The following is a 71562-nucleotide window of genomic DNA, read 5'->3' as shown; positions in this document are numbered from 1 at the left end:
ATTTTTTTAAAATATTACCATTGCCGAATTTAATTTTCATCTGTCTATACATATGTATGTCGTAGATTAGTTGGCCAATTCAAATTATAACAACTGTTAGCTTTGGTTTGTCTTTCGCTTCCCATTCGCTTTCATGTACTTCTGTGCTGTTCCTTCGGCTGTTCAAATGGAGGCAACAGTTTCTGTCGTCAACGTTAGTCTGTGCACTGGTGTGAGCGAGATAGAAGGATCAGGTGTCCGCATCAAAAAGGAATAACGGAAAGTTCTCAGTAGTGTGTGTATTGAAGTGCGAGAGTAGAATAAAGTAGAGAGCGACGCTGGCAAAAGGGACGCAAGCAGTAAGAGAGAGCATTCGTATTTGAAGAGCCAAACTGAAAAGATGCCACGCGCCAGAAAACGTTTCCGTTCGGACCAGCACGACGCGACGCTTGGCTTTTACTACAATTCTCGGATCGAGTTGCAACAGGAGTTGAAAGCCTTTTCTTTTGATGCTGGACCGAGCCGCGGTACTGGCGACGTCTTGTCGGCCCCGACTAAAAAGAAAACAAGACCATTCTTCAATATCAGATGTCATAAAAAGGGGCAAAAGGGGGTCACAAGAAGGTCAACTAGTCAACTAGCTAATCAACGTTCTGGACATAACGGAGGAAGAGATCGCTCAACTCTAATCTGCTTTAAGTGTGAAAAGGAAGGGCATGTGGCTACTGTGTGCCCGGATCGTCACGAGCGCTCAATGACGGTCAAGAGGGATTATGTTAAAGATGACAACCTGTGTACCGTACTTGAGCCCCTTGGAACTTTTCAATAATTTGGTGAGTCGTTCCAATTTTGTTTTGACTCAGGAGCCGAGTGCTCGCTCATGAAGGAAGCCGTCGCGCCAAAGCTGTCTTGATCTAGAATAAATAACGTAGTAATTTTAAGAGGTATTGGTAGTAATACGGTTTGTAGCACCCTACAGATATTGGCTAAAGTTTTGATTTGTAATCATTCCTTCGAAGTTCTTTTTCATGCAGTTCAAGATAGTTATATCAAATACGATGCTTTGATTGGGCGAGAAATTTTGAGCCAGGGAATCGGTGTAACAATTACATATAATTCACTTTCAATGTTTAATGAAAATACTGTATTGCCTATCTTGACTTCAGACGGTGTTCCCGATTTGGCCAATGTGATACCGATCTAAGTGGTTTAGATAAGGATAGGCTAACATCAATGCTTCAAAATTATTCTGGTTCGTTTATAAACGGTATTCCACAAAGTCGCGTAACTACGGGGCAACTAGAAATTAGACTGATTGATCCAATCAAGACAGTTCAGAGACGACCTTACAGATTGAGCTTGGAAGAAAAAGAACAAGTGGAAATGTCTATTAAACAGCTGTTGGATGCGAACATTATAAGACCAAGTTCCTCCCCCTTTGCCCGATGCTTTTCCTTAAAAAGAAAAATGGAACTGACCGTCTCTGCGTTGATTATAGGGAACTGAATTCGAACACTATTTCTGACAAGTATCCGTTGCCACTTATTTCGGACCAGATAGGTAGACTATGAGGTGCTAAGTTCTTCACCTGCATAGATATGGCAAGAGGATTTCACCAAATCCCAATTCATCCGAATTCGATCGAACGAACAGCGTTCGTTACTCCGGACGGACAGTATGAGTTTGTTACCATGCCATTTGGGTTAAAGAATGCCCCTTCCGTATTTTAACGAGCTATTAATCGTGCTTTAGGTGATATTGTTCATTCGTATGTAGTCGTCTACATGGACGACGTTATGGTATTAGCAGGTACCAACGACGAAGCTTTAGAAAGACTTGAGTTTTGCAAACCCTAACTAAGGCCGGTTTTTCTTTTAACATCACCAAATGCTCATTTCACAAATCCTGTGTTGAATATTTTGGGTTTGAAATTAAGGCAGGTGAAATAAGACCCAATCCAAGGAAAATAAAAGCATTGACTGATCTGCCACCCCCACAGTCTGTGACCCAGCTGAGACAGTTAATTGGTCTCGTTTCTTATTTTAGGCAATTTGTCCCTCATTTCTCACAATTGTTGAAACCTCTTTATGCTTTAACTTCCAAAAGCATATCGTTTGAGTGGAACCCGGAGCACGAGCAAGAAAGAGTAATTTTTATCTTGACCAATGAACCCGTGCTCACTATATTCGACTCACTTTTTCCGATTGAGCTTCACACCGACGCAAGTGCTGATGGTTACGGGGCCATTTTATTGCATAGGATCGAGAACAAGATTCAAGTGATCGAGTATTTCAGCAAAAAGGACTTCCCCCGCCGAATCACGCTACCACTCATACGAGTTTGAAACGCTCGCAGTATATGTTTCCATGAAGTATTTCCGTCATTACTTGCATGGTCGTCAATTTACAGTGTATACGGACTGTAATTCGCTCAAAGCTTCCAAAACCAAAGCCGAGTTAACTCCTAGAGTGCAAAGGTGGTGGTCGTATATGAAGGTTTTTAAGTTCGATATTGAGTATAGACCAGGTGATCGAATGGCTCATGTAGACTTTCTCTCTCGAAACCCAGTGTTGGAAGATCGTAAAAATTCAAAAGGTATAACCGAAAAGCTTGTAAACTTGACAGAGATCACTGACAACTGGTTGCTGGCAGAGCAGCAACGAGATGAAGAAACATCATCTATCGTATCCAAATTGCGCAGAGATCACCGACAACTGGTTGCTGGCAGAGCAGCAACGAGATGAAGAAACATCATCTATCGTATCCAAATTGCGCAATGGATAACTTCTTGAGGATATAGCGAAAACCTTTGAGTTACGTGGTGGTACTCTATATAGAAAAATTCAAAGACATGGGAAAACTCACTGTCTTCCTATTATTCCAAAGCTGGTCTGCTGTTAACAACGTTCAGGAGGCAATTATGCATCTCGGTTGGGAAAAGACCCTTGCAAAAATGTACGAGTACTATTGGTTTGACAAAATGTCAAAGTATGTCCGTAAAATCGTTGACAGTTGCATAACCTGTAGGTTATCTGAACCTCCGACTGGCAAGGTACAAGGTGCATCCCATTCCGAAAGTGAGCGTCCCGTTTCATACAGTTCATATTGATATCACAGAGAAGCTTAGTGGTAAAAATGACCAAAAGGAATATATAATGGTTCAAATAGATGCATTTTCTAAGTTCGTCCATTTGTTTCACATCACTAGACTAGACTCTGAAGGCTGCGTCAAGTCAGTGAGGTCTTAAGTATCGAGATTTGGGGTTCCTTCCCGTTTGATAGCTGATCAGAGACGTAAGCTTTGCTAGTACTGTGTTTCGTGACTTTTGCTCAGCACAAAAGATAGATTTACATTTGATCGCAACTGGCGCCAGCCGGGCCAATGGCCAGGTCGAACGAGTGATGAGTACTCTTAAATCTATGCTAACTGCGGTTGAAAGGGGCAAAGGATCTTGGCAGGACGCTTTGTATGAAATTGACAGACAGCAGTCTTAAAGAAAAATGATGTGCACCCCATTTATAAACTGCAATACTTATTACACCGAAGATTTAAGGTGGAAGAGCCATATAAAAGTAACGGCCCGTGCAATGCACAAATTGTCAGGAGTAGGGACACATCAGGTATACTGTACACTTCGAACAGTCTGTGTAGTTTGTGGAGACTTCCACAATTCAGCAAACTGCCCTGTTAACAAGGAAGACCCCAAAAAGAAGAAATGCGAAAACTGCCAAGAAAACCACACGGCAAGCTACAGGGGCTGTCCGATCTACAAGGAGATGAAGGACCGCATACGACGAGTGACCGCAATGCGCCATCAGTATACCCAAAATGCGTACACTTACTCGCTTATGACGACGGAAGTATATTTCGGCACGGCTGCAAGATCCTCATTTGGTCAATTAAATACCCAGAAGGGCTTCTCATACGGCCTTCGATCAGGGACGGAAAACCGACTCCAGCCTAATCTAGAAAACGTTCAGCAGATCCAAGTACAGTCGGTACAAAGTATGATGGAATTCATGTCATTCATGAAAACGACCATGCAAACACAGGATCAAAACCAAAACATGGTGTTACATTTGCTTGCAGCTAAGCAGTCCAAATAATCGATAGCAAGTTTACGAATAACAATGAGGAACGCCAATGGCGTATCACAACACAAACTTGAAGTAAGACAGTTTCTGAATGAAAATCATATCGACATTATGCTACTGGTAGAGACGCACCTCACAATCAATTACAACTTCCAAATAAGAGGCTACACTTTATACCGCACAGATCATCCAGTTGGTAAAGCTCACGGCGGAACCGGCACCTTAATCAGGGAACGCATCAAATACCACTTTCATTAAGGTTTGCAACTAATTAATTGTAGGCCACGTCTATCAAAATTTTTTACAATTTTTACAACTTACTTGGAGATCGCTTCATAGGGGACTAGATTGCGAAACACAGGCACTGTTGATCACGCCTCGTGCCTTCCAAGGAAAGACAATTATATAATGCAACCATAAAGTCCAGATACTACAGATCACCCGCAAAGGCTGACGACGCAAAGAACCAACTGGTTAAAATATAAAAAGGACATAGACTGCTCTACCGATGCTCTTGAAGATGTACTCGTGGCAGCAGCCACTATCTCAACAGCGTCTGCGACGTGCTTGGCAAACCAACAGATCGCCATCATCAAAACAAAATCTTAAGAATGCCACTCGCACACTAAACCGAGTCCTGAAGCAAGACGATGAAAATGTACAACTGCAGTACATTAAAAAACTTTCGGCAAGCAGTACAAAGCATCCTCTGTGGAGGGCTAACCCAAATCTGAGTTCTCCAACCGAATTCCGCACAGACGATGATAGAGCCGAAACTTTTGCTTCACGTCTCCGAAGCACCTTTTAGCCGAGCCCTGATACAAGTCCATTTGTCTTAACACAAATCGGATCTGAAACTATCCTACTAACATTGTTTAAGCCAAAGGAGATCGCAAAAGTCATCGGGGAACTGAAACCGAAAAAGGCCCGGGGCGGTAACCTTATAACCCCAAAAATGATAATTGAACTTCCAAACTCTGCTATTGAGGTTGTCTGTAAGCTCTTCGATGGGATCATAAGTTTTGGCTACTATCCGAGAAAAAGGTTAAAATCTATTATCATATTGATACTCATTGATACTGAAGCCCGGAACATACTTCCGTCATTCTACAGACCATTAAGGTTATTATCGTGATTGTCTAAGTTGTTCGAAAAATGCCTTCCAATACCATATCTAGGAGCACACAATGTCATCCCTGCTCATTAATTTGGCTTCCGATAAAACTATGGAACAATCGTACAAATTAACAGAATAACATCAGAATTACGCACAGCCTTTAAGCATCGGGATTATTGCAGCGCAATGTTCCTCGATGTATCTCAAGCATTCGATTGAGTATGGCACGATGGCCTCATGCATAAAATTAAAACACACTTGCCTGATTACACTCACAAGCTACTTGAGTCGCATCTCTACAACAGAGTCTTCGCAGTAAGGTGCAACACAACAACAGCTGGAGTCCCGCACTGTCATAAAACAAAAAACCTATTACCATGATTTCGCGTAGCCCTAAGGACTGCGAACCAAACTACGCCACAAACGAAAGCGAATTATTAGCGATAGTCTGAGCAATAGGTAAGCTCCATAACTACTTGTACGGTACCAAAGAGTTACGGATTTTCACTAACATCAAGCGATGAAACCCCTTTATCGACGAAAACAACGGAAAAGTTTTTTACATGCCCGGGAGGCAAAACCTGATAGCCGATGACCTGTATCAGCAACCCCTAATAACCTTGAGGCTGAAGCTCAATCTGATGCCGCGATAGTGCATAGTGAGCTTTTCCTCTAATATGTTATCCAAACAACTGACAAACCCTTGAACTTTTCAGAAACCAAATAGCTAGTGCAGTTGTCGCATTTAGGTATCACTCCGATTCCTTCATACGCAGGAGAAATGTTGCACATCGACATTTTTTCTACTGACAAAAAAATCTTCTTAGCTTGCATTGACAAGCTTTCAAAATTCGCTATTGTACAGCCCTTGTCTTCTAGTGCAATAGTAGATGTACGCGCTCCAATACTCCAGTTGGTTCCACCCGAATATTAAAACTATCTATTGCGACAACGGAAGCCTCGCTGTCGCTCTGAAACTATTACATCCTTGCTTAAAAACCCAATATAGCATCGCTGCCGTTAATGCGACACCTCTAAACAATAGCTCCAATGGCCAAGTGGACAGATTCCACAGTATTCTGGCAGAAAACTCCACATGCCTCAAAATTGATAAACAAATTGACGACACGATGGATCTTATCTTGCGAGCTAATAAAGAACCCAAACATGCTATTCATTCAGCCAACGACAAACAAAAGTTGGCAATAAGACACCAAATCGAAAAAGCTCAACAAGCTAATTTATATAGGTGCAACCCAACTAGACAAAATCGAACTTTTAAGGTAGGAGAAAACAAACGTATCTTTACACAGAAAAGTATAACCGTATGATTAATCCCCACAGGTTGGCTGTAATCTTCTTAATCCTTTCAATCGCGAACGCGCGGATGACAGACTTCTCGCATTTGAAATATATTCCGGTACTGGAGGGAAACGGGTTAGTATGGAAACAGTATGGCCTTGTGAGACGTTCGACTGACTTGTCGGAGGATTCGAATATCAGTGACTCTACCGTCAGAATGTACGAATAATTTCCCCAGTCATTCCCGCGTCGTTATTTCATATGCGGAAATTGCTGGAGTTTGACGTAGAGAATGCCCAGAGCCTATTGGCCAAGCTTAAAATGCACTACAGGATGGCCTGGACTTTGGATTTTTTGGGCACAGTACTGAAGGTTGTGGCGGGTACTCCCCTGAGAAAATATTATTTAATGAAGCTCAGCTTATAGAGTCGAATCACAGACAGGCGGTAATTAACATGGAAGCACACAAACAAATCAATCTCCTTACAGATACTTTTAATTAGATACTTAAAAAGAAGAAAGATGGATTAGTTGAATCCGGACAACGAAAAGATACGCTTAAGACTAGGAAAAGAATACTTTTTGGCGAAATTCAAAATTGCATAATAATCATCAATGAACAGCCGACGATGGTTAGCATATATGACATGCCTACAATGACAATAAAAGGAACCCACCTCATCTCTTTCAAAAGGAAGGCCGTAATAAACGATTTCCCTTACCTTATTTACCTTACCACTTTGTGAGTAAGAATTCAGGGATTGCCGCATCTCCGTTGCTGAACATAACGGGTCATGATCATGTCCTAAGCCTACCACTACTACAGTGGATGAACGAGCACAATCTGCGCATCATACAGGAGATCAGAGATGACGGCCGGAGGATTCCCGAAGATCTGGTTCATAGTGGGAGTGGCAAAAGTGCTTCATTTAAGTTGCAGAAAGCCATCGACGAATTGATTATCACCGAGGACGGCGACAGACTTAAGGGGAAAATAGTTAACAACCAGCTCCCAGCATAGGCTAATTTATATTTTATTAAATAAATTTTCTATACTTTATGGTATTGTATCACTCTTATATATTTCATATATTGCACTTACACTTTCTATTACACCCATGTATGGTCCACGTTAATTTCAGCAGAATGCGCCGTTAAGGGCCGGGGCCTTGTCTCATTGGTGGCTAGCGACCGTGCGACTTTTGCAATTTGTGCTTGGTCAACGGTTTGCCACGGGCATCAGGCCATGCATGACTTCTTTTAAATTCTTTAGTTCAGTTTGATTTTATATCCAATAAAGCGAAGATCGCTGGAAACAAAATTGGTTATTGTGCCTTAAGGGCCGTAGCAACGGAGATAGTAGCTCCCATCATAAACTTCTCTGCAAGAAGGAATAAAGCACGTGGAAACCGCCAGGCATCGCAGTGGAAACTAACCCTCTGGAAACTAACCTTTCCCCAGCTGTGACGTCACTGACCGAGGCCGATGTCCTTTTAGAATTTTTATTCTTTTTTATTATATTATCTAGATTGTAATAAATATGCAAAATGTGGAGTGCCTCCTCTATATAATCCGAAATCCGATTACATCACAAGTATCGAATCCCTCGGTGTAGATGTTTTCATGTTATCTCCATCACATTCAAAGAGTATTGAACTGGAGACGTAAATGGTGTAAATTTACTTACACTTTTTAATCTGATTGCACAATATATAAAGACATTTTATATAGGTTTTTACCTTTTTCTTTTACCCTGAGATGTGCATAATCGAAATTCAACACATGAAAATCTTTGAACTTTCCACAAATTAAACGATTTTTTTCAAACTGTCCCCCATGGGCTACCTGAGTATCAAAGACATATTTGGCTTTAATTTAAATTTATTAAACTCTTTAATTAATGTTAATCTTGTTTTCCTGATTCATGTTGATGGTAGAGCTATTTGGACTTGGTAATATCGGATTCTAGTTATTAACTAATTGCTTTCTAGTTGTTTCCTATTTAAGCACTAGCTGTTTTCTAGTTCATTAGCTGTTTGGAAGTTGTTATAAGTAGTTCGATTGTTTTGGTAAGCAACTTTGATAATTTGCAAACATATGTGTCTCCCAAAAAGTGGTTTTAAAACAACGTGGTAATTTCGTCCACTTGACAAGGGTTATATAAAAAACATTTTCCCTTTTTTCGTCTACTGATTGTATAAGAGTCCCATTATAAATTTATCTAAAACTTCGATAGCTGGTCTATTAATTAGAATACAAAATGTAAGAAGAATACAAAACATGATTGTCAAAAGGTTACTTTCAACAATCTATAATTTGGAAAGTAGTTGATATAACTCTTACGCCGGAACAAGCAGTTAAAAACAATATCTGTCACCAGAACAGATGTATGTACCCATACCCAAATGACCCATTCTATACTTTGACAAAAAAAACTTCTGCGAAATTTTCACATAAATTCGTAACCCATATTTTGGATCTTATTAAGCAAGTCACCTATTGCTATCTGTACCAAAGCACCAGAATCAAGGATGATCCCTAGAGTGTAGAGGTGGTAGTGCAAAAGATTGCCAAAACGCTGGCTCAAAAGTCCATATAACAGGAAAAAATGAATATTTTGAATATTTTGCCTTCATTAAAAAAAAAATCATAGCAAATGTAATTAGATTGTTAATCTGAAAACTAGTACAAAGGGTTAGGCAGTGCTAGGAAAGGTGTTTTTTGTTTTTACCTAGGTAAGGTAAAAGGTATTGGGCAAAAGTAAATACCTAAGGTAGGTAAAGGTACCTAATTTTCGCAGTACATAGGTAAAGGTAAAAGGTAAAAATATTGTTTTTGTAATTTTTATTTTTTTTATATTTTATTTTATTTATTTTTTTGTTTGTTTTATTAAATTTGAAGCAATTCAACTTAAAATAAGACGGGGCTTTGGTCCTTTTAATAGTATGTAACATTTTCTTTTAATTTTCTTATAACAATCATAATGTAAACCAATATAAATGCTTTCTTTTTTTAACACTTTTATTGTTTCGAAAAACTCGTCCCCCAGCCTGTTTTGTTTAGGGGCTAGAATTTAACCCCCACAACTAAATAATCATTTTACTGGCGCTGAGCTATGTTTTATTTTAGAAATACATCCAAGATGCGATTATATTTATGTAACGTTCTTAAATGTCTCAAGCGGAATAGTCCAAGAGATCCCTACGGATTTAATTCGTGAAGTCCCGGAACGGAGTGTCCGAGCCCCGAGTATAACGAGCCAGAAGGGAGAGCGGCTGATTCTGTACGGTATCAAGCGGAATAGTCCAGGAGAGCCCTACGGTTTTGATTCGTGAAGCCCCGGAACGGCGTGTCCGAGCCCTGAGTATAACGAGCCAGAATAGTCCAGGAGAGCCCTACGGTTTTGATTCGTAAAGTCCCGGAACGGCGTGTCCGAACCCAGAGTATAACGAGCCAGAAGGGAGAGTGGTCGATCGATACGGTATCGAGTGGAGTCCCGGATCGGCGTATGCCCAAAACCCCGAGCACCAGGAGCCACGCTACGTCCAGCCGCGGAGCAAACACATCCAGGAGCAGAACGCAAAAAATTGTCAGTAGCAAGCCAGCTATCGAGCCACGCGAAAACGTGACGGACAGTAAGCAAAAGGGTGAGGCTAGGGTGGAATGTTCGATTACACTAGGCGTAGAAGCGAAGTGAAGCGCGAGGCAGCTTCCTGGCGTTTAGCCTTGACTGTCCGCGCGATCTGAGGAACATCCCCAGTGGGACCATCTGCGACAGAGCAAGGGACAGGCAGCGGTGTGTCGAAAGGAGTAATCCTGGAGAGCGCCGCATCTGTTCACCCTCGTCTGAGAACAGTGACGCTTCCCTAAGCTCGCACGGCAGACCCCCCTCGCGAGTCCGAGTCGTTATAAGCAGTCGCCGAGGCAACGCATCAGAGACGAGCAGAACCGAGCGTCTTCAGGGAGCTTTAAGGATCTTTAGGGAGCTGCAGGACCGAAGCACCGAGTCAACGAGGCGACCAGGAGCCGTCGGAGATACCGTAGGCCACGAGTTGCTATATGAAGGCCAGCCGAGCCACCAAGCCGCTGTAATATTTTACCCGCAATAAACCCACTACGAAGAAGTGAATTTTGTGCTTTCTCACTGAGCTACTGCGCGGTCACGTTTATATAAATTTGGTGGAACGAACACACACAATCTACTGAGCTAGCCGCACGAATCTCGTAGCGAGCAGACAAACAAAATCAGTTCGATACACCTAGCGCCCAAAACGTGATTGTCCCAGCAATGAAAGCAACTTAAAGCAGAATTGGAAAAAAAAATGGATCTACCGCCTCAAGAGGGAGGATTTCGCCCATGTCGCACAGAGGCTTAATGTCGCCCTGGACGGCATATTAGACGACATGAGAAAGGCATTGTCGGAATATTACTGAGAAACGGAGAATGACCCACAACTCGTCGACATCTGGGCCGAGCTGGAAGCTACATACCACGACAGAGCCGGCCCAAGCATCACGCTAAATAACGCTAAAGGAGACAACCTAGGGGCAAGCCTGAGCATTGACAACTTGCAAAAAGAGGCCCACTGGAGAGAGTCAAGCCAAATTAAAAAACAGCAGCGCTGATCTCGAGACCCAGCCAGTCGGACTATGCAAAGGTCACTAAACAGGTCCGCGAGTGGTCCAGTGGTTCGAGCGGTTCAGGTTCGACGTGCCGGAAAAACAATTCGAGTTCCTGGAGCACGTAGAATGGTCCGCCAACACATACGGCTTGGATTTAGACATGTTAAGGGAAGGGCTTTGAAGTGGTTTATCGTCAACAACAAGCAATGGAAAACATGGGCAGATTTCATTGAGAGCTTTCACACATACTTTCTGCCGAGAGACTTCTTCTGGCTGACGAACATAGTCAGGCAACGGAAGCAGGGCTTCACCAAGTCGTTCAAAGACTACATGATCGACACGCAGACGATGGTGAGGCCACTTTATTATTCTTCGAAAGACACCTGAAGGATCGTCAAGGAGAACTGCACCCCAAGTCTAAGGATCTTCCTTAGGGCGTACAAAGTGTCGGACCTGGATACGCTAATGTTATTAGCCGATGAGTACGAAGAACTCGAACAAGAACGGGAAGCGTTCGCACAGGAGAACAAGTTCTCGAAGGCCAAGTCAGCATCACCAACGCAGGTCACATTCAGAAGATGCGAAGAGACAGGCAACAAGGAGACACGGGGAATTGAGCAATGGTCGCCACCACACCGAGTCCCACGGCAGCACGCAACAGGCGCACCAGGCGGAGGCCAATGGACACCACCCCATCAGCAACAGAGGCAGCCAACAAACACTGTGTGGAGGCCACCAAGCACATCACAAAGGCCTCATGAAACGACACACATCACAGACCCCCAGGAGGCCTGCCGAAAGTGCGGCGGTCACGGACACTGGGTGCGGGGATGTCGACACCAACGCCTCAGCCGCAGAGCTGCGAGCGGGGGTCGCAAGATGCTACTTCTCTAAACTAACGGGAAAGCTGATCGAGGAGGAGCAGCAGTAGTCCGCAACGGTGACGATTGGTGGAGGCACGTACAAGGCCGCAATCGACACCGGGGCAACAGCAAGCTTCATAAGCAGAGAACTGGCGGACAACCTGGCTCGGGAAGATAACGAGGATACGACGTCAAGTTAGGTTGGCAGACGGAGTAAGCGGCGGAAGTGTCTGCAGCATGCAGCTGGATTCAGGAAATGCGCGGAAAAAAAGGACCCAGCCGCAAAAGCACCCGGACTACGTGATGGAGGGTGACACCCTATACAGAAATATACCTCATAGAGCGGGAAGCGAGAATGTCGCAATGTGCAAGATGCCTATATATCTGAGTAATTAGACTTACTATTAAAAAAAACTATTCAACAGTTTAAGAGGGTTCGTCCAAGCAGTTACACGAAGTACGAGGCCATGAAAGCTAAGAAAGTTTAAACAATATGGAACTTTCTGAGTAACAAAAAAATTCAATATCGTTCTTCGGTTCCTTGAGTTTAGCCCAGGTAATTAAATTAATAGTAAAATGTAATATTTCAATATATCAAAATGTGTGTTCATTTAAATATTTGAATATCAATCAGAGAGTGTGCGACTACATCGTGGAGATTCTACCAACTTCTCACGTCAAGAAAACATCTTACAAGGTGCTGCAATCCGCAATTGGCGAACGTTAATATACCGTTCCGAAAAACTCATCGAGGCTCATCGAGGAATGTTAAGAACACAAGGAAAATTTTATAAATGACAGTATTGTCACTAACGATTCTGAAGAATTTTACAATTCCAGTATTCAAAGAAAGCCAATAAATGACAAAGATATGGATCATTGCAAACTTGAAATAGAGGTTTTGACATATCTATGTGACCATTACAAACATTTAACAGCGTTACATAAATATAATCGCATCTTGGATGTATTTCTAAAATAAAACACAGCTCAGCGCCAGTAAAATGGTTATTTAGTTGTGGGGGTTAAATTCTGGCCCCTAAACAAAACAGGCTGGGGGACGAGTTTTTTGAAACAATAGTAGTGTTAAAAAAGAAAGCATTTATATTGGTTTACATTATGATTGTTATAAGAAAATTTAAAGAAAATGTTACATACTTTTAAAAGGACCAAAGTCCCGTCTTATTATACCCGTTACTCGTAGAGTAAAAGGGTATACTAGATTCGTCGGAAAGTATGTAACAGGCAGAAGGAAGCGATTCCGACCCCATAAAGTATATATATTCTTGATCAGGATCACTAGCCAAGTCGATCTAGCCATGTCCGTCTGTCCGTCTGTCCGTCTGTCCGTCTGTCCGTCTGTCCGTCTGACCGTCTGTCCGTCTGTCCGTCTGTCCGTCTGTCTGTCCGTCCGGATGAACGCTGAGATCTCGGAAACTATGAGAGCTAGGCTATTGAGATTTGGCGTACAGATTCCTGAGCTTCTTACGCAGCGCAAGTTTCTTTCAGTAGACTGCCACGCCCACTTAAACGCCCACAAACCGCGAAAACCTGTGACGCCCACAATTTGCATGCTAGATAAAAAATTTTAACTGAAATGTATTGGTGTCGTCAATACCTATCGATTGATCCAAAAATAAATTTTCCACGCCCACTCTAACGCCCTTAACGCTTAAATCTGTCTACCGCCGGTAGGTGGCGCATTTTAATCTCGCTTTGCTGCTTGCATATCTCCATTTCCCTTTGAGTAACGGGTATCTGATAGTCGAGGTACTCGACTATAGCGTTCTTCCTTGTTTTAAGTTGAATTGCTTCAAATTTAATAAAACAAACAAACAAATAAATAAAATAAAAAAAAAAAATAAACATACAAAAACAATATTTTTACCTTTTACCTTTACCTGTGTACTGCGAAAATTAGGTACCTTTACCATACCTAGGTATTTGTTTTTGCCCAATACCTTTTACCTTACCTAGGTAAAAACAAAAAACACCTTTCCTAGCACTGCCTAACCCTTTGTACTAGTTTTCAGATTGTTAAGCTAATTACATTTGCTATGATTTTTTTTTTCATGGAGGCATAATATTCTAAGATTTTTTCCTGTTATATGGACTTTTGAGCCAGCGTTTTGGCAATCTTTTGCACTACCACCTCTACACCCTAGGGATCATCCTTGATTCTGGGGCTTTGGTACAGATAGCAATAGGTGACATGCTTAATGAGATCCAAAATATGGGTTACGAATTTACGTGAAAAATTCGCAGAAGTTTTTTTGTCAAAGGATAGAATGGGTCGTTTGGGTATGGGTACATACACCTGTTCTGGTGACAGATATTGTTTTTAACTGCTTGTTCCGGCGTAAGAGTGATTTCAACTACTTTCCAAATTAAAGACTGTTGAAAGTAACCTTTTGACAATCATGTTTTGTATTCTTCTTACACTTTGTATTCTTATTAATAGACCAGCTATCGAAGTTTTAGATAAATTTATAATGGGACTCTTATACAATCAGTAGACAAAAAAAGGAAAATGTTTTTTATATTACACTTGTCAAGTGGATGAAATTACCATGTTGTTTTAAAACCACTTTTTGGGAGACACATATGTTTGCAAATTATCAAAGTTGCTTACCAAAACAATTGAACTACTTATAACAGCTTCCAAACAGCTAATGAACTAGAAAACAGCTAGTGCTTAAATAGGAAACAACTAGAAAGCAATTAGTTAATAACTAGAATCCGATATTACCAAGTCCAAATAGCTCTACCATCAACATGAATAAGGAAAACAAGATTAACATTAATTAAAGAGTTTAATAAATTTAAATTAAAGCCAAATATGTCTTTGATACTCAGGTAGTCCATGGGGGACAGTTTGAAAAATATCGTTTAATTTGTGGAAAGTTCAAATATTTTCATTTGTTGAATTTCGATTATGCACATCTCAGGGTAAAAGAAAAAGGTAAAAACCTATATAAAATGTCTTTATATATTGTGCAATCAGATTAAAAAGTGTTAGTAAATTTACACCATTTACGTCTCCAGTTCAATACTCTTTGAATGTGATGGAGATAACACGAAAACATCTACACCGAGGGATTCGATATTTGTGATGTAATCGGATTTCGGATTATATAGAGGAGGCACTCCACATTTTGCATATTTATTACAATCTAGATAATATAATAAAAAAGAATAAAAATTCTAAAAGGACATCGGCCTCGGTCAGTGACGTCACAGCTGGGAAAGGTTAGTTTCCAGAGGGTTAGTTTCCACTGCGATACCTGACGGTTTCCACGTGCTTTATTCCTTCTTGCAGAGAAGTTTATGATGGGAGCTACTATCTCCGTTGCTACGGCCCTTAAGGCACAATAACCAATTTTGTTTCCAGCGATCTTCGCTTTATTGGATATAAAATCAAACTGAACTAAAGAATTTAAAAGAAGTCATGCATGGCCTGATGCCCGTGGCAAACCGTTGACCAAGCACAAATTGCAAAAGTCGCACGGTCGCTAGCCACCAATGAGACAAGGCCCCGGCCCTTAACGGCGCATTCTGCTGAAATTAACGTGGACCATACATGGGTGTAATAGAAAGTGTAAGTGCAATATATGAAATATATAAGAGTGATACAATACCATAAAGTATAGAAAATTTATTTAATAAAATATAAATTAGCCTATGCTGGGAGCTGGTTGTTAACTATTTTCCCCTTAAGTCTGTCGCCGTCCTCGGTGATAATCAATTCGTCGATGGCTTTCTGCAACTTAAATGAATCACTTTTGCCACTCCCACTATGAACCAGATCTTCGGGAATCCTCCGGCCGTCACGTCATCTCTGATCTCCTGTATGATGCGCAGATTGTGCTCGTTCATCACCTGTAGTATTGGTAGGCTTAGGACATGATCATGACCCGTTATGTTCAGCAACGGAGATGCGGCAATCCCTGAATTCTTACTCACAAAGTGGTAAGGTAAATAAGGTAAGGGAAATCGTTTATTACGGCCTTCCTTTTGAAAGAGATGAGGTGGGTTCCTTTTATTGTCATTGTAGGCATGTCATATATGCTAACCATCGTCGGCTGTTCATTGATGATTATTATGCAATTTTGAATTTCGCCAAAAAGTATTCTTTTCCTAGTCTTAAGCGTATCTTTTAGTTGTCCGGATTCAACTAATCCATCTTTCTTCTTTTTAAGTATCTAATTAAAAGTATCTGTAAGGAGATTGATTTGTTTGTGTGCTTCCATGTTAATTACCGCCTGTCTGTGATTCGACTCTATAAGCTGAGCTTCATTAAATAATATTTTCTCAGGGGAGTACCCGCCACAACCTTCAGTACTGTGCCCAAAAAATCCAAAGTCCAGGCCATCCTGTAGTGCATTTTAAGCTTGGCCAATAGGCTCTGGGCATTCTCTACGTCAAACTCCAGCAATTTCCGCATATGAAATAACGACGCGGGAATGACTGGGGAAATTATTCGTACATTCTGACGGTAGAGTTACTGATATTCGAATCCTCCGACAAGTCAGTCGAACGTCTCACAAGGCCATACTGTTTCCATACTAACCCGTTTCCCTCCAGTACCGGAATATATTTCAAATGCGAGAAGTCTGTCATCCGCGCGTTCGCGATTGAAAGGATTAAGAAGATTACAGCCAACCTGTGGGGAGTAAGCATACGGTTATATGGATAATTTAATGCCTATCTTAAGTTGTCTTTATTTACCATCCTCCCCCTAATAAGGATAGATAATCTCACATCTGCTTGGATACTTTTCCTGTGTAAAGATGCGTTAGTTTTTTCCTACCTTTAAAGTTCGATTTTAGCTTAGCTTGAAATTAGCTTGTTGAGCTTTTTCGATTTGGTGTCTTATTGCCAACTTTTGTTTGTCGTTGGCTGTCAATTTTGTATCAATTTTGAGGCATGTGGAGTTTTCTGCCAGAATACTGTGGAATCTGTCCACTTGGCCATTGGAGCTATTGTGTAGCGGTGTCGCATTAACGACATCGATGCTGTATTGGTTTTTCAGCAAGGATGTAATAGTTTCAGAGCGACAACGAGGCTTCCGTTGTCGCAATAGATAGTTTTAATATTCGGGTAGAACCAACTGGAGTATTGGAGCTCGTACATCTACTATTGCCCTAGAAGACAATGGCTATCAGATTGAGCTTTAGCCTCTAGGTTATTCAGGGGTTGCTGATACAGGTCATCGGCTATCAGATTTTGCCTCCCGCTCATGTAAAAAACTTTTCCGTTGTTTTCGTCGATAAAGTGGTTCCATCGCTTAATGTTAGCGTCAGTGCTTTTGTCAGACATAGCCTATGTAAGGGGCTGATGGTCTGTGGAAATCCGTAACTCTTTGGTACCGTACAAGTAGTTATGGAGCTTACCTATTGCTCAGACTATATCTAATAATTCGCTTTCGTTAGTGGAGTAGTTTAGTTCGCAGTCCTTAGGGCTACGCGAAATCATGGTAATAGGTCTTTTGTTTTATGACAGTACCGCGCCTTTCCCACTCGCTGAGGCGTCGCTCGTTAGGTCAAACGGTAGCTTGAAATCGGGGTACGTCAATATGCCATCTTCTTATACCAGGATATTTCGCAGGTGATCGAATGCGCTGCGTTGGGTTTCATTGAACTTAATAGTCACTATTGGGGCGGGTGGCTTGATCGCTGAAAATAGCTGAAGTCCCAACAAAGAGGGGTACCTCGGGGTTTTTACGCGACGTGCATAGATGTTTATTGGTTCACTTGGAAATAAGAACTAATTAAGCCTAACTTAACTTAAGCGCTCCAGAGCGGAGCTGAGACTTAGGGGAGAGATGGAGACGGAGAGCCGACGGCAGAGCGAGCGCGCGAGATGTAGACATCTGGATAAAACTGCCGCTCGACACTGCCTCCTTAAATTAAACGCCCTTTTGACGTAAACAGTACCATTTTTTGACACATTATTGACGATGCCATTTTATCCCTTGAGTATAGCTGTAAGGGGCCTAGCAATTGAGGCGAAATTTTTGACGAAGTTTCTGTAATAGCTTGCCAGATTGAGGAGGAACTGAGGCTAAACAGATTTTTTGGTTCGGGAAACTCTTTTATTGGCCTAACCTTTTCTGGGTTTGTTCGGGTTTCTCCTCTAGTCACGATGAATCCTAATAATATTACACTCTCTTTGAAGAGCTTCATCTTCTCCCGTGCCACCCCCACGTTAGCATCGAGCCGGAGCTTGAGCCCTATGTCAATGTGCTTTATGCTCGTTTCCGCTTGCAGAAAATATTATGACCTCGTCTACGTAGACGTAACATATCTTCCCAATTGCTTCCCGCAGCACATCGTCGATGGCTCATTGGAATATAATCCCTGCGTTCTTTAGTCCGAAAAGTAGTCGGCAAAACTCGTACTTCCCTCCGTTAATTGAAAACGCAGTTTATTCCGCCAGAAGTATTTGGTGATACCCCGATTTCAAATCTAGGGTAGTAAATTAAGCTTTTTCCAGATTCGCTAGAATCGTGGGTATGTTTGGTTTGGGGATGCGATCGGCGATACTTTGCTCGTTGAGCTTTTTAAAGTCGATCATCAACCGATTTTATCTGATCCCTTTGTCTTCAGTCCCTTAATTGTCCACAACCCAAGTAGGGCTCTTATACTGTGACCTAGAGGGCCTAATTATACCGTTGACCAGAAAACCGTTGACCAAAGTCTACTGCCCCCATAGGGTAGGGGTACATTTTGGAGTAAGCAGGCTCGTCATTAACAGTTCGAATAGTGGCGATAACTAAGGTATTGAAAGTGAGCACCTCGTTAGAGGTCCAAAACACTTTGATTCTATTCAGTGTTAATTTTTATACCCGTTACTCATAGAGTAAAAGGGTATACTAGATTCGTCGGAAAGTATGTAACAGGCAGAAAGAAGCGTTTCCCACCCCATAAAGTATATATATTCTCAATCAGGATCACTAGCCGAGTCGATATAGCCACGTCCGTCTGTCCGTATGAACGCTGAGATCTCGGAAACTTTAAGATCTACAATACTGGAATTAGGCATGCAGATTCCTAAGATTACTGCGCAGCGCAAGTTTGTTTCAGCAGGGTGCCACGCCCACTCTAACGCCAACAAACCGCCCAAAACTGTGGCTCCTACAGTATTGATGCTCGAATAAAATTTTTAACTGAAATGTGTTGTTCTCATCAATACCTATCGATTGACCCAAAATCCACGCCCACTTTAAAGCCCACAAATCGGCCACAAACTTTAAAATGTCGTAAGTATGAACGCGGATATGTCGGAAACTATCAAAGATTGGGATATCAGATTTAGGTTCCGTAGCCTAAAACGCACCGCAAGTTTGTAACGCGAATATGCCACGGCCACTATAACACTCTAACACAATTTTCATGCTAGATAAAAATTTTTAACTGAAATGTATTAGCTACGTCAATACCTATCGATTGATCCAAAAAGAATGCTACGCCCACTCTCACGCCCATTACGCTTAAATCTGTCTACCTCCCACATAACCATATATTGAGATCACGGGTAGGTGGCGCATTTCAGTCTCGCTTTGCTGCTTGCATATCTCCATTTCCCTTTGGTCTCCTAAGCTGAGTAACGGGTATTTGATAGTCGATGTACTTGACTGTAGCGTTCTTCCGTGTTTGAATTGGGCTCGAGAGAGAGTTTGGACATTTTGGATATGAAAATTTTGAGCAGCTCGAATCCTTTTTGGATTTGCTTTGTTACCTTCAGTTGTAATTATGTCCTAAAATTCAGATTCTCGTTTCATAAATTAAGACAATTAAAGTAAAATAATTTTACAGAGTGCAAACAGAAGCATCCCCCAAACTAAAGGCCCTAAGCAGCACCACATCGTACCTTGGTGGTGGAAAGTTAAAATCCTTAAGGTGAAAAAGACACAGCTTGGAGAACAGTCTACAGAAATATGAAAAATGAAATCTAGTGAGCTTCAAACAAATTAAGTCGCTATACAGAAGAGAAATTAGAACAACTTAGAAATTAAGTACACATAATGAAACATCCAACATCAACCCAGATACTAAGTGTAAAACTACCTGCAATAAAATTCTCACTTTTTGTTGCTTGCATAAGGCATAAGACTATAATTCAAATCAGACCTTATCAGGAGAATATAGGCAAAGCATTTATTAAGCATTGGTCTTCACGCTCGTATGGCAGTAATTTACACTACACACATACACACTTCAGTTTCCCTTCAAGTTTAAAACGATACATTAAACAACAGACAAGATGATTTACCGCACAAAGCAGCAGAATTTATGGAACATAACATACATTTTATAGAACTTCCTACACCCTTAAATAGCCGAAAGGTGAACACATCAGGGTACGATATAATGAATTACTCAATGACAAAAAACGCCTAAAAACAGAAAAAAGACCTTTTTAACATCATTTTAAAATTAAAATCACTCCAATCGAACAAAGTTATCACAATAATACCAACTCACCAGTCCGGAAGGGACAATGCATTAATCGCATCCCATCGCCTCATAACGTTTTATCCCTGTATACCTGAAATATAAGATAAAACAAGGAAGAACGCTATAGTCAAGTACCTCGACTATCAGATACCCGTTACTAAGCTAAAGGGACCAAAGGGAAATGGAGATATGCAAGCAGCAAAGTGAGATTAAAATGCGCCACCCACCGGCGGTAGACAGATTTAAGCGTTATGGGCGTTAGAGTGGGCGTGGCAAATTTTTTTTGGATCAATCGATAGGTATTGACGAGACCAATACATTTCAGTTAAAATTTTTTATCTAGCATGAAAATTGTGGGCGTCACAGGTTTAGGCGGTTTGTGGGCGTTAAAGTGGGCGTGGCAAACTTTTTTTTTGGGTCAATCGATAGGTATTGATGAGAACAATACGTTTTAGTTAAAATTTTTATTCTAGCATCAAAACTGTAGGAGCCACAGTTTTGGGCGGTTTGTGGGCGTTAGAGTGGGTGTGGCACTCTGCTGAAACAAACTTGCGCTGCGTAAGAAGCTCAGGAAACTGCACGCCATATGTCAATAGCCTAGCTTTTATAGTTTCCGAGATCTCAGCGTTCATTCAGACAGACGGACAGACGGAAATGGCTAGATCGACTCGGCTAGTGACTGTCTTTGGCTTGTAGACGCTTTGGTCAGCATAGCCCTCTCTGAAAAATGCCACGCATCGATCATTTCACTATATTTTGAAAAGGCATTCGAAAAAATATTTTGATGTATAACTTTTTAACAAGTTAAGTTTGTGATTTACTGTGACCGAAATTTTTCACTCTGAGTGTGATATTTATTTATTGAATCTTCTGCCTTTGGATACTAACAATAAGTGTATCAAATCTTATAGTAATAACCTAATTAGCAGTCATATGACTGGTATTGAGTTGGCAGGTCGTTGCGTTGTATGCGGAATCTGCTGGAAACCCTAGCCAAGACTCTTGCGAGACGATTTGGGTGCGCAGAGGGACTTACATTGTAGGGCGCTTTTTGTTTGTCTGTTTCGAATTTTACAGCAAGAATGCCGAGGTCCCTGTGGAGGTTTTGGTTGCAAGTATACCATGGTGCCCCAGTGATAGTGGCTTGAAGAATCTGCGTACTGCTCAATGATAGTGGAGGGCATGTTTGCCTGTTTAAAGTAAACGTTTAAGTTTACATTAAATAGCCACCTCTCAACTACGATGAGGTGATTGGCTAGCTGTGTTGTTGCTCGGCCTGGGCACCTCGAGCGTCTTGCTTCAGGGCTCGGTTTAGTGTGCGAGTGGCATTCTTAAGATTTTGTTTTGATGATGGCGATCTGTTGGTTTGCCAAGCACGTCGCAGACGCTGTTGAGATAGTGGCTGCTGCCACGAGTACATCTTCAAGAGCATCGGTAGAGCAGTCTATGTCCTTTTTATATTTTAACCAGTTGGTTCTTTGCGTCGTCAGCCTTTGCGGGTGATCTGTAGTATCTGGACTTTATGGTTGCATTATATAATTGTCTTTCCTTGGAAGGCACGAGGCGTGATCAACAGTGCCTGTGTTTCGCAATCTAGTCCCCTATGAAGCGATCTCCAAGTAAGTTGTAAAAATTGTAAAAAATTTTGATAGACGTGGCCTACAATTAATTAGTTGCAAACCTTAATGAAAGTGGTATTTGATGCGTTCCCTGATTAAGGTGCCGGTTCCGCCGTGAGCTTTACCAACTGGATGATCTGTGCGGTATAAAGTGTAGCCTCTTATTTGGAAGTTGTAATTGATTGTGAGGTGCGTCTCTACCAGTAGCATAATGTCGATATGATTTTCATTCAGAAACTGTCTTACTTCAAGTTTGTGTTGTGATACGCCATTGGCGTTCCTCATTGTTATTCGTAAACTTGCTATCGATTATTTGGACTGCTTAGCTGCAAGCAAATGTAACACCATGTTTTGGTTTTGATCCTGTGTTTGCATGGTTGTTTTCATGAATGACATGAATTCCATCATACTTTGTACCGACTGTACTTGGATCTGCTGAACGTTTTCTAGATTAGGCTGGAGTCGGTTTTCCGTCCCTAATCGAAGGCCGTATGAGAAGCCCTTTTGGGTATTTAATTGACCAAATGAGGATCTTGCAGCCGTGCCGAAGTGTACAGTATACCTGATATGTCCCTACTCCTGACAATTTGTGCATTGCACGGGCCGTTGCTTTTATATGGCTCTTCCACCTTAAATCTTCGGTGTAATAAGTATTGCAGTTTATAAATGGGGTGCACATCATTTTTCTTTAAGACTGCTGTCTGGCTCCAGCTCGACCTCGAAGAGTGGTTGCGGCTCTTTTGATGTTGATGATGTTACTGACGTTCTTTGCAGAAACCCCGTTTTCTTTGAGAGCTTCGATAACTTCCTTGGGGGTTACGTCGTGCTCGATTTCATTGAGTACCACCTGCACGCCCATGCTCTTTTTTAGCTGGTACATACAGTAGTTTTTCTAAGCTTCCTCCAGATATTTGGATACAGCTCGGAAATGTTCTGCTTTCCGCCCCCGGTTAGCGCAACAATTTTGTTGACCAGGGCATTCGGGTATTTTATTGTAAATTGGGCACGGCTTATTTTTGACTTGTTACCTACCGCAGTGTTCTGCGGGCTATGCCTACGCTTAACATGGATGTAGCGATCTAATCCGGTCTGTATGACTGGGCACGCTTGTTGAATTTTGTTTTTTGAGTTTTGCACTGAAAACTTCACGCCGTCGAAGTAGGACTAAGAGTAAGTAGAGTTGGTGAGCATGACCGTGCATTTGGCTATCGACAGTCAGTAGGGTCGGTTTTTGCACTTCGTTATCGCGTTGAGGCATACGAGACGTACCCGACTCTTCGGCTCACGAAGCTTAGTCGCTCTTTATTTGGTTCGTTGCTCATTGAGCTTTTAATTATGCACTTCTTTTAGTTCACTTCACTTTTTTCACTTTCCCTTTTTTATTTATTTGAAATTCAACAGCTTAGATTTTATGTACTGTTTGTCTTTAATTCATCCACTTTCTTTCACTTTTCCCAGAGTTTGCGCGAGACACGTCCGCTCTCTTCAGCTGCACATTTTATGATCAACTCTTGCGCCTGCGTCGTGGCATTTTAACAATCCTTCACACCTCCACCTTTTTATTGTAGATAACAACATTGACTTTGGGAGTATAGTATGGTATGGTGTAGCAATAGGTAACGTGCTTTAAAAAATTTTAATTCGCAGACATTTTTTTAGAAAATATATAATATATCATTTAGGTGTGGGTACACACATCTGTTTTGGTGATAGATTTTGGCATAAGCCCATTTTTTGTTTGCTTTTTAAATGTAATACGCCGAAGCGATTTCAACTACTTTCCCAATAATATATAGTTAAAAATCCTCTTTTGGCAACCATATTTCCTTTTTTATTGAAGCTAATAACTGTGATATAGGGTGTACGGCTAGCTATCGAAGTTAAAGATAAATTTATGACGGGACCCTTGATACAATCGATACCTGCAAAGAATGAGAAAAGAGGACATTTTTTTGTCCAAGTGAATGAACTTACCATGTTGTTTTAAAACCAGTTTTTTGGCAGACCCATGTGTTTGCCAATTACCCAAATTGCTTATAAAAAGCAGCTACCAAACATTTTTTTAACAGTTAGTAAGCGATTAGAAAATACCTAGTAAACAACTAGAAAACATATGGAACCCAATAAATTAACAATTAATTATCAACTATAAACACCTATTACCAAGTCTAAACCGCTCTACCAAGATGAGCAATAAAAAGACGCTGCTATTTTATGTTAGTATGTTATATTTTGCTAAAATTAATAACATATAAATGCCTTTATTGAATATTTAAATTCAGCTATCTAAGCTAGAAGAATCCTCCAAGAGGGCGCTATCTCATTATACCCATTTGAAGAATATACTTATTTACTAACACATGTCCTTCACTTATAAGTTTTATCGGTTTCCAAAGATGTTTTGAGAATATTCCAACAACTGAGAACCATTAACTTGTGAGAACTATTTTCCACCTATCTATGGAGGCGTGCGGAAATCTGAGTTTGGAGCGAAAGATAATACGAGTAACCGGAATATTATTTAATTTCTTAGAGAGGTTATCAAAAGATCACCGAAATGGAACCAGAAATCTAAATATGTATTAATTGAAAAACCGAGTCAAGGAAAACACATCGTCTCATCTGAATTAAACTTAAATTATAATACAAATGTCAGATACTGCTGCAGCCTTTCCTCATCGTTTCACTTCTTCTTTTACGTCACCATCTTGACCTCCTTCCGTGTCTTCCTCAGACTTTCTTTTCTGGTCATTTCACTGCTTCTGTTGGTATTTTCTGCTGTTAGGTAAAATGCTTTCTTTCGCTCTTTCTGTTGTGGCATAAGGTAACTCTTAAACTATTAACTAATCTTACATTCGGCCAATTCTGATTACCTATCTGTTCCAGTTGACCAAGTATCTTCATTGTCCTTGATATAGTGCCACAACTTCATATAATTACAGCTGGTTGTGGTGTTACATCGTATCCCCTTCCTATCGACCGTTCCTTTTGATTTGTATGTATGGCGTGTATGGGACCCAAATGGTCTACGTGCAACGTAAGTAGTGGCTGATCCCCCTTGTCGATGTAGTCCTTCCGTCTTGCCAAGTTTCTTATTGAAAATAATTCTCATGATTTACGTAGTTGTTGACAATATGTGGAACTTTTTGCTCGAGATGAGGGATACAATAATATTGTTGTACAGCGTGTACAGTTTTTTTGAGAGCAAAATTACCAGTGGGCGTCGAAGCAACTTCCTTCTTTACAGCTTCCAAAAGAACATGTTCATGAACCTCCTTGAAAACAAAGCCTCCATTAATCTTCTATCCTTCATATGGTCGATCGGCTAGCAGTTCCTCTATCGCCTTCAGTATCTCGCTTTTCCTTGACAATTTTTTTAGGGCGCGCTATGTTCCCCAAAGACATTAGCAATACTAGGTTGGGGTAACGACTAAGGCTGTCAACGTTTTTCAATCATTCCCCAGGTTGATGCTCGACTATAAATTGACTGCGCTTAGTACATCCGACTTCTTAAGAATTTGTTTAAATGCAATGCCATCTGGGACCAACTTGAAGGGCGTTCCCAGAAAATAGAGTCTGAATCTCTTGATGGCGAGATATACGGCTTTTACTCCAATATTGGACAGGGTGCAGTCTCCCATTATTAGCCACAAATCCGTCTTTTGATGCATACGAGTGTACTTCCGTTTTGGCATCTTTGGTTTAAAGCTTTATGACAGGCTCCTTTTTCATTTAAGCTGAGTCTTAGCCATTCGAAACAGAAATCCTTTCCAAAGATCAAAAGTTAATAATTTAAAACAAATTTGCTGAAAAATCCCGTCAATCCCAGAAGACGTTGGACTGCCCTGACGTTTTAAGGTATCGAAAACTTGCTAACCGCTGCCGTTTTTACCCCTTTTCCATAGATTTTCGTTCTCATGTTGTGCTCCCAAAAAGCAAACTCAAGCTTGCAGGAAATGACATTTTCGCCACTTAATCTTCAGCCCAAGTCGAGAGACATTTTCTCTAAACAATATTACGCGGTATCGGCGTGAATTAATTAATCAAGGACATCATTGTTCATCAACTCCTGAAACACGTAGTTTTCGTAGCGAATAAAAACTGCAGGCGAATTCCGAAACCAAATGGGGTTCTGTCAAATTCGAAGAGTCCTGATTTGGTTATAAAGGCTGTGTATTTCTTGCTCTCCTCATCTACCGCCAAGTGAAAACCCCATTCTCCAAGTCCTTGACGCTAAAGTCATTCGCTATGTGCAGCTTTTCGAGCACATATTCGATTACGGGGCCGGACAGCGAGTGCTTTGAAGATTTTCAACACCATCGAATTTAATCTCAATGTTAATGTTTCGCATATACGACGTGTTCCATTCTTTTTCTTTACTATAACTATTCGGCTGGCAAAGTTTGATGTAGACGCGCGTATGATTCCAGCAGCCAACCATTCTTCGATCTCCCTTTCTTGGCGACGGACGAAAAAGAACAATCTCGCCATCCGGAACGATCTTAAGCTTTACTGATACTTCTGCTACAAGGTTAGTAGTAGAATGTAAGCGCGGCTTCAGATACAATAAGCACATTAATGGCCCCGCACTAGATGTGCAGAGGCCTCGCTGTTTTTCGATGTTACATCAATTTTTGCCTAAAACATCGGAAAAGCGATGTTTTCTGCACCTCTACCCCGCAACCCTTCATTAATGTATGCGGATTCCAGGATAATTTGCATTATCCATAAATTAACTGATTTTGACCTATTTCCACATTATGAGCAATTAATATTGTACGTTGTGTACGTGAGAATTGAAGCCCTACTCTAATCTGCCTATAAGGTGCGGATTGAGGAATTTAAGGTATACCACGTACATTTTTTGAAAAAAGCGCGATATAGAGTCAAAGTTTATAGCTCATACGCATTGTTGAGGTTGATCAAATATATTATTTCGTCCTATGGAAAATTGTGCATGTCTGATCGTGACGTGCTGTCGTACCATGAATGTCAAACTGATTTAGAATTCAAAACAACCCCAATAAATTTTACAAGCTAATGTTTCTCAGATGTGTTGGCACTTGTGTTTCTGTCACAGAATCATTAACTGGAAAGAGTCATAAACATGTCACCATCATAAAAGGGACACACACAAGACCCACCATGATGATTATACACCTATTTTACAAGCCGATTACCGACTTGTGATTTGTCACTTCCTGGACAGCATATAAGGGCGTAAGCAAGTCCCAAGAAGCATTTTTTTAACATCTTATTCTATTTATTCATTTATTTTGTTATTGTGAACATGTTTTATTACATAAATAGTTAAATATACAAATAAATATAAAACTTATTCTTTTGTTGTTTTTCATTATTGTAGGTGTTGAGGCCAGCGCCACCCTGTCCTCGACTTTAACGTAGCACGTCCCGGTTCTAATAAAACTCGTAGGTTAACATATATCCAAATTATTATTCAATATATAACTGCTGGCTGTATAGCATTACATATAGCCGTGAGACGAAGAAGTAAGGAAACCGCTTTAAAAATAATCGTAGCAGAATGTGGCTGATGCTGTACTGAATAATCGTACTGAATGTACTGAATGTCGCGTACCCGACAAGTGCGCTTAAAGCTTATGTAGAACGGTACAATTCCAGCCTGATCATCTGCTGATTGGAACATTATAGCGGGCTCATTGGATCTGTCTATTGTAACAGATTTCGGCGGCGACATTTTCCCCCCGGTGAACTTGGCTCTCCTGCGTCTGGGTTACCCTCAATCTTGCCGACGTTCAATACAGCCAGTTTCGCTGTGGGTCGTCGTAAGATGTCGTGGGCAGTCTCGATCGTAGAGCTTCTTACTTGCTGGTCCTTAGCTAAGACCACTTCGGTGACTATTCCTTTCGGCCACGTGTTACGTGGTAAGTTCTCGTCCACTCGTTAGGGGTCGCTGCTTGACGTACCATTTGCCTCGGCGAGTTAAGTCGGGAACGTACTCCCTGACCCATCGTTTCCAGAAATGGTCGGCGAATAGTTGAGCCGATTGCCACATGCATCGAACCGAGAGATTGTTGATGAAGATGGGCTTATATCCTCTTGCTGACCCTAGTAGCAAATGGTTGGGTGTGATGGCTTCGTCGTCGTTGGTGTCCAGCGATACGAACGTGAGCGGCCTTGAGTTTATTATAAATTCGATCTCCCAAAGTGCGCTTTGTAGACTCTCGCTAGTGAACTTCATCGCTGGGCAGATGGCGGACAGGACCCTTTTTATGGAGCCTATAAGGCGCTCCCATGCTCCCCCCATATGAGGCGGTGCTGGCGGGTTAAAGTTCCACTTAATTGTGTCGAACGATCCGTACACTTCGTCGAAGTTAACCCTTGGAAGCTTCTCGCAGATCACCTTCTCGGAAGCTTTAGAATTAGTGCCGTTGTCCGTGAATATTTCTCTAGGTGTCCCGCGGCGGTTGAAGAAGTTGCGGATACACATAATGCAGGACGAGGCGTCGAGGGAGTGAGCTATTTCTAAATGCACTGCTCTGACCGTGAGACAGGTAAAGATTACTCGTTTCTCCTTCCTCCTGCAAACGGTCACGGGAATTGGTCCAAAGTAATCAATTCCAACGTAGGTAAATGGACGTTGATAAGCGGCGACTCTAGAAATGGGAAGTTGGGCCATTTGCGGCAGCATTATATTTGCAGCGTTGGCATGCTCGTCGGGCTGACTTATATAAAACTCGTAAGCGTGGTATATAATAAATGCCACGGATCCTATTGATGCAGGCCTCGTGCATGGTGTGGTGCACCTGACGGTGATACCAGTTGAAAATTATGCGTGTTACGTAATGTCCGCAAGGGAGTATTATTTGCTGTTGGGGGCACAAGATTTCAGCTCTCCCTCGGATCCGTAGCAGCTGGTCAACGTCTAGAAACACATTAAGACAAATTAGTTTTGAATTTGCGTTTAGAGCTTTACCTTTGGAGAGTAAACATATTTCTTTTCGGAACTCTGATACTTGCGCGTAGCGTATCAGTGTTGTTTGAGCGCGGCGTATCATCTAGGAGTTAATGCACGAAATTGGAAGCGTTTTCTGCGCTGTTGTTTTCAGCTTTTCGATGTTCTCCGCCAGTCAAAAAAGTGTTCTACGTTCACGATGGGGTCCAGTGGCGTAGTGGCGACGAAAAACACTTGCTTCACTTCGATGTGGGTTGGGGCTCCTAGGTCGGTACAGGTGGGCCAACGAGAGCGTTCCTGGAGAAGGTACTCCAGGCCATCCAACCATTTATGCATGGAAGTGAAACTCGAAGTCTTAGTGGCGATGTCAGCAGGGTTTAAGTCCGATGGCACCCAGTGTCGACAGTGGTCGACATTGGTGAGCTCCAACACTTCTCCTACTCGATGCTTTACGTACTGCTGGAACTTGAGCGGGTCCATTCGCAGCCATTTGAGGACTGTTTTGGAGTCCGTCCAGTAGTAATGGGAGTTAACTAATAGCCGAGAATTTGTTTGAATTTGCTGGCTAAGCTTGGCACCAGTGACTGCTGCCTGTAATTCCTTACGGGGAATGGACAGCGGACTTAGCGGGGCAACTTTAGTTTTGGCTGCTAGTAGGCTAAGATAAACGGAGTTTCTTGGTGGATGCGAAGATACGAGACTGCTGCATAAGCGAGTTCACTCGCTTCTACGAAGGTGTGGAGCTGCACGTCATGGATGTCCTCGTTGGTTCTAAAGAAGCATCGCGGAATCTTGACCGTGGCGATTAGGGTTTATGCCTGCTTCCATCGCTTCCATCTTGGGAGCAGGCTTTCTGGTATGCAGTCGTCCCAGTCGGTGGGGGTCCGCCACACTTCTTGTAATAATATTTTCAGCTCTATAGTGTAGCAGGCGATGAGGCCGAGGGGGTCGTACATTGACATAAGTACTTGGAGGAGTTCCCGCTTCGAGGGTGCATCGTTTTCTGTTTATTTGTCGCGTTTCAGACGGGAGAATTTGAAGATAAACGTTAGGTCGTCCGTTTCCGGGATCCAGTATAGGCCGAGGACTTTCTCGGCGGTGGTGATCTCGACCTCCGTTGACGATGATTCTCCGCCTTGTTCGCTAAGCACAGTCTTCGAGTTCGAGGCCCAGTTGCGAATATAGAACCTTCCTGGGGCGTTAATATGGAGAACTTGTGTGGCGATTTCTATCACCTCCTTATTGTCGTTGCCGCTGTAGATAAAGTCGTCGACGTAGTGGTAATTTTTCACGGCTTGTGCGGCGGCGGGATTTTGCTGTTGGAACCTGTCAGCGTTTCTGTCCCGTATGAAGTGTGCGATACATGGAGCGCAGTTTATGCCGAATATGAGCGCTTCCATCGTTTAGACGCTTGGATGGTGTAGTTCGTCATCTTGGTCGTACCAAAGGAAGCGCTGAACGTGGGCATCTTCCGGCTTGACTCGAATTTGATGAAACATCTCCGCGATGTCACCGATGATCGCCACCTTTCCGGCGCGAAATGAGATAAGCAGATCCACCAATGGTTTCAAGAGGTCGGGACCGGCGTGTATGAAGTCGTTCAGGGATTGTCCCCCTGACTGCGCCGCTGCATCCCAAACTAGGCGTACCCTATTAGGTTTGTTCGGGTTTTTAATTATAAAGGTTCGTAGATACCATACCCTCGAGTGTTCTTCCAATATCTCGGCTGCATTTAGCTTACGGGCATATTTCTTTTGCACGAGATTATCGATCTCCTTTTGGGTTTGAATCTTTAGTGCTGGTTCCTTGATTAATTCCGGTGTAGGCACATCAGTCGTCTAAGGGCGTTTGGGTAACTATCTGGTAGAGCTGCGTTCTCGCTCTTCCACAGCAGTCCAATTTCAAATCTGCCGTCCTTAAATTTGGCTGTCGAGTTCATGATGGCTAGGGCACGGGAGTCAGCTTCAGAATATAGGTGGGCACGTCGAGGAGACTCTACTGCGAAAGTTTGCTTAATGGCCTCGTGTAAGGCGGTGTCGGCTTCGTAGCATCTGCATTCATGGATGTTAACGTGTCCCTCTGCGTTAGTTCTTTTGCTCGGAAAGATTTGCTACGTCCATCCCAGTCGACTTTTGGAAGCAATGGGCTGGCGCCACGCTCCCTCTCGGATTCTAAGAGGTACGGCTAAATTCCAGTTATCCGCTTCAACGATTATAGTTGGTCGCACGTTGGCATATGAGGCAATTGGTAGTCCTTTAAGGTACGGGAACTTCATGGCGAGCTCCTCCATGTTGGCTGACTGCATTGGTAAGCTTAGGCTTCTGACGCTGCAACCATCTCTCAGTTTAAATTTAGCTCCGTTCTGCGTGTTGATGACACGTAAAGTCGCTGTTTTAGAAGTTTCTCCGACACGGGTTGTATTGTCGGTCCATTTCAGGCAGAGTGGGTGTGGTACGCCTGTCACCTGCAGCTGCTGGAAGATAGTTTCTTCGATCAGCGTTACTGATGATCCTTCGTCTAGAAAGGCAAAGGTGTTAATTTTTTGAGTCTTATAATCGATTTTGATTGGTGCGATACGGAAATTAGTTTGCTCCGCATGTCTATGGGCGAGAATGTGACCGCTCTCCAGCTCGGGTGCTGTTGGCTGGCGTTGGTGTTCGGCGCGGTAGAGTTGTTTTGCGTGCAGTAGGGGATGGTGACGTTCGCGACAGTTGTTTATGTTGCATGTCTTCCTTGAAAGGCACTGGCTTCGGTGCTTGTTGAGGCAATTGAGGCACAAGTGATGGGTGCGGGACACGTCCCATCTTTCTGCCGTGTTCATAGCGGAGAAGTTAGGGCAGGTTTGGATCTTGTGGTCTCCGGCATCGCATATCACGCATTTCCCCCTAACACGAAGTGGTTCCTCACTCGCCGAATGGTAATTAAGGCGTTCGCTGCGCCCAAAGTAAAGTGGAGATGACACTTGACTAGCTGCTTCGGCAATTGTGTTCATCCATTCGCTGAATACTTTCACCACCGGCTCAGCGGTTTCTTTTGGGTTCATGGCCCATAGCAATTTGAGCTGAGAAGGTAGCTTTTCCACTAGTTCCTGCACAAGAAGTGGGTTGCTCATGTGGGCGACTAGCTCGCAGGCTTCCATCGTTGAATATATGTTCCTTACGCAGAGTGCGTACTCGATCAGTGGTTCTAGTTTGTCCTTTGAAGGTGGCATTTTACGTGCTTTATCAAGCATTGTTTGAAGTACATGCTCTGGCCGACCGAAACACATTTGAAGTGTCTGTATGATTTCAGAACCATCGCTGGTAATAGTAATTTACTTTGTACTAGTTCTCGGGCCCTACCTCCTAGGCTTGACTGTAGGCGCATGTGGTTCTCGAATGCTGGAAACTTTCTTGGGATCGCTTGACGAGCGGCAATCTGCGAAGGTGTTGGTATGCCAGAGGTCAGCATTATTTTGTTGGCTGCTTCTGGTCCCCACTAATAAACCGCATGGCGTTTTAGCGGGCTTTTCACCTACCGCTGAGATGCCACCCACTGCCATGCTAGTGGTCGTGACCATCGTCGACGCGGATTGCGTATTTTTGTTGATGGGTTCCAGAGGAGAAGCTTGATATGACGGGTTGTATGGAAGTTTCGCCAATCCGTTTCCTTGTGTCGGTAATGAGGAGGCCTGGGGTTTGTGGAATGCCATCGGCATCGTTGGCACCACTTCTGTGAGGACGTCGCGTATTATATTCTCGCAGTCAAATTGCCAGCTGTGATCATCATCAACGCCCACGCACTCGATGTGGAACCAGGAGTGGCATTTGCTGCACTGAACCATTCGATCACAATCCTCATGTGCACATAGCTTGCAATGGTAAACTCCACTTGATAGGTTGTGGAGTTAGGAATTTATGTGTGTTATTTTCACTTGGACGGGGCTAACGGACTATTAAGTCGGGCACCACGTGATCCTCGTGATTAGTTACGTAACTTATTACGATTATTTTTAAAGATTGTTGAGGCCAGCGCCACCCTGTCCTCGACTTGTACGTAGCACGTCCCGGTTCTAATAAAACTCGTAGGTTAACATATATCCAATTTATTATTCAATATATAACTGCTGGCTATATAGCGTTACAAATAGCCGTGAGACAAAGAAGTAAGGAAACCGCTTTAAAAATAATCGTAGCAGACGGTGGCTGATGCTGTACTGAATAAGCGCGGGCGAAGCAAGTGCTCGCGTACCCGACAAGTGTGCTTAAAGCTTATGTAGAACGGTACAATTCCAGCCACTCATCTGCTGATTGGAACATTATAGCGGGCTTATTGGATCTGTCTATTGTAACAGATTTAGGCGGCGACAGTTGGCTAGAGTTTTTTTTTGCTTCCGGGCTCTCAGTTTGTGTACCAAAGTGTTCCCATCTGAGTACACATTTTCCCTAGTCTTAGCCAACTAACGCACTTCTAGATTTCCCCCCAAAACCCCAAAACTTTCCAAGATTTTCGCACTGTATATGCGCAGCCGCTAAAATACTTGCAAATATTTTTCGTTTTTCCAAATACAGTCCACATATCCATATCTACATACATATACATAACTACATACAAATTAAATTCGTCGTTAGTAGATGATTTAAAAAAATTTATTTTTTTATTTTTTAAACTCGGGTGATAAACCGTTATTCTTAAAACTCAATTAATACAAGACACTTTTTATAAACTGTGAACCGATCGCGGTCTCGGTTAAAATAGGACTGACTCTTAATTCTAAAAAATTATCCAATGAACCTCGGCCAGAAGCTTTCCTTTTCTTAAGCTTCCAGAACTTTAATTTTTGTTTAAAATAAAAGCTTATGCTGAAACTGTCGCATCTCGTTGTGAAATGAAATTATGCTGACCGATGCAATTTGATCGAAAATCGGAACGCAATATGTTCTGAACTTAGAACGCAATACTGTGGGCTTTGAACGGAAAAGTTTGGGCTTCGAACGGAAGCTTGTGTTTACTTTACGATTGGTTTATTTATCTTAGCAGGACGGTCAAGCGCAGCCCCCGAAGTGAATGGCAAAGGCAAAGGCAGAATCTTAAACAAAGGCAAAGGCAATGTCGCTGAAGGCAAGGGTAACATAGCTGAGATTGAATTCAAAAATTTGTTTATAAATTCCATAAGTGGAACCGTTTCACGGGTTGGATAACTCTCCTTCTTCTAAAATGGTTCGTCCCGATTCAATATGAAATTCATTTAATTGATCTTTTAATTGTTAAAAAATTTTCTTGGTTAATAGGTTTTTCTGGTTCTGGCCGTTGTTTTTTGGTTACAAATAATATGGCATTTTTGTATTTTATAATAAGTTAAAAATCAAATATATAATGATTAAAATTAATAATATAAAGGTAAGTTATATTTTGGTATTATTAATTTTAATGAAAGGATTTAAATTGTTTGTATTATCTAAAGAAAGCTCTGAGTTATTTGATAATATGTAATCGGATATTTCATAATCTTTGAAGTGGTTCGTAGTTAAGCAGTTAAGAATTTTGTTTTCCAAATTGGTATAAAAAATATTATTAATTTCGGTTGTACCATTAAATGTTATCAAAAATGAACCGTTTAAATGAGAGTTGTTCACAATATTGTTACCATTTATAAGAATGGCACCATCTTGTATGATGTCTATTTTTTTATTTTTCTCTCTTATTTTTTTACAAGTGGATTTCTCGCCATTTAATAAGCGGGTAAAACAAGTTTTTTCATTATTTAAAGTGAAATAATTATTAAAAAGTTCGTTCTTAAAGTTAGACATTTCAAAAAACATATTTGCGCATTTTGCGACTTGATTGCTTAATACTAGTTTCCCATCGATTTTGGAAATCGCTCTAGCGTAATATATTTCGCATCTGTTAATTATTATTGGGTATTTTATATAAATTATTACAAGTTCTTTATGCAGTGCGATTTTAAAAAAAGAGATGTCCATTAAGTCAGCAATAATTACTGGTTTTTGTTCATGAGTAGCTATTAAAAGCGGTTGCGGAGGTTTTTTAGGCGGTTTTAAATGTATTTTGTATGAGTTGTTTTTAATTGCAAGCGTATACTCATCCCATAATCAGTGTGTTTGGTATTCCACGGAACCCTCCCGTTTTATTGCATTTCAAATATTGTGACCCCTCGTTATCTTCTGAGAATGAGCAGGAGAAAGTGAACGTGCGTACCCACGAACCCGAATCTCACCCCCTACCCTCGAGTCCTTGCTCATGACTGCTTGTGCGCGAAGGTGTGAAATTTTAATTTTGTGAGTTTTTTTCAAAATGTGCAGTTTTTATTTTAGAACAGAGAAAATTATACCATTGGAAAGGGCTTGAAAAATGCTTTCCAATGATACCAAATTTTTTTTTTTTTTTTTTTAGTGAGGGGGTATACAATTTAGGGTATCGGAGGTCATCGTCGTTTTTTGCCTTTTTCAGTCGAGTAGTGGGAATATACGGGAGCGGCGGTTTTCGCAGCGGAGGTTTGGACGCTGCCGAGACTGCCGCTGCGATGACAGCCGCTGCGGTCTTATACTCTAGTTTTTCTTATATGTTATACGATTCCTTTTGAGGAGTGTGTCTAGGAAAAATGAGCTGAAGAATCACTTTAATGTTCAAGTTGTATAAGACTTATAGGATCACTTTTCAGGGCTAAGGATATCGAAATTGTTTGTGTCTACGATAAAGTTAGAAGTTAGTGTATAGAAAAATTAGCTGAGGATATCGAAATTGTTTGTGTCTACGATTAAGTTAGACGGGTGTGTATAGAAAAATTAGCTAGTGGGATCACTTTAAGGTTTGTGTTGTAAATTTCTTATTGGGAACACTTTTCAGGGTTTATATCTAAAGGCCACCCAATAATATTTATGTGTAGGATAAGAAGTTTAGGTTTAAGAATTTCTTAAAACGGTGCACTGAAGCGGAAAATTGTACCGAATTTCAAATTCTGCCTCTCTCGTATATTCCCACTACTCGACTGAAAAAGGCAAAAAACGACGATGACCTCCGATACCCTAAATAGTATACCCCCTCACTAAAAAAAAAAAAAAAAAAATTTGGTATCATTGGAAAGCATTTTTCAAGCCCTTTCCAATGGTATAATTTTCTCTGTTCTAAAATAAAATCTGCACATTTTGAAAAAAACTCACAAAATTAAAATTTCACACCTTCGCGCACAAGCAGTCATGAGCAAGGACTCGAGGGTAGGGGGTGAGATTCGGGTTCGTGGGTACGCACGTTCACTTTCTCCTGCTCATTCTCAGAAGATAACGAGGGGTCACAATATTTGAAATGCAATAAAACGGGAGGGTTCCGTGGAATACCAAACACACTGATTATGGGATGAGTATACGCTTGCAATTAAAAACAACTCATACAAAATACATTTAAAACCGCCTAAAAAACCTCCGCAACCGCTTTTAATAGCTACTCTTAGCTTAAGGCTTAGGAAATTCGAATGGTTGCATCGCGACATCTTATGCCAATGCTGGCCCGACCTTAACTGACCATTTATTCATATCTTGCTTACACAGAGATTGCCTTTCCTTAACCTATGTCGAAGTTGCACACCTTCGATATTTACCTACATCCAGACCCCTCCTACACCACGTTCACCCCCGGTAACTTGTTATCAATCCTTGTGTTCGTTTTCCTTCTAATAACCATTCTACTGGGGTATTGGGCTGCTCCTTATGTTCGAGAACCAATCGGATTGGTTCTAGGAGTACAACATGCCTGTATGCACTCCCTGTAGATGTCAACCTGTTAAGTGAACATTCTGGACTATAAAAATGACACCACTCAAATTGCTCAGGATCAGTTCTTCAAATGCCTCAGTACTGTATTCTAATAAAATAATTAGATCCACATCGGTCCTTGCAATCGCGCCTAACAATTCTAATCGTGCTTTTTACCTTTTAAACGAGTGCGTGAAAATTGTTAACAACATTATCGTGCTTTTTACCTTTATAACGAGTGGGTGAAAATTGTTAACAACATTACAACATATAACAATATATTTTTTGAATAAAAATATTAAAACCAAAACCCTAAAAATGGAGTCATTCGTTGCTTGTGATTTGTGCACCAAAAATGTGGAGATGAGTGAGTTTGAAGCTCATTATGCTCAGTGCTCAAAGCCTCGGAATGCCTTCGAGGTTTTAATGTGTAAATCAAAAATAAGGTGTGACTTATGCTCTACCTTAGTTCATAATTATGAATTTGACGAGCACTATCAAAATTGTAATGGACCTATAAATGCATTCAACGTTTTAATGAATGTTGAAAAACGGCAACCACAAAACAGAAGGCAAAATCATCTGGACGATCATCCCACAACATCATCAAATGCTCTCAAACGGATGAGAATGGATGAGGGTAAGGAAGTACTCAAACAAGGAAAAAAAGCTAAGATTAGCGAAAATAAAAATGATTTAAAATTAGAACTTTTATGTCCTACTTGTGGTGATAAATATCTTGCATCAAGGGAACGTCAACACATATTGACCGATAAGCATAAAAATGCATCAGCCAGAGAAGTAAAAAATAATGAAAACATAATTCTTCTTAACTCTCAAACTGTTTTTCCTGTTAAATCATATCGAATCAATAGTACAGTCCAAAACACTATTGATTTAAAAGATTTTTATCAGCATTGCCAAAAAAATATAATTGAAATTATAAAGCATTGCATGATAGAATATAGAGCCATTAAATTCAACCTAAGAGTTTATGGTACCTATATTAAACAAACAGACGAAGGAGTTACTGTTGAAACAACAAAACATTTTGGGACATCATATAAATCTGTATACCAAAATGAAAGCATTATCGATGAACTTAATATGGCAGTAGATAGCTTACTAGCATCGAGCAGTGAGTTTCAAGAAAAAGACTCTGGTTGGGCAATAAAAAATTTCAATTATTTTGAAATTACTATAATAAAGCTAGAAAACATTCCTGCTAGCGGATACATTCAGGCCCCGAAGAATATAAGAGCCCGAAATGCACTTATTAACGTACAGAATACTGACGTATTTTGTTTCAAATGGTGCATACTGGCATTCATAGCTAACAAAACTCATGAGAGTGCTACTTTTACAAATGCAAAGCAAAAAAAGTATTCACGAGAGAAAATGACGAAGCCCACAACTTACCACATTAATATTAATAATGAAATAATTGTATATGACGGAATAAGATTGGATTTTTCAGGAATCGAGTTTCCAATAACGAATAAAGGGATTATCCATTTCGAGAAAAATAATAAAGACTTTAGTATAAATGTTTATGAGATCGATGCTGATGGTGATAAAATTATCGGTCCAACGTTTAGAACCAAATGTATTCAACCTAACCACATCAATATATTGGGAATAAATAACGTAAACCAAGACAGTATGCATTACGCTTACATTACAAGTGTAAAAAGATTATGCTACTCACAGCATTCCAAGGCCAAATCAGGAGGATATTTTTGTGATAACTGTCTACAGTTTTTCACAGTTAATAATACTACCCACAACAAACTTGAATGCGGGAAAGTGGCCTCGTTTTACCCTGAACCAAACACTACAACTTCATTCAAGGGCTTTCATAAAAAATTATCTCCTCCGGTGGTGATATATGCCGATATTGAGGCTGTTCTTGAAAACTATAGAACATGCCTAAATTCGTCTTCAACGTCGTCAACAACAAAAGTGCAGAAGCATACTGCATGTGCCGTATCATTTTATATAGCACATAAATATAATCCGGATCTTAACGAATTGTGGACATATGAAGGTATGTAAAAAACAATAAATAATTAATTTCTTAGTATTTTAAAAACTAATTCAAATTTTTTATAATTTTATAGGCGCTGACTGCATACAAAAATTCTGCAAATCACTAAAGGAAAAAACTACGAGCTTGTTTTACATGTACTGGTCGACCCCCAAAAACCCGATTGCTAGCACAATCCATGAACAGGAAGGAAATTGCTGTGCCTGTGAAAAGGAAATAAACGCTGACGACCTGGACAAATATTTTGATCAATTTTCTGGAAAATACATGGGTCCCATTCATAAAAATTGTAAGCCAAAGTACAAATTAAGTGATCCCTTCTTTCCTGTAGTATTTCATAACTTATCTAAATATGACATACATTTATTCATTACTGAATTAGAAGGAGACTTAAGCCCCATACCCTGTAATAAAGAGCTTTATATAGCGCTAACGCAGTCAATTAAAATAAATGCATCAAATAGATATAAAATAAGATATATCGATTCGATTAGATTTTTAAATTCTAGTTTAGAAAAACTAACAAGCTACATGGAGGACAAAGATTTTAAAATTCTAAGTACTAAATTTCAGGGAGAAAAATTTAAGCAAATGCGTAGGAAGGGTGTTTTCCCTTACGACTATTTAGATAGTTTTGAAAAATTTGAGGATACCCAGCTTCCTGACATTGATAGTTTTTACAATTCTCTCAGCGAAGAAAATTGTAGTATAGATGATTACAAATTTGCACAAAAGGTTTGGAAAACTTTCAACTGTAATACTATAAAAGATTATATAAAACTTTATTTAGAAAGTGATGTTTTAATTTTGACTGATGTTTTCGAAAATTGTAGAAAAATTTGTCAGAAAATTTATAAGCTTGACCCTATTAACTATGTTACAGCACCGTCAATATCTTGGGATGCTATGCTCAAGTATACTAATGTAAATTTAGAACTTATTAGTGACGGAGACATGTACAACTTTTTAAAAAGAGCGATAAGGGGTGGGTTAACTCAATGTACCCAAAGAATTTCTATAGCTAATAATAAATATATAACTAACTTCGATTCAAGTAAACCAAATAACTACCTCAGCTATATTGATGCAAATAATTTATATGGTTGGGCAATGAGTCAACCCTTACCGCTTTCAGGATTTAAATTTCTAAGTAATGATCAATTAGAATCTTTCGATTACAAAAATATTTCTGCTGAGGGAAATGTAGGATATATATTAGAAGTGGATTTAGAATATCCTACTGATCGGCATGACTCACATAACTACTTGCCTTTCTGTCCAGAAAACAAAGTTCCTCCAGGAGGTAAGCAGAAAAAACTTATAGCTGATTTATCGAATAAAAGCGAATACATTATCCACTTAAAACAGCTTCAACTTTGTATACAGCATGGTTTAATTGTAAAAAAAATTCATAGGGTTTTGTCTTTTACACAATCATGCTGGTTAAAGCCTTATATTGATTTAAACACTGATCAAAGAAAACTAGCGGAAAATGATTTTGAAAAAAATTTTTTTAAGTTAATGAATAATGCAGTATACGGGAAAACAATGGAAAATGTCGCCAAGCGTAGAAATATAGTATTAGTAAAACATTATAAATCAAGACAAAATTCACCAGGCTTCAGGCAACGCATAGCTAGACATGACTTCCATAGCGTTGAGATATTTGGGACAGATCTTGCAGCGATTGAATCAACACCATCAAAAATTATGTATGATAAGCCAATATACATAGGAGTTGCTGTTTTAGAATTATCTAAATGGTTAATGTATGAATTTTATTATAATTTTCTATTACTTAAAAGTCCTTCTTCGAAAATAATTTATATGGATACAGATTCATTTATTTTATCTTCAGAGGAAGACTTTTACGAAACTATAAAAGAAAATCCTGAACGATTTGATACCTCAAATTATAAACTAGAAAACCAATTTAATATAGTTCAAGCTAATAATAGGGAACCTGGAAAAATGAAGGATGAACATGCAGGTAGGGTTATGACTTCTTTTGCTGGACTTAAGGCTAAGGCATACTCTTGTTTAGTTGATAAGGAAGGAAACGAAAACGAATGTATAAAAAAAATTAAAGGAGTTAAGAAATCAGTTATTAAAAAACTGAATCATGAAGATTATATAGAATGTATAAAATATAAAAAAACATTTTATGGATCCCAGCGAGTTATTCGAAGTAGGTCGCACATCCTCTATACTGAAATTATGAATAAAATAAGTCTTAATTATAAGGATGATAAGAGATATATTTTACCAGATAATTGTAATACATTGGCTCATGGTCATTATAATATTGAACATATATTAAGTAGTAACCAAAATTAAACCCATTATTAAATAAATGTTTATATGTTTATATTATAAGAATAAAAATGTGTAAATAAATAGATAAAAAAATTAAACTTGTTATTGTTGCGTTTTATTACTTTAGCAGGTCATTTACAGATATCCATGAGTTGTGGCTGGAATCGAATCCGCTCCATTTTACAAGCACTTGATTATTTTTCCTTTTTAGTATTTTCTCTACTAGGAAAGCATTTTTGTCTTTCACTTTTTGAAGTTCCTCTTCATAAAATGACCCATTAATAGGGGTACCCATATAATCTTGTATTTCGTATGTTACGGGGTATGTAGACTTGACTTTTAAAACTTTAAAAACTTCTGTGGTCCAATTAGGTTCGTATCCCTTCATAAATGCTCCCTTGTATTTACTTATTCTTACAAAATCACCTACTAAAAATTTATGTTTTGGAAATATTTTTGGTATATTATATACTGATTTAAAAAAAAAACTCTTCATTTTTCGTGCAGACATCTATAGGCTTCATTTTAATTGTTCGGTGATATGAATTATTGTATTGATTTACGAGATAATTGATGTTGTGAATCCACTTATATTTACCCTGCATACTAAACATTTTCCACATACGATTTTTTAATGTTCTATTAAAGCGTTCACATATAGAAGCCTTGAGATGCGTATAAGTATGATAATGATTTATATCAAATTTATCCATTAATTTCCTAAAAGTGGAATTAAAAAATTCTTTCCCTTGATCTGACTGAATATTCTTGGGTGTACTTTTACTCTTTTTAAAAACAGATTTCATTGCCTCTGCTACATCCAGGGCAGACTTTGACTTAACTGCCTCGGCGTATGCATACTTTGAGAACGTGTCAATAACGGTCAGTAAATATCTAAAACCCTTATTTTCTTTCCAAAACGGTATCATTTCAACTAAATCAATTTGCCATGTGTCATTTATCCCTTTTTGAACGAACTTTCGCCGTATAAAGTTTTTTCGCGCTGCCTTATGAATTTCATCGACAACTTGTTGTTTGCTCATCTTAAGGTGTTGATTTATTAGTGTTATTTTTTATTTGATGACGATGGTTGCTTAGTCAATAATGCTTGCTTATAAACAAGAACATCCCTTTTTATTTCTGTACGCATCTTTTTTGAAATTTCAAAACATAATCGTGTTAAATCTATTTGCACATCCTTATCATAGGTACCTTCTAAATCAGATAGTTGAATATCAAATTTTTGTAAAGATACACACTTAGGAATAATATGATTATTGTATAGATATATTACTTGCTGTCTTAATATAGAGTTCCAACATAAAAATGTAGTAAAAAATATGCCTAATCTGAGTAATGATCTCCAGGACTCAGAATCAAACTCAATTTTGTTACCATACTGATTAATTACAAAAACGTACTGATTATCTGATTTCCTAAATCTAAAGTTACATTTTATGGAATGCAAGCACGGATGATCAATAATTGTATCAGGCATCAAGAAGTCATACTGGTCTAGTTTCAACTGTATAAACTCCTTATACGTAAGCAGTTGCATCCATTCTTCTTTGTCAAATCCAATGAAATTGTTTTTACTTTGCTGCATCCAAACCATCGGCAAAAATTTTCGAGTAGTTGACAGACCACATTTCAATTTTAAGTTATGAACAACATAATACTCGAATCCAAAAATGACTTCGTGGTCCTGTTTCTTTCGAGAAGTTTTATTTCTTTTAGTTACACACATGTCCATCAGGTAAGACTACTTTAAATAAACTGTAAATATGTTCTAGTCTTACCGGTATATAAAGGAGAAAGCCCTAGCAAGCACACCCTCAGTTGATTAAAAAATCTCAACCAATGATGAACACAGTCGATCGCAATTCAAGCATTATAGTAGATTTTCAATATGTACTTGGTAACAACAAACAAGTTTTCGTTAAGGAGCTGGCGTTTATGCCTGCTGGAACTGTTATACCTAATTTTTTCCATTTCAAACCGCCATATAACATAAAAGAATTGGATAATGGAGCTCTTAAGCAGCAGCACCTTAACCAGCAGAACGTAAACGGATTGGATTGGTCAGCTGGAGACATTCCATACACAAGTCTTGAAGAAATACTCACACCACTCAATAAGTATCACACAGTTCTTGTTCGTGGTGAAATTAAAAAGAATTTTTTAATCAAGTATTTATCAACAAACATTATCGATATAGATATTGGAAGAAGTTTAACTCAACTACCCAATTTTTTTACGAATTGTAGAATACACAAGAAAAAACTTCCAATTCGATGTTCATTAAATAATTTATTTAAGCTGTTTGTATTCTTAGAAAACACCAATTATGAAATATATAGTAATGGTGACACATGTGTTTAAAATTTAGTAAAAAGAAATTCGTGGTCCTATCAGGTTGTCTTTTATTATGGATTCTTTTAAGAAATTTTTTGGAAGTGATCCCCGTAAAAATGGATACACGCAACTTATTTATTGTAATTATTGCGGATCTGATACTCATTTCGAGAAGAACTGCACCAAGAAACGCGATCAAGAGAATATTAATAAAACCTAGTATAACTTAAAAACATTATATAAGCAATTAGTAATAATATAATATATTAAAATTCATTCCGAATAAAATAAATTTTTTTAATAAAAAAATGTTTACACAATTTATACATCCTTTTACAATGCTTATTTGTGGACCCTCAGGATCGGGAAAAACAACCTTTTTAGAAAATCTAATCACCAAAAAGAATGATCTTTTTAATATTCCAATATATCGAATTATTTGGTGTTATGCAGAGGAGAGTGCCAAGCCCAATTTCGAAAAGATTGAATATTTTAAAGGAGTCCCTGAAACAGTTGAAAATGAAACGAATGAACCAATTCTTTTAATATTGGATGACTTGATGATGGGAGCCTTTAATAAAAATGTGTGTGAGCTGTTTACAAAAGGATCACACCATAGGAATTTATCAGTAATAGTGGTAACTCAGAACATATTTCATAAATCTTCGCACACCAGAGATATTTCACTAAATACCAAATACATTGTTGCTTTCAAAAATCCTCGTGATAAGCTTCAATTTCAATGTTTAGCAAGACAAATTTACCCAGAAAACCCCACGGAGCTATTTAGAATATATAAAGAAGTAACGGAGCAACCTCACGGATATTTACTTATTGATCTCACTCAGGGCATTAACGATCTCTTAAGATTTAGATCTGACATTTTTAATTCAGAATATTCTGTGTGCTACTCAAATGAAAATGGTTTACAAAAAGAGCCTAAATCGCTTGAAAGCGAACAAACATTTATTGTATGTGCTCAAAAAGGCCGACAATAGACTACGTAAGGCAATTATAAGCAATAGTAATAGTGACCTGGTAAAAACAATAGTAGAGATTGTATTGAACACATTACAGGGAAACCATAAAGTTACTAAATCCCATCTTAATGCTCTAAAAAAGTATAAAAATGCATTGCGCTACCTTTCGTGCCCAAAGCGTACATTAAACTCTAAGAGAAAAGTCCTTATTCAAAAAGGGGGATTTCTACCGATTCTAATAACTTCATTGCTTTCTGGAATTTTTGGAAAACTATTAAAAAATGATTAAGAATAAACATAATTTAAGCAAAGTAATTTTAATGCATCCTAACAGCTATCAGAAATTGATAAACAATGATAGAGGAAATGAATTAATAAATATAAAATTTTTACCAATATTAAATAATAACAAAATAAGTGATTTCGATAAATGGATCAAAATTCGTCAAGAATTAAGTTACTATCAAAATAAAAAACGTAATAAATCATGGAATTTTCAAAATGAACAAAAAGCGAATCCTATTACAACCAAAACAATTGAATCCCAAACCACTGATTGGATTGATATAAAACCCAGCACATCAAAATCAACACCAAAGTACGATCACTCACGTCCGGAAAAATTTGAGTTTCCCGATTTACCACCTGAAAGTGATAATGAGGATTTTAGTTCCAATAAAAAAGAAAATGTTGTATCAGATAAACGAAAAGTGAGTGATACCTCTTTTTTAGATAGTGAAACAGATAAAAAGAAAATAGGATTAGAGAAACCAGTGCTCAAAGTGAAGCTTAATGAACGACAACGCAAATTCAAAGCAAAACTACAAAAATTGAAAACGGAAACTTTACCTTATCAAAATTTTAAATATGTAACAGGACGTGAAAGGTTAATGCGATCGGTTAGAACAAAAAATCCAGTACAAACTGGTAAAAATAAATTAAATTGGATTTCGTATCATTAACTTCCATAAAAATCAAATATGGGTTATTTAAATGAGATTTTTATCACATTGTTAAGTAATGACTCAATGAATGTATTTCCTGACAACGTAAAGTGTGCATTTACAAACATTGTTAACATTCCAGAAGACATGAACGATGATTGGGAAGTCGGTATTTCAGACATATATTTGAATAATTACATTAAATATACACCTAACCAAGATAAAAATGTCGTTGAAGAAACCGAGTTTGTTAGTCTTGTAAATGCTGAAACATTTAGGTATAAAAATGTATCCGTTCAAACGAATATTCCTGAAAATGGATTGATTTTTATTTACACTGACATAATAAAACCAAGGTCAGTAGGTAGTAAAAGACCGCGATGTCTTCGTGTAATGCATTATAATGGAAAGGAAAAAAATATTCAATTTAAAAATATTGAATATTACCCTTTGGACATATGGTCACCAAATGAAATCTCAATACTTATTACTGATTCCAATGGATATAAGGTACCATTTGAAACTTCAGCTGTTCCGATTTTCGTTACTCTTCACTTTAGAAGAAGAAGAAGGTCAGGACTATAAATAATGCATACCCAAATATTATTTATTTAGAACCAAAATAGTCATCATGGTGAAATCTTATCAGGATTATTATGTAAATCAGTGTGGTGGGGGCTTAAGCAACATCGGAAGTCTTTACATATCTCCGCATATAGTGCAACAAGGACGAGGAATCGGAAATTTTTTTAGCGGTCTTTTTAATTACATAAAACCACTTTTTCTTTCGGGCATAACTGCTATAAAAAATCAGGCTGCTGAGACTGGTAAGGCTGTAATCAATGAATTTGGGAGAAAGCCTTTAAGAAATATAATTCAAGAACAAAGTAAAATTGCTTTACAAAATCTTTCAAATAAAGCAATTGATAAAATTACCCGTTTTCAAAGTGGAAGTGGAAAAATAAATAAAAGGCTAGGTAATAGGAAAAAACGACTTCATTATACATCTAAACGACAACGTAAACATACCCAAACGCAACATAAAAAAAAAAAATCAACAAGAAAATTAAATATTAAAGATATTTTTTCTAAAGCAAAATGAGTACGCATATCGAATGTATGAAAAGTGAATTAGATTTGTTTGCGGCACACCCCACGCAAAGTTCTATTCTAAGAACTGAAGAAGTCTCATACAACCCAATTGCTTCTTTGGACGGTGCCTCTTCAATCGAATTTGTTTGCTTGGGAAATGGTGAAACGTATCGAGATTTATCAAGTGTTTATTTACGACTTGTTGTGCAACTTAAAAAAAATGATAACAACAGCATTGAAGGAAATGCTGTTGGTGTTGTAAACAATATTCTACATTCAATATTTAGAAGTTCGTCAGTTTATTTAAATAATATACTGGTATCGCAAAGTGATAATAATTATCACTATAGAGCGTATTTGCAAACAATTTTAAACTATGGGAGTGACGCCTCTGAAAGTCACTTGGCCTCCCAAGGTTATTTTCCCAATTTTGGAAGAATAACAGCAGGGAAATATGTTTATCCGGACTCGAATGAAACCCTTAAAAATATGTTTCAAAATAGTAACAAGGTTGAGTTATTCGGAAAAGTTCATGGAGATATTTTCAATCAAACCAAACTGCTTGTTAACAATGTTGATTTAAGAATTAATTTCAATATTGAAAAAACAGCGTTTTATTTAATGGAAACTGGTACTGAATCAAATTTAAAGATACTTGAAGCACAACTTTTCATGAACCACATAACAGTTAACCCAAGCATTTTATTGGCTCACCATCATGTTTTACAAACAAAAAATGCTCTGTACCCATTCAGCAAGGTTGAAGTCAAATCATTTACAATATATCCGGGCAACAATACACTGTCGATAGACAACGCAGTTATTGGTCAAATACCAAATTTTCTGGCCTTTTGTATGGTTAAAAACCGCTCATACTCAGGAAACCGAGCCTTAGACCCATTTCAATTTGAACATTTTAAAATTCAACGCTTTAACCTATTGGTTAATGGAGTTCAAGTTCCTTCCCAGGCTCTGGAGTTCGATTACTCGAACGCTGAAAAGGTTCAAAGCTCAAGAGGTTATAATATGCTTTTTAGATCATGTGGAATTAAACATTACTATCGTGGACTACAAATTACCAAGGAAATGTTTGATTCAAACAGTTTTATATTAGCCTTTGACTTAACTGCTGATCAATCAAATTCAACTATATGTTCAAATTTAATCAGTCAAGGTACTATAAGAATCGAAGGAAGATTTTCGGAACCACTTGCTGAAGCAGTTACTTGCTTGGTATACTGTGAATACGATTCAATGATTGATATTGATAAGCATAGAAATATTCGTACGCTCTTTTAAAATGAATACTTTACAAATTGAACATTTTCTTTCTAAGCATTCAAAGACAAAATCTATTTTTAAAGGAGTTTTTCCTTCGGATAGGTTACCAAAAACTATTTTAAAGTATCCCGCACTAATAATTGCGAATACCGACACTTCAGATCAACCTGGAACTCATTGGATTGCATTTTATTTTGATAGTCGTAGGTCGGCAGAATTTTTCGATTCATATGGTCAATATCCCCAGAAAAAAGAATTTTTAAAATTTTTAAAATCTAACGCTTATAAATTTTTTTTTAATAAGCAACAACTACAGGGATACTTTTCTAACACTTGCGGACATTATTGTATGCTGTACGGTCTTTTTAAAAGTAAAAAGAAAACCCTAAATTGTTTTTTAAGAAAATTCAAGAAAAACGACTATTCATTTAATGATAAATTAATAATAAAAATGTTTAAAAACCATTTTAAAAAATAAAAAACATATATATTTAAGTAAAATTAATTCGTTTTATTTATGGTTTTGGAGCAATACGTTTGTTTAACTTATAATATTTAATCATTAGACTAAGGGCTTCCTCTTTCAGTGCAGGCAGCATATGACACTGACATGTGTCTGGTCCAGATGAGGCATCATCGTCGCTCCAGGGACAAAGTTTATAATGGAATCCAAACTTCGAATGGATCAACTCTTTTTCCTCTAAATCCTCCAAAGTAGCTTTTAGGAACTCCATCCTTTGTAGGTGTTGCTCGAAAAGCATGCCTTCAAATTGCATCAAGAATAGTTCTATCTGTTGAGCGTACATTTTTAAGGAAAACTATTTCTTTTTGAGACTGATTTAAGACTGTTGTTGGATTTAAAAACTCAGCTCTTTATATTGAAGAATCTTATTTACTTTACTTATTTACTGATAAAAATTCAATTTGTGCACAACCATATCTGTTCAGATCTTTTCCTTTATATACCATATGAGTTATTCCATTCTCATTTAATTTCCTAAATGGTGTCTTTGTAGAAAATTTGTTCACATAACTTTTAGGTAGAAATATCCAAACATCTTTATCGTCCTTATCAGTTAAATACAGAGCTATTTTAGTTCCATATGGTGTCTTTTTCAGCTTACATCCAGTGATCTTATACTCAAATCCAATACATAGATTTTCAATTTTTGTGTAGCCAATCACAGGCTTCACGTCATTTAAGGTCTCTAAGAAGTCCTATCAAATTAAACAAAATTAGGTGATAATGTATTTACTTTTAATTTATATGCATACCATTTTTGATCAGCGTAAGATTGGATTCGTCGTGCACTAGTACCTAACTGTTGTATACTAATTCTTTAACCAGAAATTACATGGTCTTTTATACTTGTCAAAAACTATACATTTCTATCAAGTCATGTGGAGTAAATGAGATAACAATATGTCTTCATTATATGTACCAAAATACTTATTCAAACTATGTAATACTTGAGAATAAAGTCAGAAATACATATCAGTATGTCTATCTCTTTTTATATTTATATAAATCTTTCAATAGCGTTAAATAAAGTTAGTATATATAACGTAAGAATTGTCCCTCAAATGCTATATAAGATACATTTTTTATAGAAAACTCAGTTTATTTTTAAAAACATCGAAATGGTGAAGTACCATTGCGAGTTGTGTTCAGAAACAAAATCCTTTACTACTCGCAGCGGCCTAAAAGCGCATACCTTAAAAATACACAACTTCGCCTATCAGAAATCTAAATCCTCCTTTTATTATTGTTATTTCTGTCCTAAAGTACGGAAAATTTGGTTGCGATACGACTTTAATATGCATCGTCTATTGGTTCACAACGCAGAGCTAAAAAGTATTTGTAAGGCAAAGAAAAATTGTTCAATAAATAAAAAACAATTATAAGCCCTCAATTTTAAAATAGTATTTACTTTATTTTTCTTTATGCATCGTGTATTTATAATTAAAAAGTTACGAATCTAGGTCAAATAAAACATCTAGTAATGCGTCGTCATCTCCATCATCCAGCAAAGTTAAATAATGGTTAGTCAGTGGCGGTTGAGGTCCCATAAGTTCTTCAAAGATGTGGTCGTCGTTAGGAAAAACCTCATCTTCTGGCCTGGATAGGTCGTCGTCCAATTGAAATTCCTGTGCACACTGAAATACATCTTCACCTTCTTCGTGTGTGATAAGGGATTCCAAGAAAGCCTGCGTAGTAGTCCCCAATGGAAACTGGCTCCACTCAAGAGACTCCAATCCTGGGTCCCTATTTTGGGTCGACGATGCAGCCGGTTGAAATACGCTTTGTAGAAGGCGATCAACCGAATCTTCTGCTTCGGAAACCTGCACAAGGTCCAGATCCGAGTTTTCGATTATTTCAAGATCAGAATCTTGCGTGGGTGGTAATTCCAGGTTGTCAATCTCAACCTCGTTTTCCGAATCGATAAATTCTACGGTTAGATCCATAGGATTGCAGTACTGAGGCATTTGAAGAACTGATCCTGAGCAATTTGAGTGGTGTCATTTTTATAGTCCAGAATGTTCACTTAACAGGTTGACATCTACAGGGAGTGCATACAGGCATGTTGTACTCCTAGAACCAATCCGATTGGTTCTCGAACATAAGGAGCAGCCCAATACCCCAGTAGAATGGTTATTAGAAGGAAAACGAACACAAGGATTGATAACAAGTTACCGGGGGTGAACGTGGTGTAGGAGGGGTCTGGATGTAGGTAAATATCGAAGGTGTGCAACTTCGACATAGGTTAAGGAAAGGCAATCTCTGTGTAAGCAAGATATGAATAAATGGTCAGTTAAGGTCGGGCCAGCATTGGCATAAGATGTCGCGATGCAACCATTCGAATTTCCTAAGCCTTAAGCTAAGAGTAGCTATTAAAAGCGGTTGCGGAGGTTTTTTAGGCGGTTTTAAATGTATTTTGTATGAGTTGTTTTTAATTGCAAGCGTATACTCATCCCATAATCAGTGTGTTTGGTATTCCACGGAACCCTCCCGTTTTATTGCATTTCAAATATTGTGACCCCTCGTTATCTTCTGAGAATGAGCAGGAGAAAGTGAACGTGCGTACCCACGAACCCGAATCTCACCCCCTACCCTCGAGTCCTTGCTCATGACTGCTTGTGCGCGAAGGTGTGAAATTTTAATTTTGTGAGTTTTTTTCAAAATGTGCAGTTTTTATTTTAGAACAGAGAAAATTATACCATTGGAAAGGGCTTGAAAAATGCTTTCCAATGATACCAAATTTTTTTTTTTTTTTTTTAGTGAGGGGGTATACTATTTAGGGTATCGGAGGTCATCGTCGTTTTTTGCCTTTTTCAGTCGAGTAGTGGGAATATACGAGAGAGGCAGAATTTGAAATTCGGTACAATTTTCCGCTTCAGTGCACCGTTTTAAGAAATTCTTAAACCTAAACTTCTTATCCTACACATAAATATTATTGGGTGGCCTTTAGATATAAACCCTGAAAAGTGTTCCCAATAAGAAATTTACAACACAAACCTTAAAGTGATCCCACTAGCTAATTTTTCTATACACACCCGTCTAACTTAATCGTAGACACAAACAATTTCGATATCCTCAGCTAATTTTTCTATACACTAACTTCTAACTTTATCGTAGACACAAACAATTTCGATATCCTTAGCCCTGAAAAGTGATCCTATAAGTCTTATACAACTTGAACATTAAAGTGATTCTTCAGCTCATTTTTCCTAGACACACTCCTCAAAAGGAATCGTATAACATATAAGAAAAACTAGAGTATAAGACCGCAGCGGCTGTCATCGCAGCGGCAGTCTCGGCAGCGTCCAAACCTCCGCTGCGAAAACCGCCGCTCCCGTATATTCCCACTACTCGACTGAAAAAGGCAAAAAACGACGATGACCTCCGATACCCTAAATAGTATACCCCCTCACTAAAAAAAAAAAAAAAAAAATTTGGTATCATTGGAAAGCATTTTTCAAGCCCTTTCCAATGGTATAATTTTCTCTGTTCTAAAATAAAAACTGCACATTTTGAAAAAAACTCACAAAATTAAAATTTCACACCTTCGCGCACAAGCAGTCATGAGCAAGGACTCGAGGGTAGGGGGTGAGATTCGGGTTCGTGGGTACGCACGTTCACTTTCTCCTGCTCATTCTCAGAAGATAACGAGGGGTCACAATATTTGAAATGCAATAAAACGGGAGGGTTCCGTGGAATACCAAACACACTGATTATGGGATGAGTATACGCTTGCAATTAAAAACAACTCATACAAAATACATTTAAAACCGCCTAAAAAACCTCCGCAACCGCTTTTAATAGCTACTTTCATGTTTTAATATTTCCATGATGTCATCATTGTTTAATATTTTGGTATTAAAAACGTCAATTTTTGCTAGTGTGATTGTGTCAATTAAATTTTGCAGATCAAATGTTAATAATCGTAAGCGATGTTTTCGAAGTGGTAAATCTTGATCAATAAAAACATTTTTAAAATCATCAGAAAGAGAGTATATTTCTTTAAACAGTTTGAAATTGATAATAAATTGCTTATTATTATTTTCAATTAACTCATCGATTTTATTCTGTATTTTAATAAAATCATCATGGTCCGGAGTTCCAGCTAACCATTTCCACACAGTGCCTATTTCATTTATCCCCCTTTTTGACCTAGTTGATATTAATTTTGATAAAATTAATTCGATTACTTCTATGTCATATTTAATTTCCCATTGTGACCTTTTATTAGTATCCCTTTTTATATTATCTGATTTAAATTTTATTATTTCTTTATAAAAACTTAAGTTAGTTACGTGGAATAATTCTGCGTATGAATCGTACGTCAATACGTCTTTATTGTCCTTGAATAAAAGATACTCGTGACTTGTATAGTCTATTATTTCTGATTTTGTTAATGAAATAAAATGTAGTATGAGCACCTGATAAAACATTTTCTGGAAAAGGAAAAAAAGTAACATATAAATTTTTAGAATTTTATATTATCTTTGTGAATAATTCTATTTCTATTGTTGTTTATTATTTTGTTAGGTAAATTTTCTTTAACTACTTGTTTTTTATAGCTAGTTTTAAGTTTATTTCTTTCCCCGTGTTTCTTTTCATAATTTACCTGTCCTACATGATATACTTTTTCTTTTCTGTTTTCATTATGTGTTTCTAACATTTTCTCTTGTGTATTTTTTAAAATTTGAGGAATGTTATCGTGCTCTATTTTATTATATAGTACGTCAAAAGGTTTTTGGTTCGTTGTAGAATGAATGCTCTGATTATATTCTTGAGCGGCTCTTATTACTATTTCGGAATAGTCGGTTAGATTAAATTATTCTTTAATGCATCGAGCTAATTCTGTTAGTGTAGAATGTGCCCTTTAACTTGTCCGTTTGAGGTACTGTGCCTCGGGTCCGCACCTTTGTGCAAAAGATTTAAATTGGGCCGAGGTAAAGCTTGGTTCATTATCGGTCATTATTACTTTAACTTGTGGAAATTGTTGAAGAAGTTCCATTACTTTGTTTTCGATATTTAATTTATTTTGGATTTCTTTTACTACTAAAAATTTTGAGTAAGCGTCAATACAAGTTATGAAAGTAAGACTTTGCGCGTAATATATGTCGATGTGTAAATTTTCGCCTTCTTTACTCGGGATTGGGGCTTTTCCAATTAGAATTTTAGTTGGGTGTCTGTTATATCTGTTTTCATTGCAAATTTTACAATTTTTTATATATTCTTTTAATTTTGTAAGTAAGTTTGGCCAATAATACAATCTACTGATTTGTTTATCATTTTCGTCAAGTCCCCTGTGTGCTCTGCAATGTGTTTCTTGAATTATAAGTGCTCTGTCCTCAGGAGTTTCTACATCTTGGACAAATATTTTTGTATACAAAAATTTATTCACAAAATTATCTATAAGTGGTTTTTGAATTCTATAAAAGTCCTCTAAAGTACAATGAATACCTATCGTTAAATTAGGAGGAATATATTCTCTTAAGATTGATATCAAATTTTCGGGAGTGCCAAATTCTATTATATGTCTGGTATTTTCGAATATATTAATCTACTCATGTATTGTATACCTCCCCGTTGCTAATATTAATTGTTGCTTAAACTGGTTTAAGGGTTTACGGGTTTCTTGTATAACATTCTCAAAACTATTCTCTGCTGAATGCTGAGTGTTTTGATCTGAGACCGATTTGTTACTGTCAGTTAAGTTTTTGATCTGAATTCTTGATAAGGCGTCTGCAACTACATTAGTTGTACCTGGCTTATAAATGACTTTAGGAGGGAAACTTTCTATGAAGGAGTACCAGCGTTTCATTTCAATATTAGGATTTTTATCAGAGATTGCGAAAGATAATGGTTGATGATCGGTTTGGATTTCAATTCCAATCACTCCGTATAAGTAGTTTCTTAGATTTTTAAGAGCCCATACTATGGCTAAAAGTTCCTTCTTATTAGATATTTTGTTAGAGGTTTGGCTATAGAGGCGTAATTTAAAACAAATTTTCTATAATAGCCCGTAAGGCCTAAGAAACTTCTTAGTTCCCGAATATTTTTTGGAAGCGGATATTTAATTATGGTGTCAATTTTTTCTGGGTCTGTCTTGATGACGTTATAATATACGATGTATCCTAGAAAACTGGATTCGCGTTTAAAAAACGTTGATTTTTCTAAAGAGATTTTCATGTTTGCCTTTAATAATATATTTATAATTTTGTATAAGTCTTTATAATGTTGTTCAATCGAGTTTGAGAATATTATAATGTCGTCCATGTAGACATGACGTGTTTTCCCTATTTGTTCTCTTAAGATGTCGTCCATTGCTCTCTGAAAAATTCTTGGTGCATTTGTTAGTCCGAATGGCATTCTTAAAAATTCGTATTTTCCATTATTTATTGAAAAGGATGTTTTTTCTAAATCAGATTCTTTCATTAATATCTGATGAAAACCTGATTCTAAATCTATTGTTGAAAAATATCTTGCTTTTCCCAAATTAGATAGAATTACTGATGGGTCTTGCATTGGGTACCTGTCAGGTATGGTATTTTCATTTAATTTTTTATAGTCAATGACGAGTCTTAATTTACGGCTTTCGTCTTGATTTTCTCCATTCTTTGGTACTACCAGAACTGGTGAATTATAAGGGCTTCGACTAGGCCTTATAATTTCCTCTGCTAACATTCTACTGATTTCGGTGTTCACGAAGTCGGTGTCAGAAAAAGCGTACGGATATTGTTTCCCGTATATTGGCCTGTCGTGAATAAGATTTATTTCCTCCTTTATGTCTGTTCTAAAAGGAATTTGCATATTTATCTTTGAATGCTCTTTTTCAATATAGAGAACTATTTTTTCCTTTAGTCCGTCTAATTGATCAGTACCTATGTTATCTGTTGTTTGTCGGATAACTCAACGACGGCGGGCACTCTCAGGATTTTGAACTCCCAAGATATTTGTATTTTTATTGACGGTATTTACTTCGTCGGCACTCCCAGGATTTGGAATTCCCAAGATATTTGTATTTTTATTGACGGTATTTACTTCGTCGGCACTCTCAGGATTTTGAATTCCCAATCTTTTTTCACTATTTTCCACAAATAATGAATCTGTGTTTTCTTCAATTAAACTTATTTCTTTCTTTCTTCTTTCCTTTCTTTCTTTCTTTTCTGTTTTCCCTTTATATTCCAAGACTCCCTTTTCTATATCTATTATAGCTCCAATTTTTCTTAATAAATTAAATCCAATTAGCAGATCAGATTCTAATCCTTCGATTTCATAAAATATATATATAATATGGTAATACCTAATAATTGAATACCCATGAACTGTAGTTACCTTTTTGTATATTAATAACTCATTTTTATTTTCGAAAATTCCCTTTTTTATATAACAAGCAGTGGCTCCTGTATCTATTAAAATCTTTAACTGCTTCTTGGTTTTTCGGTCTGTCCTATTTAAATAGGGCATTCCCCTGTAGGGGTCTGTTCTAAAAAATGATCTTCGTTGATATTGTTTAATATGGTTACTTTATTAGCTGGCTGATTTACTGTTCCATCTGGTTCCCTTTTCTGAGCTTGAGTTTGCTCTTTATTTTGATTAGCGCGATAGTAATTTGATCGATTATTATTTTGATAATAATTATTATTGTATCTACCTCGATTATTATTTGCCTGCCAATTATTATTCGGCTGCCGATTGTAACTAGGTTTATTCTGGAGTTGAATCGATGGATCACCATCCATTGGCTCGAAGGCTTGTTGCTTTTGATTATTATTATGATTATCGTTTTGCCAAAAATTTCTCTTTTGTGGCCAATTATAATTCTGGTTATTACTCCAATAATTTCCCGTATTCTTGTTCTGTCTTTTTTGATCAAATCGTAAGTTGTTTCCCTGATATTTATTTTCATTTTTAAATCCATTAAACCTGTTTGCAAATTGAGCACGGAAATTGTTTGATTCTAGTTCTTGGACCTTTGCCAAAGCATTGGGTAAATCTGGTGGATTTAATGAGAAAAGAGTTTCTGAGATAGATCCATTTAGCCCAGATATAGAAATTCGTAAAGCATTGCTCCTTATTGTTTTGTTTGTTTCTTTGGCAATTACGCTGTCCTTTCAGTATGTCATTATGGTTTTGTTTATAAGTAGTGTCATTTTTTTATTGACTTCATTATAGTATTATGTAACTGTCATTCGTCCCTGCCTGAGGATACTTAGTTCTGACTCGAGAATATGTATTGGTCGTTTATCGCTATATATAAAGTCCAATCTAGATAAGATTGCTCGAAAGTTTAAAACGGTGCCATGATTGGTAAGAGCATCATGGGCAGCTCCCAAAATTTTATTTCGTTAAATTGTTAAGGCGATAAAATATTGTTCACTTTGAATTTTATAGAGACTCATTACAGTTTCTGCGGCTTCCCTCCAACCTACATATTGTGTTGGTTCCCCCGTGAATTTTGGTAAAGATTTTACCACTTCAAGTGTTGTATCGTATCTTATAGTTGGGTCGATTGTTTGTATTTTATAATCCTCCACAGTGTTTGCATCTGTGGCTAACTTTCCTTCTAAGCCTTCTATTTTCCTGATCACTTCATTTAATTGAACATTTATCAATCTAATTATTAATTCCACTGTTAAGCCGCCTGCTGTGGCTATACTACCTGCAGAAAAATTTGGTGCTGAACCTCCGGTTGCCATGGTTAGATTTATTTCACCAAAGCTATTTATTAAATCTTCCAGATTGTTTCTCAATATTTTTTATTAAATCGTGAATCTATCTTATTTTCTATCAATGTTTAAATCTTATAGTATTTTTTTTTTAATTCCCTGATCTTAGAATATAATTTTTAATTTTTTTTTTTTTATTGAAAATTAATTTCTCACGAGACTGTCCCGATGGGGTCTTCCTTCTGTGAAGTTGTGGGTTGATCTTCCTTCCTGGATTCAGTAGAAATTATTGGCAATAGAATGCCCTTCCTTCCTTCTTTAATTTTTCCTGTTTCAGCGAGTTGTGATTTTGTTGTTGTTGTTGTAAGAGCTTGTTTCTTTAACTGTTTTTGTTTAGTGCGTTTCTGGTTTTGCTTTATTTTGTGTTCTTGTATTGTTTTATTTAAGATTTTGGTCCACCTTTTTTTTTAAGATCACTTTTAAATGGATTATTTCATTTTTTAATTTCCATTTAATTATTGTTAACGACCACTGTCACTTTGTAGTGATGTTTGGTGAATTTTTTAATTTCTCCACTAGAAATATTGAGTTGTTGGCCGCGCGAGCTCCGTTTATATTTAACTTATTTTTCATTAAATAATTTTTGGAACTTTTTATTTAACGCGGCCCCACGTTGGGCGCCAATTAAATTCGTCGTTAGTAGATGATTTAAAAAAATTTATTTTTTTATTTTTAAAACTCGGGTGATAAACCTTTATTCTTAAAGCTCAACTAATACAAGACACTTTTTATAAACTCTGAACCGATCGCGATCTCGGATAAAATAGGACTGACTCTTAATTCTAAAAAATTATCCAATGAACCTCGGCCAGAAGCATTCCTTTTCTTTAGCTTCCAGAACTTTAATTTTTGTTTAAAATAAAAGCTTATGCTGAAACTGTCGCATCTCGTTGTGAAATGAAATTATGCTGACCGATGCAATTTGATTGAAAATCGGAACGCAATATGTTCTGAACTTAGAACGCAATACTGTGGGCTTTGAACGGAAAAGTTTATGCTTCGAACGGAAGCTTGTGTTTACTTTACGATTGGTTTATTTATCTTAGCAGGACGGTCAAGCGAGGCCCTCGAAGTGAATGGCAAAGGCAAAGGCAGAATCTTAAACAAAGGCAAAGGCAATGTCGCTGAAGGCAAGGGTAACATAGCTGAGATTGAATTCAAAAATTTGTTTATAAATTCCATAAGTGGAACCGTTTCACGGGTTGGATAACTTACACACTTACCTACATACATTCACATATAAAGTTTTGAGTCGGCCATCCGGGTTAATATAATAAAACTAAAATTACACCAACCAACGTGAGAATTTTTTTTGGTCATTGTGTTTTATTTAACAACCACAAAACTATTTAGTATTTTTTTCGGTGTTTGGTATATACTCCGTAAAAACTATTTTATCCAGGGAAAATAGTACCATTACTCCTCCGCATGCTCCATCCACCAATTTTTTCGATGTATTTTAGTATTTTTTCTTCCCTCAGAATATTAAATAAAATTAAATGAATACACCAGTACTTAACTATCAACAAATAGCATCCTCCGGCCAACAACTTAATGGCATATTTTGGTATTTTTCCTTTCACTCAGAAGTTTAAATAAAGGCGAAATAATACTATTACTCCACCGGGGTCTATAATACATATTAACACATATTTGGTATTTTTTCCCCTCAAATTATTTCAAAGGCAAAACTTATACCAGCACTAAGAAAAAAACACCAAACTAGATCCCAACTATACCATATTACAATATATCCCTAGATCCGCCCACACCCGAACTAACCGCTAAGTCCTCGTCGCCCCGAAAAAGGGTCACCCGTGCAAACCTTAAAATGGCACTAGCAGCTTCCCAAATTGATCTAAGCAAATTTAGTGAGGTCTTAGATCGGCTGAGTGAATTTGAATCCAGGACAAACACTCCTTCGCCGGTCCCTCCAACTCTTTTCATGCTTAAAATTCGCCGCGAAGAAAAAAGCGCGTTATGGGACATCAAGGCAGAATACGATGAATGCACCGGGTGCACAGGAGAAGCCGGGGACAGTGCTGCTGATAGTTTGCCAATTCTCAAAGCTAAATACGGCTACTGCTATTCCATTTACGAGATATGTGGGGCTCAGATCGCGGATATAACAGCCCAGACTCCCCAAGTTCAAGCTGTTCCTACCCGGACTTACATTTCCTCTGGCTGTCGGCTGCCTCCGTGCGATACCGAGGTTTTCACCGGAGATTATCTGCGGTGGCCGACCTTAAGGGATCTGTTTACGGCCATTTATATAAACAATCCAAGGTTGACGCCAGTCGAAAAACTGTTTCACCTAAATGCAAAAACAAGTGGCGATGCACACACTATAGTTTCGAACTCTCTCCTTACTTACGATGGCTTTCGCTCAGCTTGGGCTAACCTAACTGAGCGTTTCGAAAACAAGCGGTTGTTAGTAAATAGTCAATTAAAAATACTTTTCAATGTGCAGTCCGTTAATCAGGAATCTGGTCAGCTATCCGTGAGCTTCAACGCACCATCCAGGGTTGCCTCTAGGCGTTAGAAATGTCCGAAATTCAAATCGGAAATTGGGATTGCCTTAGTGTAAATGTGGTCCTCCAAACTTCCTAAGCTCACGCTATCCTTGTGGCAACAGTCCCTCCACAACAAGGTCGAGACTCCGACTTGGCAGGAGCTGAACGCAGTCCTTACGGAGCGTCACCGGACCTTAGAAGGATGTGACCTTTTTAAGAAGGAAATCCATCCTGTCCGCACATGTGCACGATTTCTCCAGATGACGGTCGACGAGCGATCGGCATATATAAAGAGAAAGCAGCTGTGTCTGAACTGCTTTGCACGAGGGCATCATCTGCGTGATTGTAAAGGCACTCATAGTTGCTTTACGTGCCGCGGCCGCCATCACACCTTACTACACAGAGTCAACTCCTCCCCATCGCCTTCGCATACCTCCCCAGATCAAGACCAAATACACCAGTTGCCACCGTTACCTGGTCCAGGGACTCTACAGTCTTAAATTACTTCGCCGGGGTATAGATCCGTCTTGCTGGGCACCGCCATAATTGACATATGTCACCTGGGTTCGAATTTTAAAGAGAATCCAAAAAGCTCTATCAGTTTACCATCCGTTCTCCGACCAAACCTGACTTGCAAGTAAACACGACGGCCTTTGTTCTTCCTCAATTAGCTGGACACCTCCCATCTTGTCCGATTCCGCAACAGTTTCTACGGGATCTCCCAAACTGCCACTAGCGGATCACAGATAGATATTTTGGTCGGGGCCGACGTATTGCCATCCATTCTCCTAAGCGGCACCCGACCAAACATTTGTGGCTCTCTCCTCGGTCAAGAAACAATTTTCGGGTGGATCCTAACAGGACCCGTTCCTGCACCAAGGGAAAATCAGATTTCCGCTTTTTCCACGCGAATCTCACACACGGTTACACATCCCTGGATAAGCTTCTCACCAAATTTTGGGAGGTGGAGGATCTGCCAGTAAAAGCGACAAAATCTTCCGGTTTGACCTGTGAAGAAAATTTTCTCTGGACGACTACGAGAGACGATAACGGCAGGTATGTCGTAAGTCCTTCGTTTCGTGATCCTGATTACGTAAAATTCGACCTCGGTCACTCCAGATCCTCCGCGTTGTCGCAGTTCCTAAGAACCGAGCAACGCCTAAAGAGGGACACTCAAAACCAAATAGGACTCCGTGATTCAAGAGTATCTCGACCTCCATCACATGAGAGAAGGCCGTCCTACCCCTAATTCTGCCAGTTATTACCTTCCGCATCATGCCGTGCTCAAGCCGGAAAGTACTTCGATTTCTGAAGTTCAATAGAATAAACCGCGGTCGTACCCCCGCCTACTTTTTACCCAGTTAACTTCTTGTGCACTTTTATTTCCGACTAAGGGGCAAATACGCGTTCGAGTGGTTTCTCCCCAACAGCTTCATCAGCACCAGCAGCAAACCGCAACAGCATCAAGCCAGCGAAGCCCTTCGAACCAGCCCGCCGACGCCGAACGTTTTCCCGCCGTCGCCTCCCACGCCATTCCACCAGCGCCAGCACGGTACCCCGCTGCCCCCCCGCTGCCCCCCGGCGTACATTGTGGTTTTCAATACCTCCAGCCCTTCAGAGAATGGGGTCAGTTTAAATGATATCCTTCATGCTGGCCCAGACCCACAGTCCGATCTAAATATCCAGATCCTAAAATGGCAATATTTCCGATACGTCTACAGTGCCGATATCGAGAAAATGTATCGACAGATATGGGTAGATCCGAAGCATTCCCCGTCCCAGCGCATCTTATTCCGCAACAGCGAGGGGCACATTAGAGATTTCAAATTACAGACGGTAACTTTTGGAGTCATTTGCGCAGTCCTGCAACAGCTGTCCACTGACGTGCAGCTCAGCCATCCAAGAGCGAGCAACGTCATTCGAAATCATATGTATGGAGACGATGTCCTTTCAGGAGCTGGCTCCGCAAGCTTTCCATTGAGAAAATAGATCTCCAACCACAAAGATATATTACAGACTTCCTCGAGATCGACACTGAAAGCACAGCCAAAACTCTCAGCGTACGATGGTAGGCAACGTCCGATAAGTTCTTCTTCGTCCCACCAGATTTAGCAACGGAAATCTCCCCCACGAAACGCCATGTCCTTTCCCAAATTGGCAAGCTATTTGATCCAGCAGGCTGGCTTGCTCCATTTGATGTGTGCCAAAATCTTTATGCAAAAATTTTGCTTCAGGATCTAAGTTGGGACGATAAACTTCCAACTGAGCTGTGCCAAAGGTGGAACAGCTTTCTTCAGAGCTATTCGGTCCTAGACCAGGTCAGAATACCCAGGTGGGTTTCCTTCCGTCCAGAGTTCCGCGTAGAGCATCACGGATTCTGTGACGCCTCGCAAAAGGCATACGGTGCTGCGATCTATGTGCGCCATAAGACGATGGTGCACTTGCTCACGGCCAAGACCCGTGTGGCGCCAGTAAAAAAGGTGTCCCTTCCTAGGCTAGAGCTATGTGGGGCTAGAGGCTAGAGCTATGTGGGGCTCTCCTTTTGTCCGAGATGGCCGAAGCCATCCTTCCTAATATGCCGAGGCTGACCTCAAAACTCCATTGTTGGACCGATTCCACGATTGTGCTAGCATGGTTAGCCAAACCAGCGTGTCATTGGTTCGTTGCCAACAGGGTGACGAATATCACCGAGTCCACCGACCAATTGGTTACACGTTCAATCCGAACACAATCCAGCTTATTTGGCTAGTCGAGAAGTTCCCCTTCAAGACCTTGTGGATAACCCGCTTTGGTGGCATGGATCCACTTGGCTGCAACGGCAAGCGATCATTGGCACAGCCAGGGAACCGACCTGCCGGTGACCGAGATCAAAAAGCGAGCCGTCAAAGCCAATGTGGCGTCTATGTCGACAGAGGATTTCCTGGATCGCTTTTCCAAATTGGATAGAGCATTGCGATTTGTCCAGCGATATTGAAGACATTCACCGCTTTTCGGGGTCCGTTTAGAGGCCCAGGACGTTGCCGCCGCGGAACGGCTCATGACAATTGGTTTTCAGCGCAGGTATTTTTCTGAAGAATACCGATGCTTGATTCGATTCTCTCCCTGAACCCTTTTCTAGACCAGAAAAGGCTAATCAGGGCATGCGGCCGCGTGACGGCCTCCGACAGTTTGCGGTATGATGAACGACATCCTATAATCCTACCGTACGACTGTTCACTCTCGCGGCTTCTGGTAAAATTTACGCATCTCATTTCTTTACATGGTGGTTATCAGTTAGTGGTGCGTCTCACCCGGTCCAGATACTGGGTTCCGAGAATAAAGAACTTGGTGAAGGCAGTGGTTAACTCCTGCAAAGTCTGCGTTATCCACAAAAAAAGATTGCAAGTCCAGATGATGGGATGGTTTCCAAAAGAGCGAGTGTCTTTTTCCCGTCCGTTCACGTACAAAGGGATGGACTACGCCAGCCCGTTGAATATAAAAAATTATACCGGAAGAGCTTGTCTCATTGCAAAAGGGTATGTTTTGGTTTTCGTTTGTTTTTCTACAAAGGCCATCCATCTAGATGATACATCCGACTTAACGACTGAAAAGTTCCTTGCCGCCTTTGCTCGTTTCGTATCTAGAAGAGGGTGTCCTCGCCAATTCCAGTCCGACAATGGAAATACCTTCGTCGGCGCTTCCACCACGCTTTCCCGAGACTTTCTGCAAGCCGTTAAAGAGTCTGTGACCGATGCGTATAGTCATCAGCAGCTCACCAGGCAATTCATTCCTCCCGGGGCACCCAATATGGGAGGCCTATGGGAAGCTGGTGTCAAGAGCTTCGAGACCATGTTTTACAAGACCACCGCTACACGGAAGTACATTTTTGGAGAGCTGTCCACCCTCCTAACGAAAATCGAAGCTTGTCTAAATTCCAGACCGCTATCTCCCATGTCCGAAGATCCAACTGATCTCTTAGCGTTGACACCAGGGCACTTTTTTGTCGGTGGACCTCTTCTGTCCATAGTGGAACCTAAAGTAAAGGGCGAAACCAAGTCCATTCTGAACCGATGGCATCACTTAAAGTCTCTTCATCAAGAACTCCGCACTCCATGGAAGGATGAGTACCTTAAGAAGCTCCACAAGCGCAAAAATTCGCAAGTTCCAACAAAAAATCTGCGTGGCAGCGACATCGTCGTCTTTAAGGATGACAATTTGCCCTCAAATAAGTAGCGACACGAAAGAATAGACTCCGTTTTTCCGGGAACCGATGGTAATGACCGCGAAGTCGACGTTTGTACGGCTCGCGGCATTGTCAAACGTTCAGTGACCAAGGTGGTTCTTCTTTCAGGAGAGCCGTCCAAATCTACCTAGAACGAGCCGCGTTTCCCATAGACCTTAGTCCGTCACCATTATCCACGACATTGTTAATCAGTCCTGTTTGTTTTTCCTTATCCACACTCAAGCCAGGAAAATGGCTCCCCGTCCACGTAGCGCTCAGGCATTGAATAGCAGATGTACAAGAGGTATTCAATCCTACCGATGCCGAGTCTCCCGTGGAATCCATCCTCTTCGGAAGTGTCAGAGGTTCCTAAAGCTGAGCGCAGAGAAACGGCTGCGTTCAGTTCTCATAAACAAGTACTGCGCAAACTGTCTCGCACACGAGCACTCCACTGGCGATGACCGGTGCAGAATGTGCGACCGGAACCATCTTACGCTGCTCCACATGCACAAACATGTTTCCCAGAAAAAGTCTGGCTCCCAGCAACAGCCCGCTTCTCCGCAGCGTTCGCGCCGGAAAGATCCGCCAACTCGCCAAACGCTTGTCCCTCCACCGCGCTCAGCATCCTCGACACCAGCTCCGTCGCTCGCTGCACTTCTCCAACGTCATAGCGTCAACGTCCTCCCGACTGCTTTGGTGATCGTCGAGACCGAGGAGAAGACGTTCGACACCGCCGCCCTCGTCGATCCGTGCACCCCGCCAAGCTCCATTTAAATTGACAAACACGACTTGATAAGTGTTACCAATTTTTTTTATTAGATGAGCTGCGGTAAGCTCCAACCGCGGTATCGAAATAGCTTTTTAATGAGCTACCCGAGTCTGTTGTAACTCGACTGTATACAACGGCACCTACTCCTTGTTTTTAAGCATCCGCGAGTTCATGCAGCTCGATTGATGCGAAGGTCTGGCCACATATCGAGAGATTCGACGTTACGACAAGATGGACAACTCGCTTGCGAAAGTGCTCCACCACCTAGCTATGCTTTCATTCAATAGTTCATCCCGGCTTAGGGAACATAACCAACATTCTTAAAATACTATTTTCATCAAAACAGTAAATGGCGATACAATATCCAAGGGATCATAAATCTTTGAGTGCTCTGAAAGTAAGGTCCTCTTGGTGGGCATTTCAGTGATAGTAATTGTTCTTAGACAGATAGAAAATTGATCACAATTAGGATCGCAGACCAAACACAGTATTTTCACCTTCTTCGATTGAGTTGTATCTGTTTGGTAAGGGTAATCCTCCGTTGGGATGGAATTCATGAGTGTCGTACAATTGGAGCTCCACATGCGAAAATTGAGTTTTTCCTCTGCCAGCAGCCTGACAAGTTCTTTCTGCAATTCCATGAGTCCTTTCTCTGTAGCCGCGCCTGTGGATTTATCGTCGACATATGCATCCGTTTAAAGCAAGAAGCTTCCCGTGGATATCAATGGTGACAGTCCACGTCTAGTCGTTTGAGAACTATTGCTGGCAGGAATGGTGATGGTGTCAGCCCACAGCTTACGCTAAGCCACCGATAGTGCTGAATCGGGTGCTTTTCAACCCCTAGCCAAACAGTCCGTTAAAAGTCAGCATGTCCGGAAGCTACCTTTACGCCCCGGAAAATTTTCTCAATGTCCGTGCAAACAACATACCGATATTGTCGAACTCGCAAACAAACTCCGATGAGATTTCTCTGAATCTGCGGGACGATGTGTAAGCTATCGTTAAGAAAATGTCCGGTGATATTTTTACCGGGTCCATCAAATACAACACGACATTTGGTTGTGGCACCTTCCGCTTTGAGAACGGCAATTTTCCTTTGGCACGATGAGCTGGTTTTTATCCACCACTTTCCCAAATCTGTTTCCCCGTTTAAAAAATAAATCTTTATGAATTCGCAATATTGAACGGGTACTCCAAATTGTTTAAGCCGTCCTGATCTCGCTTGTGGGTGTCGACATATAGTTGCTCGACGGGATCACAGGCATCGATAGTTGCCTGACTTGGCTGAATGGTATCCATTTTCATGAACGCCTCGTCCAAATCGATCTGAGCAAGATGCGCTTGCTACGGTTTTCCAGCTGCATGCAGAAGGGGCCTTACTATTACCCAAACAAAGAACGAATTCACAGTTTTCATTGGCCCGTAAAGAAACTGCATTGCTGATTCGAGCCGATAATTACATCAATGTCTCCATGTGTGGCAAAGGTCTAGATCCTTGTAGATCTCCCCAACTTTGTTTGTGTATCACTTCAGCTGGTGAAGAGGGAGTTAAAGAACTCATAGTCAGAACTTGAATTTCCTGGATGTCCTTCGAAACTATCGATTGCAGTTAAATGTTGGATACCCGCTAGCCCCTTGCACCTGAGGATTGAGAAGAAAGACCAATAACCGAAATGCGCGCATAGGTACGAGGTATCGGTGCAGCTCGTTGAATAATAGCTTGCGTGGCCAATGTGATTGTGGATCCCGAATCCAGAAGAATTTGGCCAAACGTAAAGCGTTTTTAATCTTGATTTACAAGCGAATGATGTGGTCTAGCAGGTTGAATTGAAAATTCTCCCTTATCGCCAGACACAGGACTCCTCAAGGACTCTGCAGGAACAGCAATATCTGTGTGATTTTTAGATCTTACTGTTGCAGTCTAAGCCTTAAAGCATCAGCGTCTAGAGTCCGGTATCTTGATCTGGGTGTTTAATCACACGACTCTAACAATTCCCTCATGACCACGCTCTCGACTGAGCCCTCGCACTTGTTTTTGCTACATCTGTCTAGCGCTTGTGATTGCGTATCTTGGTTGACTAGCCTATGTTGACTCGCGCCTGCGTACGTTGGGTTACTGCCCCGAGCTGCGCTTGCGCCGTCCCTTTATAGAAAAAATCCGCAAAATTACTTCAGCACAACGTCTGCAATAAAGTTGAAAAGCAAAAGCATATATAAGAGAAGTCTTCAAAATTCACGCACATAATTTTCCCCTATTCCCAATCCCTAATATATATATACACACTGGTGGAAAAATTTTTTTCACTTCTGCACTTCTTATTAAATAGCTAAGTAAATACGAAAGTTCTAGGCTTCAAACGAATAACATGCGGAGCACTGATAACTGTTCTTTATTTCGTGTTACACCTTGAGCCCCATTCGCCGTTATTATGTGCTGTGTGCATTATTTTTGAGGGCGAACACATGTTTGCCCTTGAAAAAAAATAGAAACAACGTATTTCAATCGAAATTTAGACTCTTTTTATTTTAAACTTTTAGGTTTAGCTAAACTACTTTAAGGTAAGTTTAACAAAAAAGTTCAAACATGGTGAAAATCCGTTTATAATTACGACTTTTAGGCTCAGAATGGGTCGAGGAGTGCACTGCACGGCTCCGGAAAGGCATATAATAAAACAACTGAGTGATGAAGGAAAGTCAATGACTAAAATAGCTCAATTAATAAATTGCTCAAAGAAAAAAGTGTTCTCCGCGGTTAATTACATCGATATAAAGAAAAACCGGGGTAGAAAGCGAGCCACAACCAAAAGGTTTGACGACATTTTGGCTCGAACAATAAAAAAGGACCCATTCCTTACAGCCAAGGAACTCAAAAATACCTAAGGGGCAGCAGTTACAACTCGAACAATTAGAAACAGGCTGATTGAACGAGATCTGAGAGTATATTCAACCCGGTAGGTTCCATCTCTGAGCCAAAAAAATATGAAAAAAGACTGATATTTGCAAAAAGACACCAGAACCGCCACAACTGGATGTTCTCTGGTCCGATTAAACTAAATTTAATATGTGTGGATCAGATGGAAAAATAAAGGTGAGATGCCCAAAGAACACTGTTAAGCATGGTGGTGGGAACATAATGCTATGGGGGTGCTTTTCATCTTCTGGAGTTGATCCTATATTTTGGATTAAGGAAAGAATGTAGGATACTTAAGAGCACAATGCTTCCATGTGCCGATGGGGAAATGCCGCTTAAATGGGAGACGCTCTCTGCGATGAAATCGCTAATGTTTACATTGATTAATTAATTAATGAATATAAAACGTAACACCTAAAACTCTGACTAAATCAACGTTCGCACACAACGTCAACGTGAGCAAGACGAGAGAAGGCTCTCAGTACAAAGAAACAACGCGTACGTCTCTTTTAGAGCAACCGAAAATAATTCAAGATCTGATCAAGCGCGGTCAATTACCCCCAACGACTGAATTGTTAAACGTAGAGAGCAATAGAGCGCGTTCATGCTCCCCCTCGCTACCATCGATGTCTCTGCAGCCTAAGAGCGCAGTAACAAGCACCGAAATTTCTTTGACAACGTCAACCGTAACAACAACAACAACCGCAACTGTATCGGCAGCGCATTTAACGACATCATCAGCTAGCAGCGCAAACATTAATACGTCTGCCGCTGCGCTGCCCGAAAAACAACAAAAACCATGAACATTGTCGGGTCACGCAGCCGCAGCAGCTAATTAACGTCTTAATTCGATCTCTTATATTAATTGCATCGCGAAAGGTAGCTCTCTCTATCTAGCTATCTCGTTGTTTGTGTACTTGTAGTCTTGGGCCCAGCATTCGGCTAGCTGTCCCTTTGTAAAATCAGTACGAATTCTGATCTCGACATTAAATGCACTCTCGTCTCGCCTGCTGTACTCTCTTTCGCTAATAAATTGTTAATGTAGCAATAACTAATAAAAAAGCTTATTAGTTCAACATTGGTGACCCCGACGTGATTTGTGCATAAAAAATACAAAGTGCAAATCATATAAGTCTATTTATTGACTTTTTCGTTGTTGCGGCTGCGGTGCATTGACGGAGCAACAATCATAAGGCCTTAAAGGCAGTGAGCGCTATAAATAAATAGCAGTTGGTGATTGCGGAAATTTACATATAAGGCGCAAAATCAGCTATACATAGAAGCGTACATAGCCAAGTAACGGGCTGTTATTCCCTCGTTTGCTTTGCGCTCATCTTCCCGCTGGAGCCGAATGTCGGGCATTTCGTCTCCTGTTGTTGTTGTAGCCATGCCTACGGGAACTTTTGGAGATGTTACCGCTGATGCAAGCAGGGCAATATTTTTAAAGCACAAGCCAACGGCTTTTTTGAATAGAGTGGAGCGCTTAGTGGATTCCCTATCAAGTGCGGCGTTAACTTCATGCGACGAATCCGGTCTTCATGTGAGGTTGCAGTTGATTGATGAGCTTCAAGAGTCATTTCAAAAGGTTCTCCGTGAGCTCGAAGAATTGGATATCGAGGAAATTGAAAGTGATTTAAGTGAGAAATTTGATGACATTCTCGTAATTCTGAAGTCATCGGTTCAATCCGAAATTTCAAAGAGCGCCCCACAGCTTCCTTCGCACTCAGCTTTTGCTGACGGTATCACTCCGGGAGTTTTCGGCCCCCAGCAGCGTCAGCCTCGACATAGGGCAGCATTGCTGCCCCCACTGGAGCTTCCAAAATTCGCTGGAGGTTACGCAAATTGGTATGACTTTTTTTCTATGTTTACCACGATCATAGATGAGGGACGCAGGATTGAAACTATTAGCTCATTGGAAATTTCGGATGGCAACTACGCAATTGATTTAGATTTGCTGCAAAATTGATTTGATAATCGACGTTTGGTTTTTCAGGCACACATTACTGAGATCCTGGGACGTAAGGCGGTGCAGAGTGGTTCCGTCTCGACACTTCGGGAGCTTTCCGATAAATTAAACGCTCATTATCGTGCTCTCAAAGGACTGGGCACGACTGAACAAATCGCAGGATGCATCATCGTCCAGGTCCTGTTCCAAAAGTTAAATCCGGCAAGTCAGGCAAAGTGAGAAGAGCGTTTAGAGGACCCTGCCTTCGTCAATTTAATTCATACGTGGGAGTCAATGGCATCATTTCTGGAGCAGCGATGCAGGACGTTGGAGACTATGGATTTCGCCATGGCAAACTATGCGCCGGGCAATCAGGTGGGAAGTAACAGAATAGGCTTCAAGAAGCGAAACGGCTCGGTCTTTGCATAAACTGTCTTAAGGTTGGTCATCAAGTTCGGCAATGCAACTCCAGTAGTTGTCGTGCATGCGGATCTAAGCACCACACCCTGCTTCACATGAGAAACTCACCTTCCTTTTCTTCACAAGAAGGAGCACAGCTTCAAGAAGCACTTCCCTCTGCCTCACCCTCCGCACTGCCACCACTTCGAATGCTCTTATTGCACAGGAGTTTAGTAATATATTGTGCTCTTAGCAACGGCTAGCATTTTAGTAAAAAACCGTTCCGGCATTTTCGTCGAGCTCTACTCGATTCGGGCTCCCAACTGCATCTAATAAGGTCCCGATTCGCAAATCAGCTTCAAGTAAAGAAAAGAAAATCTTCAGCATCTGTAACTGGAATAGGAGATTCCAGTTTTGTGACGGATGGTAACTCGGTCAATATTACGATTCAGTCCCGAACTTCCGAATACTCGGCCAACATTACCGCTGTGATTGCTCCGAACATAACAGGGCGACAGCCTAACCTCAACGTCGACATTGGCAGCTGGAACATACCCAAAAATATACAGTTAGCTGCCCCAAGGTGGGTGGATCTTTTAATCGGAGCCAGCCTCTTTTTCGAGATGTTGTGCGTTGGCCAAATCAAGCTCCCACCTGGATTACCCCTAATTCAAAAGACGCGTCTGAGTTGGGTCGTTTCTGGAGGTTATGGCCTTTCCAATGGCTCGTCCTTAATGTCGTCTCAAGATGTACTTATCGCTAGTAGAGAGAATAGTTTCGATCGGCTTGATGATCTTCTTCGACGATTTTGGGAAGTGGAAAGTTGCCCCGAGCCAATTATACGCGCTACTAAGAAAGAATTGGACTGTGAAGCAGATTCCGTAAGACACGTCGTTCGTTTGCCAGCTGGTGATTATTCTGTTCGGCTGCCTGCCAAGTTCAATCTAGATCTTTTGGGAGAGTCCTACAAGCAAGCTTATCGAAGATTCTTACCCCTAGAGAGAAAGTTGAATCGTCAGCCAGCGTTGAAGGCTCAATATGCAGCATTCATAAAGGAATACCTCGATCTAGGACATATGTCATCAGTTTCTGCCGCTGACATCGGGTTGTGCCGATACTTCTTGCCTCATCATTGCGTCATAAAGGAAGATAGCTCAACTACAAAGCTTCGCGTAGTTTTTGATGGATCGGCGGCCAGCTCCTCAGGCTATTCTCTCAACGATATTCTTATGGTAGGCCCTGTTATTCAGCCTAAGCTGTTCCAGATTCTTCTTCGGTTTCGTTCACACCCAGTAGCGATCACAGGAGACATTTGCAAACTGTACCGTTGTGTTAGGGTTCAGCCTGATGACAGCCATTTGCAATGCATTTTGTGGAGGGATTCCCCCCAGGACCAATTGCGGGTGTTTAAGCTAGACACCGTTACTTATGGCACGAAGCCAGCATCATTTCTGGCTGTGCGAGCTATGCTTCCGCTTGGGGTTGAGGTTATTCGTCTCGATTTTTATGTGGATGATTTGATATCTGGAGCCAAGCCCAAGGAAGAGGCAGTCATCATTATGGATCAGGCATCAAAACTTCTAGCCAAGGGAAAATTTAAGCTTAGAAAGTGGTGCTCAAATGTGTCGGCTGTTTTGGATGGAGTTGCAGACAAGGATAAGGAGTCCTATTTGAAGTTTGTTGATGGCACTTATTTTGCAAAAGCCTTAGGTCTCTCTTGGGATCCAGTTTCTGACCAACTATTGTTTTCCGTTTCGGTCTTACAGTCAACATCAAGCCCCTGCAGGCGATCTGTCCTATCTGCAATAGCGCGATTTTACGATCCTC

The 71562-nt window shown here is 39.7% G+C and overlaps 2 protein-coding genes across 2 annotated transcripts; both read right to left on the bottom strand.

Moving 5' to 3' along the window:
- Positions 1-30001: 30001 nt before the first annotated feature.
- Positions 30002-30394, bottom strand: LOC139354296 (uncharacterized). The gene has a single exon (XM_070998516.1). It carries the CDS (start codon positions 30392-30394, stop codon positions 30002-30004), a length of 393 nt encoding a protein of 130 aa, XP_070854617.1.
- A 3-nt stretch (positions 30395-30397) lies between these two features.
- LOC139354295 (uncharacterized) lies at positions 30398-32817 on the bottom strand. Its single transcript, XM_070998515.1, has 4 exons — positions 32512-32817; positions 32336-32411; positions 31222-32243; positions 30398-30832 (listed from the first exon to the last, which is right to left on the bottom strand). Exons 1-4 carry the CDS (start codon positions 32815-32817, stop codon positions 30398-30400), a joined length of 1839 nt encoding a protein of 612 aa, XP_070854616.1.
- Between the last annotated feature and the right edge of the window lie 38745 nt (positions 32818-71562).

This window comes from Drosophila suzukii (genome assembly GCF_043229965.1).
Source record: "Drosophila suzukii chromosome 2 unlocalized genomic scaffold, CBGP_Dsuzu_IsoJpt1.0 scf_2c, whole genome shotgun sequence".
In the NCBI taxonomy this organism is placed as follows: domain Eukaryota; kingdom Metazoa; phylum Arthropoda; class Insecta; order Diptera; family Drosophilidae; genus Drosophila; species Drosophila suzukii.
The sequence above is the reverse complement of the archived record's forward strand: the minus strand, read 5'-3'. Positions and strand labels throughout refer to the sequence as shown.

Coding starts and splice junctions, on each gene's coding strand:
- LOC139354296 (XM_070998516.1), bottom strand. CDS start 30,394: ATGGAAGCGCTCATATTCGGCATAAACTGCGCTCCATGTATCGCACAC.
- LOC139354295 (XM_070998515.1), bottom strand. CDS start 32,817: ATGGTTCAGTGCAGCAAATGCCACTCCTGGTTCCACATCGAGTGCGTG. Junction 32,412..32,511: donor CAGTGGGTGGCATCTCAGCG/GTAGGTGAAAAG, acceptor ACACCTTCGCAG/ATTGCCGCTCGTCAAGCGAT. Junction 30,833..31,221: donor CAATTGCCTCATATGCCAAC/GTGCGACCAACT, acceptor AAACGCCCTTAG/ACGACTGATGTGCCTACACC.